Genomic DNA, 72089 nt, shown 5'->3' on the forward strand with positions numbered 1-72089 from the left:
CTCAGCCAGACACGCGTACGCATTGAAAATGCATTCGGTGTTCTAAAAGGCCGTTTCAGGCAGCTGCTGCTTCTGGAGTCCTGTTCAGTGGACAAGGCAACATTGTCCATTCTAGCCGATAGCGTGCTGCACAATATGTACATTGAAGCAGGTGATGATGGTGAGGTCTACGAGGACCATTCGGCTACAAATGCCAGCAGGCCAGGTCCTACAGCAATGCTGGTCTCCATAAACATTAGAGTGGACAGGATAGTGAAACCGCTAGGGGAGAAAAAACGAAAGCAAATTGTTCGGTACCGCCAGACTATTCAGTGAGCTAACAACTGGGACTGAGTTTGCCTTTTTTAATGAGACTGTGCAGCTCTATAAAAAAAGATTAGTGCAAGTGCAGCACATAACTGTGTAACCAAAATCATATTTCATTTCCCGAGTGAGCTTGTCAGTATCCTTCTTAACAGCCTTGGTGCCCTACTTTTATTGTTCCACCGTAACAATTGTCATTCCTTCCCTGAGCGCTAAGGTGTTCATCATAATTTAAGGAGGAGGCGATGTTCGATGGAGGCGAAACGAAGAGGCGTCGTGTGCTGTGCGATGTCAGCGCACGTTAAAGATCCCCAGGTGGTCGAAATTACTCCATAGCCCTCCACTACGGCTCCTCTTTCTCTCTTTCCACTTTCACTGCCATCTTCCTCCCTTCCCTTACGTCGCGGTTGCGGTGTGCACAGAAAACAAGTGAGACAGTTACCGCGCCTTTCCCTTCCTATAAATAAATCAGTTTTATAATTTAAGGTGGAATATCAGTTCTGGAAGCAAATCCTTAATTCTTCTACTTTCCTTCTTACCACTTGTTACAATACCTTTCCCTCAATTTTCATGTGTAGGTGGGTTGTATACAAGTGATATGCTTATAATGAACGCCTTAGCGCTCAGGGAAGGAATGACAATTGTTACGGTGGAACAATAAAAGTAGGGAACCAAGGCGGCTAGGAAGGATATTGGCAAGCTCACTCGGGAAATGAAATATGATTTTGGTTACACAGTTATGTGCTGCACTTGCACTTATCTTTTTTTTTTTTTATAGAGCTGCACAATCTCATTAAAAAGGCAAACCCAGTCCCAGTTGTTAGCTCACTAAATAGTCTGGAGGTACCGAACAATTTGCGTTCGTTTTTGCTCCCCTAGCTGTTTCAATATCCTGTCCGCTCTAATGTCAAAGCCAACCCTTCCAGTCCTACCATTTTCCTCTCATATCTAGCCTCATAGCCGCGTTCGTCGCAGTGCTGCATATAATTATAATTAGTTCACAAGAAAAGGCGTAGTCTGTGTCAGTAGTAGTAGTAATAACTTTATTAAAACAGGAGTTCTTGTTTACCTTACTTTGGATCGCTGACATTTCTTCGCTTCCAGCAGCAGGTAGACAATAAAATACAGCATGCACGAACATTGACAAGTTGTGACTGTTGATAATAATAATAAAAATTTGCAGGACGCTTAAGCTTCGCCTTCAAGAGTGGAACGCGATAGCGTTATTGCACCTCATCGAGAAAACTTATTAAACGCAAGGGTTTTGGGGCATCCTCGCACCGGTATCCGCGCGGCCCGAAGGGGAGAAGCGGGTGAGCGAAGATAGTGATCTAAAGAAAGGAAAGAAGCTTGATTTTACAACCTGCGAGGGTGCACGGCGAAACGTCAGGGGCGAGTGGCGCGCCACGTGTCGGGGCAGCGCCGCACATTGCGAGGAGGGCTTCTTCTGTGTTTGCCGCAAGATGGCTCTGCATGTGCGCAGAGCGCGGAAGAAATGTAGCGGAAACGTACTTCGCTACTCGTGTAACTGCGACTTCTGTAAGTAACATGCTCATAATTACCGATATACACCGCAGTATAACGTTCTACGGCACGTTTCTAAGGCAAAACCGCATTCACCAGAAGCGCTTTTGTACCGCTTTCAAGCATCGAACATTGGACGATTTCATGGACGCAGAGGACATGGAAAAAATTGCGACTACCATGGAATCGCCACCAGACAGTGAACGTCCGGCGGTTGCATTTACTGAAGCCTCCATTTTTTCCCCACAAGAAGTAGCGACCCCAACTCTCGGAGAAGCTGGGTCTCCTTCTCTCCCTGATGGTCGGGCCTGCAGCAGCGCGAACTCGGAAGCGGCCGCCGCGCAGCAGGAGGAGCGACCCGATACGCTGGACGAACCCAGCACCGTAGATGCCACGGCGATCAAGGAGGTCGACGAACCTGCAGCTCTCTCGAAGGACGTCGAGGGGCCTCGGGAATCGGAATCAGATAAGCCGGTCTCCAAACAACAGGACCGCAGACAACTGGAGAAAGAGGAAGGGAGAAACACGGAGGGAACGACAACGGAAGGAAGGCGAACTGCGGAAAGAAGCAGAGAGGACAGGTCCGAAAAAACCAACACCAACCCCACCGATGCCATTGACGAGCCCAATGTCAAGGAGGGGAAGAGAGAAGGCCGCCGCGTGACGAGGAAAGCCCTTGCAGCCGCTAGCCACCCTTGCGAGGTGGAGAGGGGTACTTCGGTAGGCGGTAGCGGGGGGCGCATGCCACCAGTCCGGTAAGCTTTCCCCCCACAATGGATCCCTCCCAGCTGTCGCTTAAAGTGGCCACCATTAATGTGGTGAGCCTTATAAAAACAAAAAGGAAAAGATGGCTTCTCGATTTAATTAATGAAAACAGCGTCGACGTTGCTCTTTTACAAGAGACCAAAATTTCAAGTTCGGATGATGCTAAATTCTTCGTTCGTTACTTTGGAGCTCAATTCTGGTGTTTCCATACAATCACGACATCAAGGGCAGGAGGCACCGCCATTCTCATTAGGAAAAAAGATAACATCACCATTGTTGACTGCGAGCTGGGAGAGGACGGGCGCTTTTGTCTTGTTGACGCCCTTGTGGGGAGGGAGCTGACTCGATTTGTGTGTGTCTACGCCCCGAATGAGACAACGGCACGGTCCAAGCTCTTTCGATCTCTCCGTCCTTTTCTTCTTGTCCCCGGAATCGTATACTTCGGAGGTGATTTTAACTGCGTACTCAGCAGGAGTGATAGAGCGGGCGGGGGAGGCGGTGTGGATGCGTCGGCGCGGGTGTTGAGAGGTCCTGCGAGATTCTGACCTGGTGGACGTGGCGCTCGGACGAACGGGGTCGACTGCGCGCTACACCCGCTGGCGCGGCACAGCGCAGGCTCGCCTCGATCGCATCTATGTCTGCGGTGAGGCGCTCCAACGCGTCCGCAGCTACACCGTCACTCCTGTGTGTTTCTCTGATCATGGCCTGGTCTCGTGCGTGCTGGGTGCCTTAACATGTCAAACAGGAAAAACAGTGGAAAGACGGTGGATAATGAACTCGACTATCATTTGCAACGAAGAGTTCTTAGACAAAGTAAATAAGGATATTGCTAGGCTTAAGTCTGGATCGGTTAATGCAGTAGAGTGGGAGTTATTTAAAACAAAAGTCAAAACCATTGCCACAGAGATCGGAACAAAAATTGCCGCGTCCGCTAAAGCTAAAATCCGGCACCTCACAGGCACCCTTCAGGGCCTTGTCGAGGCCAACGAAGAGATGCCGGGAGAATTTTCTGATGACATTCGGAAAGTCAAAGAGGAACTTCGATCAGAACTGGAACGGCGTTATTGGGGCGCACTCGTCCGCAGTCGGGAGCAGAGAGTGCAGTACGAGGCGCAGCCATCAAAGCTCTTTTGTGCCTTCGAACGGGAGCAGGCTGCGCGGGTTACTATAAGGGAGGTTATTAACAGCGGAACCGCTGCGCGAGGGCATGGCGAAGTGGCGCAGGCCTTCGATGAATACTATCGCAAGCTTTTCCAGGCTGGAAAACCGCTGGATCCCGTGCCATCCGAAGTCCTGAGCGAACTACCCAAAGTTCCTTAGGAGATTAGGGAGGCAACAAACTCCTCATTGACTGCTGACGAGATAGAGCGCGTAATTGCAAAACTCCCTAAGAATAAATCACCCGGACCGGACGGCATAACAGCCGAATTTTACCAATTCTTTAGAAGTGAACTCAGCCCAATACTAGCGGAGGTGTTCGAGGATATAAGGAAACGAAAACTTCTCCCGCCTTCTATGCGGTGAAGTAATTTAGTCCTGATTCCTAAGAAACCTTCCCCCGAATCTACCCCCGACGTAGCCGATTTCAGGCCAATCAGTCTACTTTCCACGGACTATAAGATTCTGGCTAGAGCTCTCGCTCGTCGACTCGAGACCGCCCTCAGCACCGTGGTGGGAGAGCATCAAACATGCGGCTTCAAAGGGCGCTCCATAAATACCAACTTACACCGCATGAGGACGGTCCGCGAGGCGGCGGATGTAGGGCTCCTTCCTTCGGCCATTCTCCAGATCGACTTGAGGAAGGCGTTTGATCAGGTTGACCGGGCTTTCCTCTTTTCTCTCCTTCATCAGTGCGAAGTAGGTGACGACATAATAGATTGGCTCAAAATTTGTTACACTGAAATTACTACTGCAATCGTCCTTAACGGTATACCAGGCGCGCCGATACAGGTGAATAGATCAGTACGACAAGGGTGTCCGATGTCGCCTGTTCTCTTCGCCTTGTATCTGGAACCTCTATGTCGCATGGTACTTGCGTCTAAAACCATCAAGGGTCTAGATCTCGGCTGCCAAGAACTGCGCGTCCTCGCATACGCGGACGATGCAGCCTTCATTTGCACGTCCCAACAACAAGTGGGGGAGGTGATTCGATTGGCAAACTCCTTCTGTCAATTTTCTGGAGCCGCACTAAATTTAAAAAAATCGCAAGGCGCCTGGTTGGGAGACTGGAGAGGGAAGCCCCGCCAACTTTTTGGAGTAGAATGGACAGAAAAAATTGACGAATATCTAGGCGTTAATCTAGATATTAGCAAAGCGATCATGAACAGGTGGCAACCCAAACTAGTTGCCGCTGAAAGGAAGCTAGACCCATGGCGGCCGAGACACATAGCCATGTTCACGAGAGCCTATGTATGCAACGCGGTGGTCTACCCGGCGGTACTATACTCAGCCAGAGTGACCACAATCGACAGGGGCTCCGTGGGTAGGCTACACAGATCATGGGCAGTCTTCGTTTGGCGCTCTACGGCAGAGCCCATGCGCCGAAACAATCTCTTCTGGAGCATGGAGCGAGGCGGACTGGGCTTAGTGAACATAGAACTTAAACTTGTAGTCCGAAGGCTCATTTTCTTTCGAAGCCAAAAGGATAATTTTCTTCGCGCGGCCACTCAGTATCTAGGCTCGGCGCACTTGGCCCCTTGGTTGGCCACAACTAAGCCAATAGGTCACGGCATGAGAGTCACAGCCTTCTACAAGGAGGTAGCGCAGTCCCTGGCGCTGCTGCAAGGGCTTTTTTCGTGGGAGTACCTGCTCGCAGTAAAGCCGAGAAAGCTTTACTGGGACTTGCTGGCACAATTTCTGCAACCCCCAGTATATCGACAACCACCCATAGGCGTGGACAAGACTGATGCCCTCAAGCGCGTCAGGAAGCTGCCCGTTCCAACAGGCTCCAAGGATTTCTTCTTCCGTTTCCATACAGGAGTTTTGCCCGTGAAAGCTCGTCAGGAAGAGCGGGGTTTCTTCCTACCATGGGGCGCAAACTGTCTCCTGTGTGGCCGACGGGAGACCGTTCAACATGTCTTTATAGAATGCAACACGGCGCACATCTGGGACGAAGTACGGGGATTTTTCGCCACGGATTTGGAAGTCACATGGCCAGGGCTCTTGCGTCTCGACGCCTCTTGTGATCGTCCAGAGCTTCGAGACATTGTGATAGTGCTTGCGTTGCATGCCCTCTGGCGTGCGCGCGTGGATGTGGTGGAGTGTGTGCGTTGGCCGAAACCAGCGTGGCGGCACCTATTGGACAAAGCAGAGTGGACAGTTAGCGCTCTAGAGTCCTCTGGCTCCGATGAAAGCCTGCACGAGGAACTACGGCGAGGCTGCCGCGCTGTGATGGTCTTCAAAACACGACAGTACGAACGGTTTGGGTGCTGCTGATGCTTCACGCAGCGCTGCCCAAGTGGTTTTTTTTTTTTCTTTTCTTTTCTTTTCTTTTCCTTTTTGACTTACAATGGCGATTTTTTTTTCCTTTTTGACTTACAATGGCGAATTTTAGGCTTATATGTTATACTTTTGCTGACCCTTTCTTACCAGACCTCTCGACATAATTCTCTATTTTGCTTAATCTCCCCTCATGTTTCCTATGGCCGACGTTAACACGAGAAGCAATCAGTGCACTCGGCTATAGGTTGAGTTGCAGCCTTGTACATATATATGTAAATAAAGGTTTTTTGTCACTGAAAAAAAAAAAAAATCTCGTGGCTGAGTGGTAGCGTCTCCGTCTCACACTCCGAAAACCCTGGTTCGATTCCCACCCAGCCCATCTTGGAAGTTCCTTTTTATTTATGAAATGCATGCGGGGTGGTGCAGTGGTAAGACGCCCGACTACTGTGCCGGAAGGAAGGAAGGAAGAAGAACATTTATTTCCGCCGAATATGGTGCAGCAGCCACCTACGAGTCCGCACGCAGGCGTCCGGGGAGGCAGTCTGTCACACCGCGGCCAGAGGACACCCGGCCTCGTCTAGGAGAAGAGGTCTTCAGCCTCGGCCGCCAGGCGGACGGCGAATCGCTGTGTTTTTTCGTCGGAGCTTCTTAGCGTGGTCTCCCATTCATCGCTAGTTTTAATCGCGTTGCGCCCTGGGGCACGAACGCATCTCCATATTATATGATCTAATGTTGCCACGTGGCCGCAAAATTTACAAATTTAGGTTTCTGCACCGTCCCTCTTCCGCCCTCTGGCACCCGTCCAACTCCTCCACAGGGGCGAAAAGAAATTTCGAGCTTGGAGTCTTCTCCAGTCGTACGATTCCTTTTTACTCAGGGATCTAACCGGTGGCGGATATATCCTCCGGTCTTTCTTCAAGTTGTCGGTTACATCCCTAAAGGTACCTATACATTCTTTGGTTTTAGATGTTGTGGAGGCGTCCGCAGCACCCCGAGGTAGCGAGGAGCGGGCGAGCATGTGGGCAGCCTCGTTGCCGGCGACACCGGCGTGTGCTGGGGTCCAGATTATGGTCACGCTTTCGGCGAGAGACGACTCGTTCTGAAGTTTTGCAGCACGATTGCTGACTCTACCCTTGCTAAAATTTCTAACCGCCGCTTTGCTATCGCTGATGACGTGTTTCACGCCTGGTCGTGCAATGGCAATGGCTATTGCAATCTCCTCCGCCTCTACCGGCGGTAGATCTCGATTTCTTTCTATTCCTATGGCGATCCCAGTGTCCAATAGGGCGACTGAGGTTACGTCGCCTTCTTTCCCGATCGCTGCATCGGTGTAGGCGACCGATCCCGGCGGGAGTTTGTCCAATTTGTTAGCGAGGTGCTTAGCTCTGCTTTTTCTCCTCCCCTCGTCGTATACGGGGTGCATGTTCTTCGGTATGGGCGAGACGTATAGATGCTTTCTGATTTCTCGATCTATGCTTTCTCTGACACGTTTGCCTTCCCCGGGCGCTAGTAGGTTTACCCAGTCGAGGATTTGCCTACCCGCCGCCGTTCCTGCGAGTCGCTCTCTCTGGGACAGCCTGACCGCCGCAGCCAGCTCTTTCCACTCATTATGCAACCCCATTTTCTCTAGAATGTCGTTAGAAGTAGTTATGGGGAGTCCTAGAGCGCACTTCGTGCATCTCCTAATTATGGTGTTTAATTTGTGTTCTTCGGTCTTGTTGATATTTAGGAATGGAGTCGAGTAGCACATTCTGCTCGTGACAAAAGCTTGTACGAGTCTGAGTCTACTAGCCTCCGTGAGACCACTCCTTCTGTTGGACGTCTTCTTAAATACTCTGACTACGAGCTCCGCCTGATCTTTTAATTTCTTAATCAGGCTTTTGTTACTACCCCTGCGGTTGATAATCATACCTAATATTCTAATTTCATCTACTTTCCGGACTTCGTTTCCGTTGACTTTAATTTTGATATCTGGAGTTATCTTCCCACTACTGCTGGTCATTACCAGGAGCTCCGATTTTTCTGGCGAACAGCATAGACCTACGTCCTCTGCGTGATAGCTGATTATATTTGCTGCCTCTTGGAGCCTGGATGTGATGTACGAGTCGTTCCCTTCGCACATCCAGACGGTCACATCGTCCGCGTAGATGCTTAGTTTTAAGTCATCGAGATGGCCAAGCTTACTGGGGAGCTTCCTCATTACGATGTTAAAAAGGAAAGGTGAGAGCACAGCCCCCTGCGGAGTGCCTCTGTTACCCAGAGGGAACTCCTCCGAACATAAGCCCTGAAAGCTGATGATCGCCGTCCTGTCTCGCAGGAATGATCTAATGTAGTTGTAGGTTCTTTCGCCTACTCTAAGCTCAGCGAGCCCGTCGAGAATGGCGTCGTGACTGCCGTTGTCAAAAGCTTTCTTAAGGTCTAAGCCTAGAATAGCTTTCGTATTTTTTTTCCTGAAGTCTCTGACAACATCGTTATGTAGTCTGAGCATGGTATCTTGCGTACAAAGGCCGGGCCTGAATCCGACCAATTCAGCCGGCCACGCATCATTCTCTTCGGTGTATTTGGTTAGCCTCCTCTGAATAACTTTCTCAAGTAGTTTGCCTACGCAGGATGTTAGTGATATTGGGCGGAGATTCTCCAAGCCCGGTGGTTTTCCCTGCTTGTGGATTAGGGTGATCTTAGCCCTTTTCCACTCTTGGGGTACTTGACCACTCTCCCACACCTGATTTAAATATTTGGTTAGGGCATTGATCGATTCGTCGTCCAGATTTGCGAGCATCTTGTTATTAAAGAGGTCCGGCCCTGGGGCCGAGCGTCTTTTTAGGCCGTGCAGCTCCGCTCTGACTTCTGCCACTGTTATGGACGCGTCAAGCTCGCTGTTCGCCGGTCCGTTGTAATCTCTGTAATGCGCTGTGGCGGGGGAGCTACGTACATGGACTTGAGCTTGTAAATGAGCTGTTTGTCCGTACCCTTAAAGTTATACCTCGCCTTGACCTGTTTTATATTGGCGACCGTTTTGGACTTAGTCGGGTCTATCAGGAACCTGAGCAGTTGCCACGTCTTGGCCCCATTCATGGTGCCCTCCATCTCGTCGCATTTGTTATCCCAACGTTGCGACTCGAGTTTCCGGGCGTATTTTTCTATTTCGACGTTGTGTCTGGCTATCTCTCTCCTGAGATTGCGGTTCCACTTTTGCTTTTTGAGCTTCTTCGTTAGCTCTTCTTTCTTTTTGAACATGCCGAATAGCCTGCTATCCATCGCCTCAGGCAGAGCTTCGCCTTTAATTTCTTCGGTGGCCTCGTTGACATGGGTAATTAATTGGGCGGCCCAATTTTGAATGCACTCTATATCTCCAATTTCTTCCCGTTCTCTGATCTGTCTGAATTTATCCCAATCCACTTGGGTTTCCGTCCGACACACAGCGCGCTTAACGCTCACTTTCCTACTTAGTTCTACCTCTAGCACGTAGTGGTCGCTACCTAGATCCTGATGCTTGTTCGTCCACTTGACTATGCCAGTTCTATGGCAGAGAGTCAAGTCCGGGTTTGTGTCCGCTGACACACTGTTGCCCACCCTCGTCGGGCATCTAATGTCGTTAGCGATGTAGAGGTTTGACTCAGTGATATCTTCCAACAGCGTTTGACCCTTCGGGCTGCTGGTCGTGTAACCCCATTCTCGATGTCTGGCATTAAAATCGCCGGCTATTATTAGTGGGTTCTTACCTGCCAGGCTAATCGCTCTCTTAAATATCGGGCCAAACCTCGCCTTCGTGCACTTCGGGGAGCTGTACACATTGAGTAGAAATATGCTGCCTCTGTTCTTTTTACCGGTCAGGATTTCCACAAAGACCGTTTCGGTCTCCCTGTTACCTACTTCGTGCTGGACGACGGCGACGTTGTTTTTGACGTACGTCACGACCTGTGTTTTACTTCCCTTCCCGCTATCGTAGCTTTTGTACCCCGAAAGCTTCCATACACCTCGCGTTTCCTGCAGAGCCATTTCCAAAGGCTGTGTGTTCTGGCTAGCTACGTACTGTTGCAAGAGCCATCGCTTCATTGACAACGACCGGCAATTCCATTGCCAAATTTTAGACGTTTTGGGATCCATTATGATTTTGATATTGTATACCCGATGCGTTGCAAAGGGCTTGAAGCATCTTTTCTAGCACTCCAAATCTCGCCTCAAGTTTCTTATTCAGGTTCAATTCGAAGTCTATGATTTCATCCTTGACTAATTTTCTAAAAGCCACGTGCTTTCTGGCTTGTCCAATTACACTAGTGTCGTCTGATTTACGTTTCGCAGGTCTAGCCTGATCGATATTCATTTCATCTGAGTCGTCACTGTCCCTGCCACAGTTGCTCTCGCTTGCCCCACCGGGGCCCCGTATGACGGGCGGCCTGAGCATCGGAGGTGCCGGTGCAGGTGTAGCTTTTGCCTCTTTTAACTCTTTAATTACCTCGACTAGGGATTTGAGGGTTTCTTTGATCTCTTTGATGTCTTCTTTAATGATTCTGATTTCTTTGCTATGCTCGGCTTGAGTCTGTTGTAATTCCGAAAGTTCCAAGTTTTTTTCTTTGGAGACCCTGCTAGCGAAGCTGACCGACTTACCGCCTGCGTTAACTTCTTCATTCGTCTTTGCTTGTTCGGCCGGCGTCTCCCCGGGCATCGGCCAGTGGTTCTTGTCGTCCTTGGGTGGCGGTGGTTGTGGCGGCCCCCTGTTCTTGCTCTTGGATCTGGGCTCATCTCTGGTGACGGATGCGCTGGAGTCTCTCGCACGGCCCGTTGTGCCCGCGGCGTCGCCTCTTCCTCTCGATCTGCCCCGGGTTTTCGTTGGCTCTTGCTGCTTGTTTTGAGCCTGGGTGGCTTCTTTCTCTGCTTGTCGGACTTTGAGAATGTGCGGGGTCCGGTACATGCTTCTGCAGCGGTTGTGCCCCAGGGCGTGGCAGCCGCCGCACAGTAGGCATTGCGGCTCGCAATTTTGTTCGTGCCCCTCCGGTGGATTAAGCATTCTGCACACTCGGCATCGAGGGCTGGTGGGGTCCGGGCAGACGTCCGACCGATGTCCTAGGTTGCCGCATGCGTAGCACACACCGAATTTCTTTTTGTAGAGGTTGCACCGGTATAGCAATCCGTTGAACCACACCTCTCGCGGGACTTCTTGGTCTTCGAAAATGATGAGCACGGTTTTAGACTTTTTCCCGAGCCTCCTCGCTCCAATGTAGCCAGGGTTATCTCTGAGTCCCTGCCGAGTTTCCTCCTCCGTGACGTCCAGCGGAACGTCGTATATGACGCCCTTGCCTCCCTCCGGCATGGCCGCGTGAGCAGTTGCGTCTATCTCAACTGGCCCGATTTTTATGGTCGTAATTTGCTCGTACCGCTTTGCCCTGCCGAGCTCCGGGTCATAATTAGTAGGGACTGATTCTTCGGGTTGGCGATGAATCTGTCTTCCCCGTTCAGGTTGAGGCCTGCAGCCGTAACCAGGACCTGGCGCAGCTTCGGTCCCGCTTTCCTTGTCAGCTGATCGGCGCCGCCGTGCGGTCGCAGCACTACGCGGAACATCTCCTTCGGTATTTTCGATCTGACCGTGCCTACGGATCTCTCGGCGAGTGACCTTCCTATCGCTTTTTGCCGCGATTTGGCGGCCTCGGTCCTTTCGCTCCCCTTCACGGGTGCCTCCTTCTTCGCTTGGGACGCTGCGTCGCATTCCTTCACATATCTGCCTCCTTGTCGGCGGAACCATGAATTTTCTTCTAAGGCCTCAACCGCCTCCATATTTCCGTCCTTACTAGTGTCAGAGTTCGGCTGATAGGTCTGATTTTCCTCGCCCTGCCAGTCCATGCCGTCCACGCTCCGAGGGTCTTCCCTCGAGGGCGGCTAGGCCGGACGCTAGGCTCGGACGCTAGGCTTAACTTGGCGGCGTTGTTGCTCCGAACTTCAAAGTATCGTAAAGACCAAATTGGTGGTCCCACCTTTTAGAGAGTTGGTTCCACTTGATCTTCGGGACTTCCGAAAATCGGTCCGAAGTGAGATGTTGCTGGGTGCACCCAAAAGCCGCCGAAAAAGGCCATTAACAGCAGAGCTCGACGTGGCAGCGTCTTCACTCCTCGGCGCCCCTTCTGTGCCGGAGTTCCCGGGATCGAATCCCGGCCTCGGCGGCTGCGTTTCGATGGAGGCGAAACGAAGTGGCGTCCGTGTGCTGTGCGATGTCAGCGCACGTTAAAGATCCCCAGGTGGTCCAAATTACTCCGTAGCCCTCCACTACGGCTCCCCTTTCTCTCTTTCCACTTTCACTCCCACCTTCCGCCCTTCCCTTACGGCGCGGTTCAGGTGTCCACAGAGCAAGTGTGACAGATACTGCGCCTTTCCCTTCCTATGAACCAACCAACCAACCAACGACGCCGACGACACCGGCTTTTCTGCGACACGAGCTCCTTAACACTACCGCGTTAAAAATTTGGAGGACGCTTAAGCTTCGCCTTCAAGAGTGGAACGCGATAGCGTTATTGCACCTCGTTCGCAGCGCCCACTCATTCGCTCGGTATGCTCTTGAGTCACACAAAGACATAGTTTTCATACTCAACACTTCTAAATGCACTGTACAACTTTTTTCTAATTATTTGTTCAAACAAGTGCTTCTCACAATCTACATGAGCGAAGATAGTGATCTAAAGAAAGGAAAGACGCTTGATTCTACAACCCGTGAGAGTGCACGGCGAAACGTCAGGGGCGAGTGGCGCGCCACGTGTCGGGGCAGCGCCGCACATTGCGAGGAGGGGTTCTTCTGTGTTTGCCGCAAGATGGCTCTGCATGTGCGCAGAGCGCAGAAGAAATGTAGCGGAAACGTACTTCGCTACTCGTGTAACTGCGACTTCTGTAAGTAACATGCTCATAATTACCGATATACACCGCAGTAGAACATTCTACGGCACGTTTCTAAGGCAACACCGCATTTACCAGAAGCGCTTTTGTACCGCTTTCAAGCATCGAACTCGTGGCTGAGTGGTAGCGTCTCCGTCTCACACTCTGAAGACCCTGGTTCGATTCCCACCCAGCCCATCTTGGAAGTTGCTTTTTATTTATAAAGTGCATGCCGGGATTTATCGCTCACGCCCAACGCCGCCGACGACACCGGCTTTTCTGCGACACGAGCTACTTAACGCTACCGCGGTAATAATTCGTTCATAGGAAGGGAAAGGGGCAGTATCTCTCACACTTGCTCTGTGGACACCTGCGCGCCATAAGGGAACTGAATGATTAATTTATAGGAAGGGGAAGGCCCGGTAACTGTCTCACTTGTTTCCTGTGGACACCTCAACCGTGCCGTAAGGGAAGGGAGGAAGGTGGGAGTGAAAGTGGAATGTAGGGCTACGGAGTAATTTCGACCACCTGGGGATCTTTAACGTGCGCTGAAATCGCACAGCACACGGACGCCTCTTCGTTTCGCCTCCATCAAAACGCAGGCGTCGAGGTCGGGTATAGAGGTAGGTGGGAGTGAAAGTGGAAAGAGAGAAAGGGCTCTGAGCCGTAGTGGAGGGCTGCGGAGTAATTTCGACCACCTGCGGATCTTTAACTTACGCTGACATCGCACATCACACGGACGCCCCCCGCCGTGGTCGGGTTAGAACCCGGGAACTCCGGCACAACAGTAGGGCGTCTACCACTGCACCACCAGGGCGGGGCTGGCTGTTGATACCAAGAGCAGAATTAAAGCCTGGCTATTTCCAGGCCCAGCTCCTGCGCACATCCCATCAGTAGCTCACCATTCCGGTCCTGGTATCCGTCGGTGGGCTGTAGATGTCCGTTGAAGTCTCCCAGCAAGAGTACTTCGTGTTGTGGGGCCCATCGCTTGACATCTTCGATAATGCACTCTAGGACACGGTCATTAGCTTCGTGTCGCCCATGCGCAACCGTAAGGTACACGACGCCTACAAGCACAGGGATGCCGACAATGCTTCCGGATACCCAGATATGTTCATCACAGACCCCCGCCATTTGCACCCATGTGGAGTTTTTTCGCCACAGCACACCCACAGCACCACCTTTGCGGTTTGCACCAGAGCGGTTGCGTCCTGCCCAGTTCCATTCCGGATGAATCGGAGGTTCTTCTAGGTCACGTAGACGGGTCTCCGCAACAGCGTACAGACTGATATCCTTGCTGTTCAGCACTGTAAACAGTTCCGCCCACTTGGATGCTTTTCTCGCTCCGTGTAGGTTAAGAAACCCCACGTTGATGATGGTCGCTGTGCGTATGTAGCGATGTCGGTGTCTTCTCCTGCGCCTACTCACTACTGCGGAGTGCGATTGTTCCGCAGGATGTGTTGGCGCATCATTTCCCCCACTGGGTTGTAGATATTGGGGAGGGCTAGGTGTGGGCCCCATGGGAAGACCGGTGTCATTCCCCATGGCGCTGTTGCGTGGACAGCTGGCCGGGAGTCCGGTAGGAACCACTGTTGGTGTTGCCCTGGCATGAGTATTGGTTCGGGTATCGGTTCGATGTTGCCACTGCTTGTTTGCATCACACCGTCCTTGCACTGGTGTTGACCTCTCGGCTGACCTTGATTTGGATGCTGTTGAGACGTCTGTTCCCTCTTTGGTCCTCTGGGCTCCTCCTGCCGAGCCTGCTGGCCTAAAAAAGCGTGTATGCACATGTTCAACTTTTCTGTCACGAAGCGAACACCCTCTGGACTATATTGCAGCCCGTCCCTTTCCAACATCTCCGGGTTCCATCATTTTGCCAGGTCAATGAATCGGTGCTTGTTCTTTCTGCACCACCGCTTTAGTTGCGCGTTGGCAGTGATTATGGCTGCAAGGACCTCTCCGCCTCGGGTAGTGACCTCCGGGATCGAGCACACGGTCAGCCTTGTCGGTCTGTCCACCCCAGCGTTGTTCAATGCCCTCACGATAGCGTTAGGGTCGTGTCGGAGTGCATCAGCTAGTCCGACGTGAATTACATACCGGCGCTGTACTGACCGGGCTTGCTTCTCGTAGCTGGTCACATATGCCACTGCCTTTGCTGCATTTGCTTTCTTGCTATAAAGACAGCCTATGGTTTTGGGGTTGGGAGCTGCTGCCCTCACCGCGTTAGCGATCTTTCCGACGTTATTGTCGCCGACTAGGATTAACTCTCTGGTGACTTTGGGACCAGGCCTGACCCAGGTGTTGCCATTGTTGGCTGGTTGTTCGGGGGTGTCCTGTTTCCGGCCAGGAGCCTGTTTCTTGCACTTGCCCGTGCCTCGCCCTCTCGAGCCCTTGGGGTCTTCCAGTCCTCTTCTATGAGCTGTGCTCTTCTCTTTTCCCATAGTCTTCTGACGTTTCGGCGTGGATCCCTGCAGCTCGCCCGAGTTCTCGGTGAGATGCAACGGCATTTCACTCTGCCTTGCAGTGTCTGTCGCACTGTCCATGGGAGGTGTTGCGGAGAGTGGCGCTGTCCGTGGCTCGTCTCGGTTTTCTTGGCTATCCGCATGCGCGGGTGCTTCGTTCGTGTTCTCCGTCTGTTCAACAGCCACCTCTGTTATCGGGCTTGCCTCCCTGGACGGCTGCGTCCTTGGCTCCCCGTCACGGTTCTGTTCGGCGCCACGTTCAGCACGGCATTGTTGGTGGAGTTTCGTGGTGAGCTCTTGGACCAGTACTTCCAGCTTTTCCGTTCGTTTACTTAGCGCATCATTTTGTTGGCCCTCAAGTACACGTAGTCGCGCGCTAAGAGCAGCCAGTTTTTCGCATATTTTGCACGTGAAGGGTCCTCCTTTCGTTGCTGTGGAGACGTCCGGGAAAGGCGTTTCGTCCACGAAGACCCATCTGTCGCATTTGTCGCACTGGACCTCGGGATGTTCGGCTCTCTTCCGACGAGTCAACATTTTGCGTGCCATGCTGACTTCTGGCGACTAGAAGCGGCACCTTTTGGCAGCCGTCGACGACACTGTCACAACGCTTGCTTGCCTTGTTACCAGGCGGCGCCACAAGGCTACGTTCGGTAAACGGGGCGTACGACAACGTAAGCAGGGAACTCCTGTGGAACATATTAAAAGAAGAAGGTATCGGTTATGAGATAATAGAGTTCCTACAGGAAATATACCGGGATAACAAAGTAGAAATTACGTGGGAAGGGATAAGAAGTACGGAGGATGTCAAAGTATGCAAAGGATTAAGATAAGGCTGTCCTCTATCACCGGTGCTGTTCATGCTTTATATGATAAACCTGGAACGGAGGATACAACACAGTAACCTAGGTTTTAACCTGTCATACAGATTAGGTGGAAAGGCGGTAGAGCAGCGCCTCCCCGGTTTGATGTATGCAGACGATATTGTGCTGCTAGCTGAGAGTCTGGAAGAATTGCAAACTCTAGTTAAGTATTGCGGAGACGAAGGGGACGCTCTAGGCTTCAGTTTGAGCGCAGTTAAGTCGGGTCTGATGATTTTCAACGGCTCAAGTGATCACGGTCTTAAAATTCAAGGCCTTGAAATACCTAGAGTAGCAGAATATAAATATTTGGGGGTATGGGTAAACGAAGGATTGGCATACATTGGAAAGCATGAGCAATCACTTAAGGCCAAAGGGCGAAGGAATGCCGGGATAATGAAGCATAAGGCATTGTGGGGATACAATAGGTATGAGGTATTGAGGCGTATTTGGAAAGGAATTATGGTGCCCGGACTTACTTTCGGAAATGCGGTTTTGTGCCTAAAATCAGAGGTACAGTCGACCTTAGAAACAAATCAGAGATCCGTTGGACGATTAGCACTAGGTGCCCACGGCAAAACTACAAACGAGGCGGAACAGGGAGATATGGGCTGGGCATCTTTCGAAGTACGGGAAGCTCAGAGTAAAATATTATATGAGGAACGCCTGAGGAATTTGGACAGTAACAGATGGGCAGCTAAGGTATTTAAATACCTGTACCTAAAAAGCGTTGACTCACAATGGAGGAAAAGAACTAGGAAACTAACTAGTAAGTATGCTAGTAACAAGGACGGAGAAATAAAGAGCATTAAGCAACAGGTGAAAAACACAGAAGGTAAAAATTGGATAAATTCGATGGAAAAAAAACAGAGTGTGGAATTATACCGAAAGTGGAAAATGCAGATCAGGAAGGAAGATTTCTTTGATAACTCAAGAGGCAGTGCCCTACTTTTTGAAGCTAGATCAGGGGGCCTTAGAACACGCAGCTACAAAAAGAAGTTTAACAATGGAGATGACGCATGTGCTGTATGTGGAAACTCCAGTGAAACAATTGACCATATTATACTCGAATGCAATGGTATCCATCCGGAAGTTGATGCAGGCGCAATCACTGTTCCTGAAGCTCTGGGGTTTAGAGATAACAGTGGCCGTGTGAATAAACCGGCGGTGGAAACTAGCAAAAAACGGCTGGAAGATTGGTGGCTTAAATGCAGAGAAGTGACATAATGTTATTAATGTAGGAGCAAAATTTAATAAATAGAATGATGGTTTAGTTAACCATTCTAAATCAATAATTAAGATATATGGAGAAAAATGAGCATGATAGCTACTGCTACCACCCCGTTTCAAAGGGGACGCTCCTATATTCCATCCATCCATCCGGTCTGATGTCAATCGGCGTGGTAGACTCAATAGGCCTAACCGACTTAACTCATCGACGGCTCAGTGCGCCGAGCATTCAGGTTGTCACCTCACGCCACCACTATCACGACACGCACACGCAGACACTCACTCGTATATACGCCCCGGCACGACGCCCCACACTCGCACTCCCTACTGGCAAGGTTGGTGATCACGTAAACACAAAATCTGATGACGCAATTCGGGTTGCGTTTTTCGTCTACTTGCTGTCGCACGTGCACGAAAATATCGTCGTCGAGCAGCGCATCAGTGTAGCATAATTAGTACTGCGACGTTGTTTTGCCCAGTAGCGTGGATGGTGCTAACATTGCCGGGCACTTTAATCCCGACCCGCTCGCCTGCTGCTCATGCGACGAGGCAGGAATCAGCAGCAGCCACGAAAGCTTGGTGGGTTGACGCGCAGGAAATGTCAACTGGTAGGAATGTTGAACAAATGAACCGTGAAGATGCTGCTTTATCAGTCAGGTTGGCCAACGCTGTGAGCCAAGCTGTTCTAAATAAAATGTTTTAGTAATGATGCGATCAGCCACCGTAACTCGTAAGCTCTGCCGATGGCTCCCGTGCTCACGCCTGTTCACGCGCTGATTGGTCCCGACGCGGCAGGCCTGCGTGCCGCCGTCCTAGTGTTCCTGTATATGCTCCCGCAGGGAGCAGAGTTGCGCGTCTGTTTTCCCTCGCCGCTCCGTGCACCATTCGCCGAGACGCGATCACGTGACTTTTGTGACGTCAAGTGTTCAGTTTTCTGCGGGGGAGCCAACTTGCAGGCACAACGCCGAACGAACCCTCGTCTGCCCTCGTCAGGTCGGCGCCTCGTGTGACCACACGCGGTGTGATACGGTTCACACATTTTCCGTGCGCACCTGTGGCGTCAAGTTATCTGTTCTAGTGTTAGATACAGACGCAGTCGTCAGCAATGACTGGGTGCAGTGCGCCTAACTGCACCAACCGTACTGGGAATGGCAAAGCGTTTTACGCAGTGCCATGTGGAAAGTCGGCGGCTGAAGTGCGTCGGCGACTGAGGTGGCTTTTGACAATGGGCCGCGATAAGCGCGCCCCGAAAGGAACTCGAATATGCGAGGTAAGCAGTTCGTCTTATTTACTCGGAATGTAATGTTCATGTTCTGTTAAGCGGCTGTGTTGAATCAACTGTAGCGCTACTCATTGATGTACACAGGTGAGCAGACTTGTGCGCTGGAGAAGTATGTACGGTTAATGTGAAATCATGTCGCATCTACCTTGTTGCGAGCACTGCGCTTGCGTTTTGATCGTTCGTGTAGGTATGCAGCAGCGCATGGACTCAAGCATTGCCTGTGAAAACCACTGCCTTCTGTATAATATCGCTTCTTGTGTACGCCGAATCTCGAGCGCCTACTCCTCGCTTCTGTATACATGTCCACTTCTTCGGAATTGTTGGTCGTTTTCCACGGCGGACCTAAGAAGTGATTTTTTTTTCTGACGAAATAAGAGTGAAGCAGTAAGTTTTACTTGCAGCGTAACATGCCAGGAGTTTGTAGCAGTTTCCTGCTTTTCTTGCGACTTCCGTGACTTTATTTCGCAGCGCATACGTTGATTCTCAGTCAACTTATCACTGGTATTCTGTGCGCATATTTCGCAACTGACTTATCGCTGATAAACAGCTGTTCTTATTCAGGAAATGACAAGAACATTATAAAGCGTCGTTATTCAAGTGTAGAGATTCACATGAAGCATGTGAGCCGAGGCTCACAATTTGTGCAATAATTTATATTTCCGCTGTAAAGGCTGTTTCTCGAACCGATCGCACGGTTAGCAGGTGCGAGGCATCTTTGGACCATTTATTTATAGCATTTGGTTTTCCTACCGACGGTTTTGTCAGTGGTACTGTACTGCACATGCGGCTTACGTCGACGCGAAACTGCGATTACAGTTTTAATGCTGGTGAGAAAATGTGCGGCACGGAAAAAAAAAATTGCGCGGAATGTGCCAATGCAAATAAATGCTGTTTTTACCTGTTGCATTGTGGCAGCTGTAGAAACTTGTCATGAATGGGCATATTCAGCACTGCTGTTTATGGCCAAGTTGGCTGGTGAATAGTTCTTGTATCTACCTTTTCATTATGGTTGCCTTGTAAATACATGCAGGATCATTTTAAGGCAGACCAGTTTGAGCTGTACATCAAAAATGGAAGAAAAGAGCTCAAGCCAGATGCTGTGCCTACCATATTTCGCCGTGAGTTCTCAGTGCTGAAGTCTCTGATGTGCTCATAATATAAATGAACGCCAGTAATACAAACTTTTTTCATGCAGGCAAAGAGGCACTAGAAGATAACGCAGTCATGGAGTCGACCTCATCAATGCCAGGTGCAGTCTCTTTGGTCCCTCAAGAGCTTTGTTTTCTGTAACAAACAGCAGTCACTAGTAATTTTTTGCTATTCCTATTTTATCCTTACAGCTCATTCCTTCAAGGATTATGAGCTATGTACGTTTAATGATGCATGCAAGGAGGCTCAAGGAAACGACACAGCCATTGACTCGATCCCATCTACGTCAGGTGCAGTCCGCTTAGTCAATCACGAGTTTTGTTTAGCGTGACACATAGCAGGCATTAATTTTTGTGGTATATTTTTTTGCCTCAAAACTTCTGTGACAGATGAATCATTCAGCCTGTGTGCTACACCTGAACATACCAAGAACTTGTCTTCAACATCATGTGAGATGAATATCTTTTAATATCCAGCTGAGAACATAGAGAATAATAACAATCATTTTCTTCGTATCATCCTTATTCTGTAGGCTTGGAAACAGCAGAGTCACCCAGAACCCCTTCCCCTTTGCTTGAAGAGCAGCCTCCTCCAGCTTTTGAAGGTGAGACAGGAGGCCATGTTCTGGACTGGGCTTTGCTGATAGTAGTAGCATGTGTAACAAGTTTTTAGCATGTCACACAGATTCGCCTTGTGCCTGATCTGAACAATTGCTTTTTCTAACGGACATGAAGCATGGAGTGAGTACGTCTTGACTCACTAAGAGTGGAGAGCTGGGCTTGTTGGTTTCTGATAGAATTGTGAGCCATGCTGTTGTGCCCTACTGGCATCAGGTGTCACACTATCTCAAGAAGGTCGGCGACAAGTGCAGTGTACGTGTTGTATTCTCAGCCCCGGAAAAGCTGGGACGGATGTGCCGCCTGTTAAATGACAAAGAAGAAGACTACCGGCAAAATCAAGCATACTAAACCCCTCATTAAATGTGAAGTTGACATGGTGTACAATATCCCTCTCGCCTGTGGCAAATATTACATCGGTCAGACCGGACGTTGCATTAATGGACGCTTGCTTCAGCATCGCAGGACAGCTCATTCATTAAGTGGCGGAAGTCATTTAGCTGACCACATTTGCCGTTGCTCGCACGAGCCAGCATGAAAGACATTTTTCAAGGAGACACAAGTGCTGTGCAGGTTTAAGACACTGAAGAATCGAGAAATTTTGAAGCATTTTGCATAGCTAATGATAAAGAGAACTGCGTCAGCGACCCTTCTGTGGTGCTGCGCAAAAATCACCAGCCCTCTGTACATAAAAAGCCTCTTTGTGGAATAAACCTCAGTTGAAGTTCGGGATTCGTGGGCTCTGTATTTGTCCGTGTGTGTTTTTGTGCACGGGTACAATGGCTCATATTTCTGTCTTGATTCAGCTTTTTTTGGGGGGAAGTCTCAGTGTGCCAGTAAAGTATCTCCAGATTGTTTTACAGTGTATTGCTAAAATTGCAGGTCAAACAACACTGGACCAGCCTGTTTTCTCTGACTCGTGGCAACTGCCACCACCCACAGGTAATGTGGCCATTTCTTTTTTCAGGAGAGGCTGGAAAAGACCTTATAGTTTTTTAGACAGGCTTTTCTCTAGTATTTGCGTCTGAATTTCTCTTCATTCACTGCATAATTGTATGAGGAACTGTCGCACATTTTACAAGCTTCACCTTGATGTCAAATTTGACGTGCCTGTAATTCTCTTGGTTTTTGTTTCTGACATCACAGCTTCGAAAACAGCACAGAATTGGGTCCCAGCTTGTCAGGCAGTGTAGGGTTACAGCATGTGAGGTCTTTCATCACCATTTTATAGCAAGCCATTTATTGGCATCTTTCTTATAGTTCTCCCAACCCCTTGTAAAATTGCAACTGCTCACTCATGGGCACTGGGACAGTCTCGGTTAACCAGCAAACTCAAGCTTACTCTGACCCAGGCTGACCCGAAACTAATGAAGTGAAACTTGTATGGGCTTACAACTCAGCCGTGCTCACTCAGACAAAGGACTTATCTGCATATTCACTCTCTACGGCTTACGTCAACATGAAATGGCGGTTGAAGTTTTGTAATCGGTAAAAAAATGTGTTAAGCGGAGAAATTTGTGTGGAATGTGCGAGTGTAAATGAATGCTATCTTTGCTTTCACCGATCGTGAAAATAGCAAATTTTATGGCTCATCTGGGCTCACTCAGTCATTTCGATTCAAAACTCTTCTAGGGTCCTTCACTCATTTCGACTTGCGACTCGTCAGAGGTCACTCACTTGTTTTAACCCACAACTTATCTGGTATTGATTGTTCATTCACACTCTGTGCAGGGCATTCAAAATCAAAAAGAGAGCTTGACCTGGAGCGGCGACTGAATGTCGAACAAAAGCGGCGGCGCAAAGCTGAAAAGGAAAGGGATGAGCTCCGTGATTCACTTGGCCGGATTCTTTCTGATGATCAGCTCAAAGCACTAGAAAAGGGGACAATGAGGGGACACTCATGGTCTCCAGGCACACTCCAGAAAGCACTCCACCTCAAGGTTGCTTGTGGAAGCAAGGGCTACGAATTCGTAAAAGAAAACGTTGTTCCCTTGCCTGCGACGAGAACACTGCAGCAGCACACGGAGCACCTTAAGTTCAAGCCCGGTAAATGTTATACGTTTGCCTCCAAAGCTTACAAAAATCTCACTCGTTTTCTTTTTTTTTTGCTTGCGCAGGGATTTTGGAGGAGGTTTTCACGGCACTGAAGGACAAAGTGGCCACATTGACCCAGGAAGAGCGCCATGCCTGCATCTTAATGGATGAGATGCAAATTTCCCCTGGCTTGGATTACGATGCATCATCAGGATGCATTATAGGTAGAGCAAATAATTCATTCTTTGCATTGATGTCAACACTCTTTATACAGTCTTCTAAACCTGAAAAACTGCTGCATGCTAGGACTTGCCAAAGGTATCTTAGGCAAAATGCCTATCACTAATTACTGTGCTTTTGGTTATCAAGACATCTCCGTTTGCTGAGTATTACCTCGTGCGGCATAGTGAATGCATTTAGCACTTGGGATAATAACATCCTCTGAAATGCTCAATAGGTGTACATAATTTGCACAAAAAGTGACTTAAAATTCATAGCTCCTTCCTTTTGTTCCTACTGTATGCAGCACTCTAATTTTGAATCTCTGTGCTTGCATTTTTCAGGTCATCCAACAATAGGCCCTTCAAATCCAACCGCCAAGGAAGAACTCGCCACGCATGCATTGGTCTTCATGCTAGCAGGCATAACAAGCAGATGGAAGCAAGCTGTGTCTTACCATTTTACATGTAAGTGATCAGATAGTTTCACTTCATGGGTTAGTTTTTCCAGAAAGGTCTGCACACGCTAAAGTGGATTGGGGCAAAAAATTGATTTCAGTGAGGTTTGCAGGAGACCGTTTTAGATACTTCTAAATTTTGAAATTATATTCTTTTGAGCCCTGCAGCAGCCCTTAACCAATGCTTATTTAAGTGGAAATTACAAGATAATAGTTGTAAGAATGGCAAAGCTGCTTCTTAACTATTTCAAGGCATGTATTTGCCCATTATGTTCCGTACACATTGGGCTCGTGTGACAGCCGCACAGATATTTACTCCTAGGAGAAGCCTTTTGGCAGGGTGTACTTCTACTTAATAGTTACTCATCAAGACAGTTAAGTCACATTGCACCTTGCACGTGTTGACACCTGTGTTCTAGCAAAGGGTATGCTATTTTTTTCAGTAATGCACTAGAAAGCTATGTTATCTGACAGTGTCGCTTTGGTCCTTTCATACATGAGGCCGCATGGTAGTGATTTTGTATTCTTGCAGGCTCATCTTTCAATGCAGAGGAGGCAAAAAACTGCCTTTTCGAGATTATTCGTCGCGCAGAAGATTTGGGCATCACCATTGGTGCAGTTGTGACTGATATGGGACCAGGAAACTTGGCCATATGGCGCCTGTGCGGCATTCAAGTCACCAAGTATGGCAAACCTAGTGTGTCTTGCTCTCACCCCTGCGGTGGAGGAAGACGACTGTACTTCTTAGCCGATGCTCCACACCTGCTAAAAAACCTGAGGGGCCATCTTGTTCGAGGGCAGCTCATCATGCTGGACAAGTCCACAGTGGAGAAGCACAACCTGCCTAGCAATAAGGCAAGACTCACAAATTGTTCTCGGACAGTATTTGCTGTGCATTAGAGTGCCTAGATTAAGGAATACAAAATAAGTCATAATAGAACAAGCTTAACTTTAGGCTGTCGACAAACCTGTGACACAGCTGAGCATTTTTCTGCACCTTTTGCTTGGATTTACTACTTCTTATTTTGTTCAGCCAATTTAATTTTTAAATCAAAACACAGCTCTTGACTGTGGTGCACATGACTAGCACCAGTTGCCACAATTTTGATCACAAGTCATCGTTTGTTATTTTCTGTCACTGTTGCTCTTAATTCAGCTTAACAATTTATCTGATGTTCCTAAAAGCACGGGCACTCAAATATTGACACACGATAAAGCAAGCATCATACTTGTAGAAAGCAGGAATAGTAAGAATGTGCTATCATGCAAATTGTGACGGTCATGGAGAGAAAGATTCTCGGACAGTGGCCGCGGCAATCATCTGTGATGAAGGCCTGTCAGGCACTCCTTCCGTTTGCTGAGAGTGTCAGGTCGGCACGTCAGGCTTTGACTTTCAAGTACGCTGCTCTCCTACTGACGTCTTTTCTTCTTTTACTCCCCTTTTTCCCTCCCCTCTATATCCCATCATCCCTTTTCCCTTGTGCAGGGTAGCAAACCGGCTACTTTTCTCTGTTAACAAGGTGTTTGGAGCATGGTTCACAAAGCAATGTAAGTCGAGGAATGAAGGAATGTTATTCATTTCATGACTAATGAAAAGAACAGAGTACCTTGCATTTTTTGGTATAGAGTCCTCAGTATGACATTCCATCTGCTTGCAATAGATTGGAAACCTATTGCTTCACGCAGGGCAAATTTGGTGTGCTAGAACGTAATAAAGGTTTTCTAACAGGCTATTTCTTGAACACTACTATTTCTCTTGCATATTTCTAAACGAAGGGCAAAACGTAACTGTATTATGTTCTCTCTTGTAGATGTTCGTATTTCTTATGTAGCAGGCTTTGTTTTGTGTGTCTACTCACACTCGCTGACCTTTACATTCAGCCAAGGAGTTCAGAAGTATTTCCGTAATAGGAAATGCAGCAGTGTAACCATGCATGCACACTTTGTTGTCAGGACCTTCAGGCTTTTTCTGATTTCTGCAGGTTTCCCTGGAGTATGTGAAACAGGCATGTGAAATTGATGCCAAAAACAAGCTCAAGCTGATGCCCCATTTGAAGCTGCGGGACTTGGACCCTAATCATTTTGAAAAAATGAATGTAGCATCGGCACATGCCCTTTTGCACCACGCCACTGCTGCGGGTCTGCGGTACCTGGTTCAAAATGATCGCCTGCCTAAGGAAGCCCTCACAACAGGTTTTTTCATAGAGCAGGTTTTCAGATGGTTCACCATCATGAGTTCACGATCAAGGAAGACTGCTCTAAGTGAAATCTGCCCCCAGAAAGCTGATGAAGCTAAAACCTTCCTTTCAGGATTTCTGGCCATGTTTTCAGATTTGTCCATCGTGGACAAACTTGGAAAAGGGTCGTGGAAGCCAGTTCAAACCGGTGTTGTACTCTCAACCTTGTGTGCTTTGCAACTGAGGGAATACTACATTGTGGAGCAGGGGTTTAGGTTCTTGATGTTGAGCAGACTGAGCCAGGATGCTCTAGAAAACTTGTTCAGCACTGTAAGACTAAAGTCACCAATTCCACGGGCAAGAGAGTTCAAGTGCACATTAAGGATAATTGTTCTTGCACAGTTTTCGCAGCCTAGTCGGCATGGCTCGTATTCAACTGACGACTCGCATGACCTCCTAGCTTTTTTGATGAGTAGACAGGAGGAAACTGAGCCTTCTGTTGACAGTATCGTGGACACCAGTCTAGATGGAGTGCTAGAGTTGTGTAAAGAGGAGGAAGATAGCCTACAGTACTTTGCTGGTTATGTTGCGTATGCTTTGGTGCACAAGTACAAGCTGTGTCAGCAGTGCCATACCAGCATTATAGACCAAAACAAGGAGGTGCCTGAGCTAGTGGCGCTGAAATGTTATACAAGGCAAGGAAGAAACCCTCTTAAGGTTCCTTCGGACTCTCTGCTGAAACTGCTGCTCACGTGTGAGCAGCTGTTTCGTGCTAACGAGGCTGGCCTGTTGGAGTCTAAGTGCACTGTGGAGAGCTTGAAAAAGGCAGTTGAAGGCAACTGTGAGTCTCTCAGCATATTTCCTTCGTGTCACAATGTAGCATCAAAGGCAATAAGCCATTTTTTTTTGTGCAGAATGAGGTTTGCCATTAAAGAAAGGAATGCGCAACTTTTGTCTAAACTGCGCCAGCCTGGCAAGTGTGGCTCAAAGAGCGTAGGAATGCGCATTCTAAGCCAGACTGTAAGTTAACCTTCTCATTCCTTACATAGTAATCCAGGAGTGGCTATCTGGGGGCTCAGGCGAGGCAATATTTATCTTTTAAGCGGAAACCGCATGAAGCGATAATCCCTGGTGATCCGTCATGTGACACCGCCGCCAACGCCCGTGATTGCTGCTGGTGCATACCGCACGCAGCAGTCGGACCCGGCGACAGATGCGCTCTTTCAGCGTTGCTCTATTACTGCCGCCTCGTCGTTCGGTCAAGGGGAGTACAGTTGCACTATATCCCATTTCTAACACTTAACGGCATGAAGTGCATCGCGTTTTAAAGAGGTCACAGCGCTACGGTGGGCTACTACACTGCGCTGCAGACTTGCATTGCAAGCAGTTACTTTCTCTTGCTCCTTCCAAAAGTGAACAATATCTAGCCACACTAGACTTTTTCTTTTCCTGCCCTACCAATCTTTCACTGAACTGTCTCGATGCACTCATATATGCACAGATCGGCCAAAGTGAGTGACTGCAGGCAATAGGTTCTTCGCCCAAACTGGACTAGGAAAACAAACTTCACTCGCAAAAGAAAAGCCAGAGCGGAAGTTGAGCACCCCCAAAGCCTCCTGCGATTGGCAGCCTTGCGAGCTGCTTCTGGGCGACACGCGAAGATTTCTAAAAACCCAGAACCTGAGCGACACCGACGAGCGGAAATGCTTTGGTGGCCCTCAGCCCGCCACGTGGCATGTAGCCGCAATTTGTCGCCTCGTGCGGTTAACGTCTTAAGTAGCTTTCCAGGTTGCAGATGAGATTTTTACTGTACCTACCTGACCAACTGAGATGCAACAGAACAGTGAATCTCAAGCCTTCGGAACAGTAAAAGTAATTAGGGTTCAACATCCTGAGGTGGGACGTGTTCATGGGAATTTTCATGTATTGTGCAATGTCAGGGTACGGTAAAGAAATGGACATCAGCTGTTCATGGGCTAACAGCTGTTCATCAGCTGTTAGCCCATTGGAGGATTGGCAGTTACAGCAAGAGAATAAATAGGTGTGATATTGCTTTATTACTTGTATGTCTGAGTGATGCATTAGGAAAAGAACGGAATATTGCACTAAGATTTCTGTACTCCAAGTATTCCAGTTTGATCAGAGTGTCACAGCCCTCTGCTATCAAGCGCAATTACATATACTGACTACTCGGTGAAACTGCTTATTTGACGTTTCTTTTCCAACTTTACTACAACCAAATTAATATTATTAAGCATGACTGCTTAAATCCGCCGAACCACCATTCCAGCAGAATGAATCACACCAAATGTGTTCGACCGTTTCAGTCGCAATGTAACAAGCATTCTTTCCGTTTTCTGTTGAATTGTGCAAAAGTTTGCCCAACGACATTGCCGAAGCAGTCTGCTAAGGCATTTGTGTCAGGGTTAGTTTATTTCGAGTCTTTGCCTGACTGAAATAACAGTGTTATTTATGGCTGGATCTAATGATAAGTACCATGATCCTGAATATCCTTTCTTTTTTTTCTTTCATTGTGGCCTACCAACCACCTGTGTTTGCATACTTAGCATACTGTTGCGTTTTTTATCATTTTGTTTCTATCCATATAGCTGTATTCTTACTGCTTGGCACCAGAAGTTGTCTGAAATGATCCTTTTATTCCTGTATGCCCTCTCCAGTTTGCACCTGTACGACAGTATTGCAGTATTGATTGTAGGACAGTATTGCAGGATTAATGTAGTGTCACACCAACGCTCGGTGATTGTCGACGATGACAAAGACGACGAGCGTACGTCGAAAGGCGCGTGCAATTGACGGCAGACAAAAGACGAAGACGCAAGAGACTGACGCGCTAGGTAAACGGTCGACCTGAACACCGACCTGAGCTTCAACGCACCCTTACATTTGGTGGAGGCTGCTCTTCGTTCCCTCCTCTCAAGCTGGAGCTTCGCAGCCGCACACTAGCTCGGCCATCCGCTATGCCTGAGGCAACAAGCCAGACCGCCACTCCACACTCGACTGATCCCACCGGTTCCCCTACCATCCTGTGCTCCGGTGGGCTTCGCCAGCGTGACCCCAGCTTTTTCAGTGGCGCCGACGACCAAGATGTAGACGACTGGCTATCCTCCTACGAACGCGTAAGCGCCTACAACAAGTGGGACGACACCACGAAGTTAGCCAACGTCCTCTTTTACCTGACCGATGTAGCAAGTTTATGGTTCCGCAACCACGAACCCGACCTACCCACCTGGTCGGCCTTCAAAACGAGCTTTTCCGAGGTGTTCGGCCGCCCCGCTGTGCGCAAACTGCGCGCCGAACAACGCCTCGAAGCCCGCGCCCAGAATCCCGATGAATCGTTCACCAGCTACATAGAGGACATTGTGGATCTTTGTAGACGTGTTGATCCTTGCATGTCCGAAGCTGACAAGATCACCAAAATCGTGAAGGGAATCTCCGACGATGCATTTCACATGTTGACGGCCAGAAACCCCCAAACCGTCGTCGAGGTAGTTCAGCTCTGTCAGAGTTACGACGTCCTCAAAAGGCAACGAGCTTCTACCCGGCGTTCTCTCGTGAACGATCGGTTATTCGTACCTCCGACAGCATGCAGTCTCACTTCTGAACCACCTTCCCTCCTTCCTGAGATCAAGGCCTTTATACGGGAGGAAGTGGCTCGTCAACTATCGCTCCTCCCTGCTTCTGCCGCAACCACCCCATCGATAGATTCTGCACTTCGACGCACCATCCAGGAGCAAGTTGCAGAAGTTTTACCGCCAAGTTCTCAAATTGCGCCTGTGACAGCCCCGTTAACGTACGCCGCTGTCGCCGCCAGACCACCACCCTGCCCTGTCGCGTATGCTGCGCCGTTACCACCGCCACCACCTCCGCCCCGCCCTTATCTGCCTCCTCGACGTCCGGTCAACAATCCATGGCGGACCTCCGACAACCGCCCAATCTGTTATTCATGTGGCGTTCCTGGCCACGTCGCCCGGCTTTGTCGCCAGCGCACGCAGTCATACCGCAATGGCCCCCGCCTGTACAGTTACAACTCCAGTTCAAACTTTGAACCTTCCCCTCCCCCTGTCCCTGCCGGCACTTCTACGGACTCATCTTATCCTGACCGCTCCTCCCACTCCTCCCGTCGATCGCCGTCTCCCCGCCGTCGTTCCCTCTCGCCGCTGCGCCGTCGCTCTCCTGCTGGCCCGGAGGAAAACTAACAGCCGCAGTTCCGGAGGCAAGAACTGCGTTTTCCTCAACTTGTGAAAGTCCTCCGTCTTCCCCGACCAACGTTATCGAAGTGTTTGTTGATGGCGTCGCAGTTCTCGCTCTTGTGGACACTGGCGCCGCTGTGTCTGTTATAAGTGCCAACCTTTGCCGCCGACTTCGTAAAGTTACGACGACTGTTTCGAAATTTTTTCTCCGAACTGCCAGCTCACATCGCATTCAACCGCTTGCGGCGTGCACAGCTCGAATTGTCATTCAGGGTGTTTTGTACGTCGCCGAATTTTTTGTGCTGCCTCACTGCTCTCACGAACTAATTCTGGGTTGCGACTTTCTCACTAGTCATCATGCCATTATTGATTGTGCCCGAGCCAGCATCGAATTGTCTCCGCTTTCACCGGCCGCCTCGTCTGATACACCGCTCTACATCGATAAGATAACTGTGGCCGAAGATACTGACATCCCCGCCTGCTCTACCGTCCTCGTGCCCGTTTCCTGCGCCGGCTTTTCTGATTCGACAGTTCTGTTCACTCCGACTCACGCAGCTAATCGTCGCCATTGCTTAGTCCTGCCTTTCGCCCTTCTGACTTTCTGTGGTGGCTACAGCGCCATATACGTCTCTAACCCGTCGCCTTGTCCGTCAACGCTTCTTCGGGGAGAACGTCTTGGTCATGTCGAGTCCTTTGATGACGCTATGACATCTGCCGTCTCAGAAGACCCAACCCCACTGCAACTCGATACTATTGACTTGCCCGCTTCTGTACCGAACGACGACTCCACTGCAGCTTTTTCTGGCTGTCTGGATGCCAGCCTTTCAGCAGATCAACGCGACCAGCTCGTCAGCTTGCTGCAGCGCTTCCGTTCCTCATTCGACCTTCCTCGGACATCTTTGGGGCGCACATCCGTAGTCACTCACTGCATCGACACCGGTACGCACGCCCCGGTACGCCAGCGCCCTTATCGGGTATCGGCTGCTGAACGTCAAGTCATCACCGAGCACGTTAATGACATGCTTCAGCGTGGCGTCATCCAGCCTTCGCACAGCCCTTGGGCTTCTCCAGTTGTTCTCGTGAGGAAAAAGGATGGCTCTATACGGTTCTGTGTTGATTACAGGCGTTTGAACAAGATAACGCGAAAAGACGTATACCCCCTTCCACGTATTGATGACGCTCTGGATTGCCTTCAAGGTGCCGAATTCTTTTCATCTCTGGATCTTCGCTCGGGCTACTGGCAAGTACCCATGGCAGCTGACGATCGACCAAAAACCGCCTTTGTGACACCTGATGGTCTCTATGAATTTAACGTCATGCCGTTTGGATTGTGCAACGCGCCGGCCACCTTCGAGCGCATGATGGACACAATCCTGTGCGGACTCAAGTGGCATGACTGTCTTTGTTACCTAGACGATGTTGTCGTGTTTTCAAAAGATTTTACGTCACATTTGGACCGTCTCGAGCGTGTGCTAAAGTGTTTGACTGATGCCGGCCTGCAACTAAATTTGAAAAAGTGCTGCTTCGGGGCTCGCCAGCTTCCTATATTGGGACACGTTGTTTCGAAAGACGGTGTTCGTCCAGATCCTGCGAAACTCCGTGCAGTAGCTGAGTTTCCACGCCCAACTTCCCTAAAGGAGCTGCGTAGTTTTATCGGGCTGTGCTCGTATTTTCGTCGCTTCGTACACAATTTCGCTTCGATCATCTCGCCGCTGACTGATCTCCTTGCCGGTGACGCCATTCTTTCGTCTTGGACATCCGACTGTGATGAGGCCTTTTCGACACTTCGGCGCCTTCTAGTGTCGCCTCCGATTCTCCGCCATTTTGACCCTACGGCGCCTACCGAAATTCACACTGATGCCAGCGGTGTAGGTCTCGGCGCTGTCCTTGCACAACGAAAGCCCGGCAACCCAGAGTACGTTGTTGCTTATGCCAGCCGTACCTTAACAAAGGCCGAAAAGAATTATTCTGTAACCGAAAAGGAGTGCTTGGCCATCATTTGGGCCATTGGGAAGTTCCGCCCATATCTCTACGGTCGTCCCTTTTCTGTTGTTACGGACCATCACGCACTCTGCTGGTTGTCCACCCTTAAAGACCCATCCGGCCGTCTTGCTCGTTGGGCCCTCCGCTTACAAGAGTACGACATTCAGGTTACCTACCGGTCAGGCCGTAAGCATTCTGATGCCGACGCCCTGTCTAGGTCACCTCTTCAATGTAGCTCTGACTCGACAGCTATCACCATAAGTGACTCATTTTCGCTAGAAATTGCCGACATGCCCAATGAACAAAGGCAAGACCCTTGGATCGCTTCTCTTCTCACGCTTTTATCTACACCTTCTCTGCGCCCAGCTTCACGAACGCTTCACCGCCAAGCTCGTCACTTTTCCATCCGCGACGGCATGCTTTACCGCCGAAACTACCTTTCCGACGGACGCAAGTGGCTCCTTGTCATTCCTCGGCATCTCCGTTCGGAAATATGCGCCGCTTTTCACGCCGATCCTCAGTGTGCCCACGCCGGAGTGTTGAAAACTTACACTCGTCTTCGCCTCCGCTATTACTGGCAGGGTATGTACCGCTTCGTGCGTCATTACGTTCGCGCATGCCAGGAATGCCAACGCCGCAAAAACCCTCCACACCACTCCACCGTTCCGATGCAGCCCTTGCCCTGCCCCAGCCGACCATTCGATCGTGTTGGTATTGATCTTTACGGGCCACTACCAGTCACTCCAGCTGGTAACCGTTGGGTCATCGTGGCTGTTGACCACCTTACCCGCTACGCAGAAACATCTTCCTTACCTTCTGCGTCGGCGCCAGACGTTGCGTCTTTCGTCCTGCATCATCTCGTTCTGCGCCATGGTTCACCTAAAGAATTGCTCAGTGACCGTGGCCGTGTTTTTCTTTCTGAGACCATTGAAGCCCTTCTTCAGCAGTGCCGCATTGTCCACCGTTCTACTTCGGCCTACCATCCGCAGACAAATGGCATGACAGAACGTTTTAACCGCACCTTAAGTGACATGCTGGCCATGTATGTCGCGTCCGACCACTCAAACTGGGACCGGCTTCTCCCATTCGTCACGTACGCTTATAATACTGCCATACAAAGCACGACCGGCTTCTCCCCCTTTTTTCTTCTATACGGCCGTGAACCCACCTCAACTATGGACACGGTACTTCCTTATCGCCCTGACACCTCCGAAGCGACCACCGTCTCTCAAGCAGCAGCATATGCAGAAGAATGTCGCCAGTTGGCCCGCTCATTTACAACCCAGAACCAAGGTCACCAGCAGTTCCTTCGCGCACCGTCTTGTCCAGCTCCTTCATACACCGCAGACTCCCTCGTGTGGCTTTGGGTTCCTGCCACCCCTTCCGGCCTCTCTACCAAACTTGCTTCCAAATATCATGGCCCATATCGGATTATTTGCCAGACCTCTCCGGTGAACTACGTTATAGAACCGCTTGTACCGACACCGGATATGCGTCGCCGCGGGCGTGAAACAGTGCACGTTGACCGCCTCAAGCCCTGTTACGACCCGCCTGTTGTGTCCACACCATGAGTCGGCAGGATGCCTCTTTTTTCTCCCGGGGATAATGTAGTGTCACACCAACGCTCGGTGATTGTCGACGATGACAAAGACGACGAGCGTACGTCGAAAGGCGCGTGCAATTGACGGCAGACAAAAGACGAAGACGCAAGAGACTGACGCGCTAGGTAAACGGTCGACCTGAACACCGACCTGAGCTTCAACGCACCCTTACATTATAAATAAAAATCTATAACATGTCCTCAGATCTACTTGAGCCATCACGACCAACATTTGCCTGTTTCAACAGCGAAATCAGAATTGAATTGGAAAGAACCATTTTTCAGGAAGAGGCAGACTGCATGTGCCGATGTTTGTTTACCTTAATCAAATCACCTTTTTTTCTACCTTGCAGATATCAAATAAAACACAAGTAACAAAAATCTTGTTTGTTCATTCATTTCACTTCATTTCCTTTCTTGGATACTAGTGCAAGTCTATACCTGTACCTCTGAGCAATATATTTGTCACATATTGTCATCCCATCCTATCTGTAATAATATTACTGCATTAAAATTTTACCGAATTTGCAGTTTGCATCTGCTACTCTTCTACATTTCATTGGTGTATCCTCTGCTTATTCTTCTGCTGCTTCAAACCTTCTGCAACGATCATTTAAGATCAGATATAAGGGACAATAAATCTTGAAAAGGCAAATTTCATGCAGAAAGTTTTGCTGCATTTGAATGCTAGTGTAATTTCCGTATAAGCTTCGTTTGACTATGCCATAGTGTTTTGTGGTTAGTAAATATGACCTTAAGAACCATCTGGCAAGGATTCTGTGAGAGGTTTGAGGGTACTAGAGGCAAAAGTCCCATCTAAACAAATTTTGCAAATCCTAAATTTGCGAATGATTTCAACTAAAGAAAGCAGAGGAGCCATAACCCCTACTTAAAAAAAAAAAAAAATCCAGGAGTCGCGAAATGTTTTTATACTGCAACCCAAGCCGAATCTGTGAAGAGTGAGTACTAGTATGCGAAGGGAACTTTAAAATGAATTGTCATTTTTTTGGATCAAGCAGGCAGAAAAATCTCTTGCGTTAGGAAATTTCTGCGTTAAGTCAGACTCGCCTCCTCAGTGCACTGGTCTGCTGAACTGCTTGTAACATGCTGCATAATCATTTTAATGCAGTTCTAGGGGGATGCCTTTCCATATTTTCCACGAATAACTCGCAACACATGGCGGTGCTTGCGAAAAAAAAAAAAAGTAATTCACCGCAATACTCTTTTTTTTTTTTCTTGAGACGAGCACGCGGAAAGACAGGACGGGACAGACACTGTCCCATCCAGAATGGGACTCCCTGTTCATACCAAAGTACTTGATTCATAAAAAAAAAACGCATGTTTCCAAGTATCTTTTCGTGACGAAAGTATTTTTTCATGCCGCTTGCACACGCTCGGCAAATTACAGATTAGTTTTCGGCGTTATGTTTAAAAGCACCATCCAGTGCAATTTGTACGCAAACAAAAAACAAGCCCAATCGCTCTACGCGGCCAGCCCATGAACGCAGCCCCTGGACGCACGAGCAATGGCTTTCCCGCACAGCTTGGAACATGATGGCGGACGTTCGCGCAACTCTGCTCCCTGCGGGAGCATATACAGGAACACTACCGCCGTCCAAGCATGTGGCGCCATCTGGCGCAGTCAAGGCAATCTGGGTGCGTAGAGCCGTGGCCGCCGCGATCGGCTGCCAAGTCATAGCTGCCTCAGCATCCGCTATCGGTAATCTAGTTATTGCAGATCGCTGTTCATTCGCTTACATAGCTATTTGTACAAAGGACTATCAGTCACGATTAAATTGCGAGGATTATTCGGCCAATACGGAGGTCCTGGTAGAAATATTTACAGTGATACAAGCGAACTTTTTTTTTTTTTTCCGACAGCTGCTGCCCGGTGCGACGCACCTGATGTTAGCTATAGCTCCGCTGGTGAAGGCGTCGCGCAAAGCAAGAAATTATTTTACAAGATAGGCTTGCCAGTAAAGCGGCGCTAAACTCCGACGTTTTTTGCAGCATTAGCTCGTTCCGAAGCGCCTTTCGCTGGCGCTTCGATGTGAAACCAGCTAGGGCTAGCAACGTCTAGGGTAGGCGGGGAGCGGCGCAGTATGTTCCCGGCGCGCCATCGACAGGCACCGTTGCCGTAAGCCCTGCACTTGTGCAGGCATGCTGTTGGGGCCTGAGTTTAGCAGGCAGTCTCCATACGTACACCGGTGAGATAATTGTAACATGCACCAACGAAGAAGCCATCGAGTAAAGCGAGCAGAAGCGGAGTTCTTTCTCAGGGCACGGCCGGAAGCGGCGGCGGCGCTGTTCGAGTCCGGCCATGTGTCGTCACTGCTCTTTGCTTTGCCGACTCCACGTCACAGTTGTTTGATGACGTCATGTTGTTTACCTATGTACACGTTTTCGTCACAGAGATGTCGATGCCAATGGGTTTTGAAAAACGGAGTACTTGCCTGGCTTGTTTTTAAAATGAAATTAAAATATCTTCGCGGAAACGTGCGAGGTTGGGATTGCTTGGGGAGCATCTCTGTATAACCAGGAAAGCAATCGTATTCCTTCCGACGCTTCAAAAAAATGGTATCTATACTCCTTTAACAGATTCGATTCGTTGCAAATAATTTTGATGCACTTCTTGACTTGGTCAGCGATTCGAATGAGATGAGGTTGAATTGGCTAGTAATCTTGCATATAGTTCAGCAACAATAAATTTGCCGTTATCATTTATATATTATCTTTGAAAAATGCCTTTATGGTTTTCGTTCTCATTACGGCATTTGGTTAATTAAGGTGCCGTGTTAACTTTGTGTGCCTTGTTGCTTTCTGTGTCCTTTTGCTGGTGGCGATTAAATTGTCAGCAATAAATTTATTGCTCACAGCCTGCTGCGCGATTAGGGCTGCGCATTCCTTTCTTATCCTATCCTCCTTCCGCCAGGACAACGCGGGTGTTGTTCAGTCAGTACATGCGCATGTGCATGCTGTATGGCTCGCTTTAATAACTGTGTCTCGCAAACAGGTGGCCGAGCGGCACTGGTGCAGTTGCTGTGGGTATGTCGCGGAGTGTGAATGATGTGCATTTGGTATTACTTCCGGTTGTGTGGAATTGCCGCTGAGTTGCAAGTTTGGTCGTCAAAGTCGATATGGCGACGTCACTATTCTGGCACGTGAAGAGCTCCTTACCATTTCCATCACTGGCTTACTGCAAACCGAAAAACTGCGTGAAATCCGACATGTTTTAGTGTTCCTTGGCTCTTTGTTCTGACTAGGGGCCGCAGGCTAACTCCGAAAACGACGAAAACTCAAGAAAGTAAAAACATTTCACGTAATATTTTAAACACATAACTTTACACCGAATCATGCTTCTAGCTAGGCGAGGATTTACTTTCTTAAAAGGCGTAATGGCCTTTAAAAATGTGTGATACGCTTCTTTAAAAAAGCATTCTAATCCAATAAGACTAATTAAACCTTGTGTTTGGCGCATGATCGCCTTAGTTGCTCCTGCGCCACGGATTCTTAAATGCTCCTGTGCCACGGAGCATTTAACAGCTCATGATTGGCGTTCGCCGAAACTATGGACGGAAAGTGTCGGCTGCACCTGTCAATAATCAGGAAAATAAAAATCTTGTCTCCACAGGGAATTAAACTTCATCCCCGCAGATCCCCACCGAGCGCTTTAATCGACAGCGCTACGCTCAACATCGTGAGGAGCACATCGAAATTCTCCTTCTCTACCGCAAAGATGCCGATAACAATTACACTTCAATTATAGATAATGATAATCGTGATAGTAGCGACGATAAGGACGGTGCATTTGGTTCATGATGACAACGAGAGCGAACGCGATGCACTGCACGCAGCAGAAACGCCCAGGCTTTTGCATTTCTGCAGTGAAGATTCTATAGGGCTGTCAGAATTTTTAGCGATATGTTGAACTGCCTCGCTGTCCCTTCTGAGTTCGGTAGAACTGGATTCGAGTGAAGTACGAATCGGCGCCGGCACATTCGCGTTGCTCCAGCGCCTGAAAGCACGAAGGTAAAAAGCGAAATGAAACCTAATGAGCCAACCGGAGGGAGCATCGGCACTCTTGGCGTTTCGCGCACGCTTGCCAACTAACGTGGTACTGCACAGACCCTACCGACACACAGGCTCAAAGCATGCAGTGCTACAGTAGGACGCCGGCGCGCTAACAGCTGCTTCGGAAAAATCTCCTCTGGATCCGTCAGCGTTGCCGTTCAGGAAGCGTGACATCGATGAGGGGCGTATGCAAGGCGTATGCGATGGTACCACCTTGAGGCGGGTGCCCCTGCGTTGTGTGCGCTTCAGGTTTTGTTTTTTTTAGGGGGAGCTCATCAAGGTGGCACGGAACACAGCGCGCGCTTTGCTTGAGTGTTCCATTCACTTACGTCCGTTTCTGTGCACTCTTTAATTTAACCCTGAGGTGCGTGTCAACGGATCTGCTAGCACGCGTTACTGACAAAGAATGTATGGAATAAGAAACCAAAGGCGCTTTGCTTCCAGTGCCAGCTGAAATGGCATGCTGGAGAAACAAAGAAATTGCTGCCTCTCGCGTAATTGAAAGTGGACGTAAGCATGAAGTGGGTACGGACATAGGACCGTGGCTTCGTGTTTGGGGACGGCGCGAAAGTCATTGTTTCGCCTATATAGTGCCCCTCTCACCCTTATTACACTGGAGCGGCCCCCTTGAAAGGTTCCTGAAAGCCAACGGATAATAGGAAAGTGTATGATGCATTTTTCACGGCGTTATTAGAAAAGAACAATTAAAATTCAGCGCATTTTAAATTCACAGCTTGAGTGATATCTCAATGAGGATTTGGAATTGAAGACAGTGACTTTTGTGATTCGATTGGACTGCGCTTTCGTGCCCGTACTGTCAAGACCAGAGATCTCGTCTTGTTAAATTTTCTTGAGTGCTGCAATGTTTCCGTTTCGCTGTTAAGATGGCAGCTGTCGGTTTTGGCTCGATGCCTCCTTAAGGTCATCGACAACGGGATCTGAAAGCCGTTTGTGCTTAAAGGAAAAAAAAAAAGCACTTTGATGCTAAAATAATAGGAGTGATATGAAAATGAAACTACATTTTGGCGCCTCTTTGAAGCCTTGTTAGGTAATCTATATGCATGTGTGAACTAGGTGGACAAAGCAGGCAGATGTTTCGATGCTAGTAGTAGCAGTAGATGGGTGGTAGTAGAAAGTATACGAATAATAATCAGAGCTAGTGATGAATCATGAAATTATGACCGCTTTTGTGTGTGACTCGGCAAAATTAAGGTCAATAAGAATAACCAATGGAATGAAAGATCGCTTCAGAAATGCACTGATGATGAGTAAATTCAACAATTACTCATTGCGATATGACTACCCATGAACCGGATTAACTTAAGGTGACCAACACTGACTCAACAAGATTAAAGATGCTTAAGGATCACTCGCCAAATCACATAAATATACGGCCTGTAGTTGGCAGCACGTGTATACAAAGATGTGGATCGCAACAGCGGAAAGTTATGGCCACCAACAATGTTCTTAATGTACTCCTAGTTACTTTTGCCTTCCCTCGACGCCGATCCAATTGACCTCCTGTAATATTTTTGTTCGTTGGGTGGCAACTATAATAAAAAAGGGCCAGTTTTTTTTTTTCATGAACGGAGGCCATTCATTGATAAAGAAAACCGTAACTATTACCTGCAGAGAGTGACGTACGTGCTCGGAGGAAATTAGGAATTCAGTGGGAATAACTGGCACAGGGTACGGTTAATTGGAGGAATATGGGAGAGCCCCCTGTGATGCAGTAGAGGTAGTTACACCGGTGACACTGGTGATAGACGCTGCCGCGAAGTGCATTTAGTGAACGCCCACGTTCTCGCGATAGATTGTACCTCTGACCTTTCCAAAAGAGCTCTCAGCATTTGTCTCACGGGTGGGCCTACAACCAGGTTGTGTGATTGGATTTTCTAGCCACGTACGCAGTTTATATAAGAGATGAACTTGGAATAAGGTGTTCTAAGCTATATATATATATAACTAACCCCGCCTCCTGGTTGATTACTACTATCTGATCTGGTGGGTTTCCGGGCATAGCACCAAGAAGCATAATGAGGACAGAGAACATTAAAACGTAAGCTCTACTATTTGGGGTGTAACTTCGGATTTTGCCTCGCTTTATAGCCATGACCTTGAAGGCTGGACAGAGGTCAAAGTTGGACATAGGAAGAGAATAAATGCGTTGTGTCCCGGCCAGAACTCAAACTACCACCGTTGCTATCAATAGACAGTCGTGCTAACCATTGTTCCACGCCAATGTATTTCTTTATTTCCTGCTTGGACAGGAACACACAGATACAGATCAATATGTACAATGGCCGATGGATCAGTAAATTGACATCTGCACGACGAACAGCCATTCTTGGCTTCCACAAACTTTTAAAGGTCAACTCCCGGTGGTTTTTCCATCATTCTGTGTTTTTAGTTGAATTACATTCCTCGGCACGTACTGACTCGAACACAAAAAACCGTTTTTCGAAATTCCAATTAGAAGTATTTTTACAAAGAAAAAACAGCAAATCGAAACCGAAACTGCTTTCACGGCCAGAAACGACGTCCCAGGTGACGAAATGGTGACGTCACACTCAGTATTAGAGAAACACTCGTACGTGCGTTGGACGATGAAAATAAAGTATGGAAATCATGAAGTATTGCATAAAATGTCTGAGGTAATTCAATATAAGCCTCACAATTTCATAATCATGCGGGAAGTGGACACTAACGCCGGTTTGTGACGTCAGAAACTCAGTGTTGCCGGCAGAAATAGTCTCTACTTAAGCCATGAAAACAGCTTATCTTAAAGTCGTGTTGCGCGCGAACGGATTATTGTACGGCGCCCAAATTTTGTAGAATGCGTCAGGACGGTGAGGAGAATCTACAATAAAATTTTTCATAGAATATTCGAATGTCGAAAAACCCCCGGAGTTGCCCTTTAAAGCCCAGGACCATAAACGTATCGAACGATAACCATCTTCGCTTTCATCCGTGAGGTATCGAATTCCATAATAAAACTTCCCATAAGTTTACGGCGAAGTTTTTGTTTTGAATTGCGCCGTGGAATACCCTAATGAAAATGGTTTCGTATGAATCCATGAAATTACTGTGAACTGTCCGGGGTTTCTTTTTTTACACAACAGTGAATTGTCCACCGATCAAAGATTCCTTTCTGCTCAAACCATACCTTAAGGGGAAGGGTCTTAGGACGCAGCTGAAAAATTATTTAACAGCAGACCTTCCAGGCATTCTTTTGAATCATTGTAGTGCCTCTTTTCCAGCGCCTCCACAGTATACCATCCTATGCAGTGGTGTATGTCGACGAAGTCTTCGTAGAGATTTTCTTTGCTGAAGAGGCCAAATACTGAAATGAAAAATATGTGCACAGTGTTCTCAAAAGCACAGAAACTTGAACAGATGCCCCGTCACTTTCCGACTGATGGCACTGGACCCAGGTGCGATAAATGCCGACCGTGCTTTTGTAATTCTTTCCTGAATGACAGTGCGCAGAAATTCATTCCATGCGGGAACAAAAAGCGCGATACCATTTGCTTTGCGAAAAAATTAAAAGTGCGCGAGGCGTCCTTCCCGAACTCTGCGAAACAAATTTTCTTGATTAATTCGTTCCCTAAAGAAATTTCTGATAAAGACAGCAAACACACGATGCATCCTTTGAATGTTTACGCGAGAGTTGAACATCGCTTGCAGTGTATACCAAACCTTCAAAATTAGAAAAACATTGCAAGCTCCAGCTCGCGAGAACAGTGGTAATTCGCGGCTTTTCCCCCCTTCATGCCTTTGTTTTAATTTTTCGTCATCTTAATTTGTTCGCTCAATAACTGCTTCGGATCCCGATAGTGCTGAAGGGTCATCGCTAGATCGATTGCAGACACCGTATAGTAAGTACACTGCGTACAGGTGAAATTTGCGACTGCAAAGTACCCGCTTCAATTCTATATACCACCACTTTTGTCAATGTTTATCTGGCCTCCAGTGCACTTGGAGTAAGTAAGCTTTAGCAAGCCGAACAACCTCCCGCACGTTTTCAATGTGACTACAGAAGGTCGCGGCGTCGTCTGCATAAGCTAGCATTTTAACATATACAGCATGCAACCTAAAAACACCTATCTTCCGTCTCACACGATTGGAACAAAAAAAAAAAGGCTTGGAGATATGGAGGCAAACAGCAAATGAGACATGGACCGCCTTCCCTTAGGAATGAGCTGGTGCTTTCGAACCAAGCGATTCGTTACTGATGATCTGCCTCGAGCACTCTTCATACGCCGTTTTAACAGCCTCTAAAATAATGTTCTCAACACTCTAGTATACAGAAAAGCACCTCACGTGACACCTGATCAAATTCCTTCGCGTTGATGACGTGCAGCATGGCCACCTGGCGCCCAATGGCATCAGAGGAGTCTAGCGTGTTCTTCGCAACGCGAATGATCGTAAATATTGCACGGCCTTTAAAGCCACACGTTTCATGTGACAAGTCGACATGGAGTAAAAAAGCGAGGTAGCGGCACTGGGAAGGCGGAGGTAAATATTAGCGCCAGCAGTGGCGGCAGCACTCACGTCACGTAATCTGCACGTCATTTGCCAATCGATAAGATTTTATCATAATCAAACCACATGCAACGTTGCTAAACCGTGCAAAGTGATGTTTTACAGACCTTTGGTTCGTATAAAAAGGCCCAAGCCACGCTTAGCGCGAAGAATTTTCTTTCTTTTTTTCTTTTCTGAAAGCTGTGAGACAGCAGCGTTGTCAATATTATGCAAAGAAACAGGTCCGGGTATAATACCGCTGAGTTTGTCCGTTAAATGGGATATAACTAAACAGGTGTTGTTCTGGATAAAAGTCGGCCTGGTCCATCCGTGTCGCGAAAAAGCTTTGTTAATTGAGACGCTCATGTCATCTCTCCAATATATCGACGTGCCTTCGCAAAAAAAGCAGTTGTTTAACGAAATAAAAAATACTGGTCTAGGGATGACTAGAATCGTCTGGTGCTTGAGTAGGCAGCGCTAATTTTCGACAACGAACGTTTTATTTTTTTTTGTTGCATAAAAAAAATTGTTGTTGCTCGTTCAGCGCGACAGCTAGGCACCTTATGCGAACACTTCACTGAGTACTGTCAGCAAACAACCGTGCATTGCATTACTGCAGCATCTATTTCAAATTATTACCACAAATTATGCTTAAAATAGTACTTAAGTAGCACCCTAATTAGCTCCAACTAATAGCTGTACTAATTTGAGCTAATTAACTTTTTTTAATCAGTATTGATAATTAGTACCAGGTTTTAAAAGTAACAATTAGCAAATAAATGGTACCATATTGTCGACAGGGAAGTTACATCGCATAAAAAAAATGATGCTTTCAATGTTTTTCTCTCGGTCGATTTCAATTTACTTCGTCAGGTAGAAGACGACCACAAGCAGTGAACATGAAATGTTTTTAATAGTTTCACAGGAAGAATTTTGGAAGAATTTTCAAGTTTTCCGGCAACGCGATGCGCTGAATTCCTCTCTGGCTTAGCACAAGAAAGAATTTCTGAGCTGATTATAACAAAGCTCCTTTTTTTTTTGTCGCATCTTTTAAACTTTGATAAACCGTGATATTTATTTTAAGATTCGAAGCTTGCGCTCAAAAATATCAACATTTCTTGATGCTAAAGCACAGGCCAATATTTTGCTGTGCACGTGACTGAGATACATACCTAACGTAAATTAGAGGTCGCAAAATAAACAGCGACGACAGCAAAGAAACAGAGCGCAGGACAAGCGCCGAGCTACGAGCGCAACCTCCTTGAAAGCTAGGCCACAGTTAATAGACAGGTATCACATAACCAGTTATCACGAATGAAATTATAGTGAGCACTATCCAACACTCTCTTATAACGCGTCTAGGTGAACTTTAGCCTGGAAATATGCAATTTGATGCTGCGGTAAAAGAGCTAAAAGAAACGCGGTATTCAGAAATGTCTTGCATTCAACTGTTCATAATTCCTACAGCGGGACCAATGAGGACAGTCAACAACGGTTTCTAAGCAGTAGTGTGTTTTTCAATAAACAACGTCCCTTGATTTATATCTAGTTTTAGGAGTAGTGGGGTACCGCGAGGTACTGCGCTTTTGTACAGACACCACAGAAGTGTCGTAAAGCTGGATTAGGCTTCGCCATCGTTGAATTTAATGAGTTCCGCGAGGCTATGCAGATTGTGATCCATATGCTGAAGTTGGTCCTGGATTTGACGCATAAACATAAATACTTTCATTAAGACTGACGCTCTCCTGATATTGTTCTTAACGGCGCCCTAAAACTGTAGACATCTGTAGAGCCTCCTGTACAGCCTTCTTCAGAAGTGTAGAGCCCATGGGGGGTCTGCTTGTTAGCCGTGTAATGGCGCTGATTTAGCAATAGTGGAGGTCCTCCACTTCGGAAAGGGTAGGACAACTAAAATCTAATCATCAAGAGATTCGGAACACTGGAAGGGCATTACAAGCCGCACGAAGTGTCTGAGAAGCAGACCCGTGGGCTCTACACTTTTGAGGGAGTGTACTTACTGAATGGCTTGCACATGCGCGAGAGAAGTTGGTGCTGGTCAGTTTTTTAGCGCGTTGTGAGATCAGGCCACATTCGAGGAACCTTGGCGCTTGGCCGAAGTGGAAAACCATGAAGCAATACAGTGGCCTCTTTTCGTTCTTATAGATCGAAGGCTACACTACTCTAGGTAAAATCCAGAATTTTGCCTCATTTTACGCTCTTGATCTTCAAACCAAGGTTAAACCATGCACACATCCCAAAAAAGACTAACAATGTATAACACCGTGTCATATGATTGTGAATGACAATGACACCTGGTCATAATACCCTTTGACCTCCAGGAAGAAAGTAGCGGGCTCCTGTCCCTCGCACGTGGTACTGCACAGCAACTGTGATGATAGTCGTCGAGCCCCAAAACGGCGAGTGGGAGCATCGGGAGCTTCGAACGGAATGGACAGAATTAAGTGTTGACGAGTCATGAAATGCAGGTGTCATTTAAATTGTCGACGGCTCAAAGGACGTACTGGATGTCAAGAAAGCGAAGACTCGGCTTTGAATGTCTGTAGCTCAGCTAGCAGCTCAAACACCTAAAGGGTTGCCCTTTCACAGTTGGCCACGGGTCTTGAAGCGCGAGTAGCTGGGAGGAGAATATAGTAAACAGCAATTGGCCCAAAAATGGCTGTAGTGGAGCAGGCATGTCCCCTCCCATCTCCTAAAAATAAATAAAATCAGTGTGTGCGGAATAATATTTTAGATTGAAGGCCTTTTTATTTATCTTATTGGGAATGCTTTGCACTAATTTTTGTCATTGCAAGATTTGAATTTTTGAATAGACAGAAAACAAACTCACAGCATGCCAAACCTGCTTCCGGATCTAAAAGAACACATAAACTTTCCCTGCAATTCAACGGAAGAAACTTACCGCTATTGATTTCTTCCCTTTTTGAAAATGCGTTTTGACGCGCGCATAACTCTTTCCGCGAAAACACAACGTGCAGCTTGCGTGCCTGAAGAACGGGGCGCATTTGCGGCGCCCGACCGCCAATGCGCGGCAATTACGCCGGCGCCAATGGGCGGACGAGCGTCCGTCCGGAGGCGCTTCAGGCGGGAGGTGCTGCAAGAACGAGGGCACTTTTTCACGCCTTGCCTCCACTCCTCACTTCCGGTTCGCCCAAGGCTGTCGAGCCTAATAGAAAATCGATAGGACCAAACTGGGGCCCTCCGCATCAGCGTATCTTTCCAGATCCACGCGGTTATGAGCGTCCATTTGCCGTTGTTTTACGTCTCCGCCGATCTGCGAAGCTCAGCTGTCTTGACTGTTATAAACGGCATCCTTTGTCTGGTTCCGAACGACGCAGGAAGTGGAAGCGTGCTTTTCTCTTCGGCAGGGGAAGTGTTGGGAGGACAGAAGTTGAATCCTTGCTATTTACTTACAGTATGCGGAGATAGACGTGCTTGGTTGCTAAGGTCATAACATGGATAAGAAACTTCATACTGATCCTTCACAACGCTTTCGCAGTCGACGTTCCGACCGGAGTCCGTGCGTCCTCAAATATGATGGACAGGCTCTGTCCGAAACAAGAACTCCGAATAAAACTTTGTGAGGAAATACAAGGAGGCGCTCCTTCACTTGGATATATATGTGTACAGTTACTGAAGGAATATATGAAGCTAGTCTAGTGAGGGCTTCATATTAAGCATCGTCCTGAAATAATTATTGATTATGAGGCAGCGTCACATAATCAATGGCATACCAACTAGCCTAACTGTCCGCATCCTAAATTGATAAGCGATTCCGAGAAAGCATTCTGAATTACTGAGCTGAGCGGTATTTTGATTCCTTGCTCCCCAAGATAAGTTCTATACTGGAACCACATGTCTGTGTACAACGTCTCCATTCTTAAAACTGCAGCCTTCAAATCTGCTCTTCTTCATGACCTTGGCTAAATCTTTCTTTGTTACCTATTCATTGCGCATACTTACCACTTCTACCTGTATCTCCCCAACAGCCCTGATAGTAAGTAAAACATTTATTAATTTTATGCTGAGAACCATGCGTAAGCCCACATTTTCTTTCATGGTCGCTTTCCGGTTTAGACAAAATATTTACATCTGAAGGTGAGACATGGCGACAAACTGTTCTAGATCTTAGTTTTGCAATAAACGGAAATTTTTTTTTTCTCGAAATTTTCTATATCAACTTGCACATAACGACATTAAACAGGGGTCTCTAAGTGAAGCATATCGAGGCAAGCTCTGCGCGAACCATCTTTAATCTTGCTCAAGAATCGAAGAAGTAACAAAAAAACATTAATACATATTTTATTACCACATTACATCCCTCTTTAAATTGTGCTTAACAAAAAATGTACTTGTTGACATCTAGTCTACAATTTTGAACAAAAACAACTGCCCAAAACTACAGCGAAACCTTCCTCGGCAACATGTATTTTGCCCTTTGTTTGGAGCATGATAACCTCAGCAGGTATGCTTCACAAGAGACAAAACAGCACTAAAAAAAACACTGTTTGGGTCACTCTTCTGAAGACGAAAATAGACGACAATCTACATTTAAGCCGCCCTCAATGAATGATCACTCTATTCAAACTGCTTACGCAGTGTGTTTCGTTGCGCCCTTGCAAAAATTGACAAATTACAATTCAATGCAGTAATCGATTATGCAAGACAAGGCAGATCTCAGCAGTCGCGCATGTGAACAGGCGCAGCGAAAAGTAGGAGCACAGTCAGGCCCTCATTCACGTCATACCAACCGGGGTACCTGCGCGCATTAATTCTCTAGAGATCCGATGACATCATACCTCGCTGGTTGATCACACTATCGAGCTGTCACGCATGTACAGTCGCCCAAATCTTATACTGGCGTGCGTCACGGCCGCCTTTTCTGTTCTCCTGCCCCTTAGGCTGAATAAAACTTGCCGCATGGTTAAGATTAAGTGAGGGCTTGGTGAGCCTTTACTTATATTTTGACCTTTGACAGGTTAGCTCCTCTGCAATGCTCAGAATCACAGAAAATGCTGTCGTCACGCACGCCAGTTAAATATCTGGGAAGCTGCACATAATGCAAAACGTGCGAGTAAGTTTGCTGCAGCATCGAGTCCGAGTTTGTATGGTCAAAACCAAAATTTTAACGTAAATGCTACTCTCGGGCCAAGCACATGTAGGAGATCTTAATGAGCCTCTGACGATGCCTATATAGCCTATATCGTAATTTTGCATCAGAAAAGTCGATAGAGCGGTATCTCATGCTTTTGTATCTCAATAATCGCTACGAAGCTGAGATGAACCCCCCCTCCCCCACTTGCTTTACTGGACTTAAATTGCCATTGCTCGAAATTGTCACCGCAGCCCGACCCCCGCTCCGGAGTACTGAGCAGTCTCCCTTAGCGTCATCTAGCAGTTGGTACCGTCCCCAACACTCCCAGTAATCACAATAGGAGAGCTTTACTGAAAGAGAATTTGAAATGCTGTCTGTGCTATCCATACGAAGAAGAACTGTTGAGCGCTATGTTTCGGTTGCTTGTTCTTTTTTTCACCGCTTGACGCTTACGTGCATGCTCAATGCAGGCAAGCTTTTGTATTTTTGACTGGTGCCTACGAAAAACTAAAACCCGCAGGTGGGCTTTGAACGTAGGAAGAGAAACATCCACCAATTCCATTTCGATTCTATATCTCGCCATATTCAAAGCTAGCCTGCTTTCCGCTTCAGCATGCCACTGTTCATCAGCTTTTACGTTACATTATAGTGACGCATATCGGATAACTCTGGGTTTCGGCTTGTCTGCACGTGCTGTGATAGAGATGATTGAATCCAATTCGAAACTCTTGAAATAGAGATGGCAGGAAGTTTGACGAATAATTCTGGTCTATGGAGGCAGAAAACTTTTTTCGAACTGCAGAAATCACGGACAGTAGGATATAAAAGAACTATCAAATGTAGCTGGTCTCACTGGTTTCTTTTGTGCCGTTGATATCTTCGAGTGATGTGCCTCGAGGAAAATATCACTGCTGCTCTGGGTCCTGACTGCTCGAGAGGAAACCCTCCTTGCCCATTCCTTTTCGTTCTTACACTAGAGAGAAGACGTCGTCTCCAAGCGCCTAACACGGCGTTGTCTGCGTTGGGTCATCGTCCTGTCAAAAGCAGGACGCGAGAGGAGCCAAGAACGGAGCACCATGCCCGTAGCTGTGTTCTCGAATCAGTGTAGCGTAAACGACGTCTAGTGGCAGATTTCGCAGTCTGAAGGTGGAGGCATACACGGGGAAATAGGTGTCACGATTCTCCAGGCCGGCAAAAAGGGCGGGGAAAAGAGAACGTATAGTGGCAAGCAAGCAACGCGATAAAGTTTCACTCGGCATAGCAGGGAAAAACTTGAAAAAAAAAAGAAAGAGAGAGGCCAGATGATGGGTAGAAGATTTAGAGATGCAAAGTCTGATTTCAGAGATTTCAGGTTTAGGGATTGGCAGAAAAAAAACGGGAAAAGAAGGATGAGGTCTCGGGCGACTATTGAGTTCGAATTCATAAGCAAAACGACGAAGTGCGCTCAGCTTGCGGTGTATGTTTGCGCAGGAAAACTCAGTAATGCAATGTAAATGTCAGGCGGGAACGAAAGCTGAAGTACGAACGACGACAGCTGGATAAGTTTTCCATGGTCCCTACTGCTATGCACACAAAAGTACCAAGTCTGCTTTCAAAGAAAGTCGTAACAGGGCCAGTTCTTCTCAGTGTGTATCTTTTGTGCTGTCGTGAGTTCATAGCGTAAACGCTATGACAGTACAGGAGGCAGCTTGCGACATATACGTTCCTAACGCGATTTGCAAAACATTACGTGTTGAGCGTAGCGCAGCACGCGCATTCACATCTTCTATGTGCTTTCTTAGCAGGGTAAATTCATAATATGTAAGCGTCAGGAAGTTAAAATTCTGTGACATAAAAGGTGAGCATCAACGTGACGAATGCAAGATATATTGCGACATACTGCATTCTTGGCAACTTCATGAGGTCGACGTTGCTTCTGTCGAATGAATGATATAACTAGGACAGGATAGTTTAGAGATATGTGAGTATATGTTCGAAGCTTCACAGTACCTAATGGTACGTCAGAGCACAGTGATCTCTGAAGCGTGGAAGCCGTCGTTGAGCGCTTTCTTGCGTGTTTCTGCCAGATAAAGCAATCGGTAGTTGTTAGGTATGCGTACGCGTTCTCATAAGATCACTAATGTAATGCAGGAAAGCCTGATTTACAAACAACTTTGGTAGTTGTTAGGTGGGCATACCCATTCTCCTAACGTCACCATTTTAACGCAAGAAAGCCAACTCTGTAAACAACGTTAACGTGCGGTGGCCATGGTAAGTCTATCCTTTCACGCAGCATGTTTTAGCGGTGTGTGGTACTCAAACGGTGCTTAGGGATAGTAATTTGTAAAATCACGCGAAATGTTTCTAACCGTAAAAACAATGAGTTAACGACTGGCTCAAAAAGAAAACAAAGAGTAAGAGGAAAAAACAGTTTATTCAATGGGCTAATTGCAGGCTACTCAGGACATCGAGTTTACTCGCACTAATCGCCAATAACGCGCCAATAATGATGGCCATGGCGGCCATTTTGATGGAGGCGAAACGCAAAGCGCCTGTGAGCTTCTTGATGTTAGTGCACGTTATAGAACACCAGATGACAGAAAGCTATCATGTGCTCTCCACTGTTGTGTCCCTCGTATCATTTGTCGCTTTTCGACCTTAAAAATTTTCATTAAAAGGATGAAAACAGCGCTTTCATGTATAGTCCTAAACAGATGCCTGTATTGGACTGTATATTTAAAGAGAAAAGTACTGCGGACACAGAGGGGCACTATAATCTTTTAAACTAAGCTGAAGTGGCTCCAAAAGTGGTGATTCTTCTTAATTGTAACCTCTAATCCTTGTTCGTGCCGTATAGGGGCAGATGATTTGTATAATTATATTGTTCAAGACGGTTCCAAGGCTGCAAAATTTGCATCGCCATCCATCTCTCCTACTGTATTGAAAGTTGTTCACTGGAGTTGTTGTATGAGAATATAATTAATGTAAATGGTGAGGACGTAAGTTCATAGTATCAAAACTGTTAGATTTCCCACAAAAAGCTTAGGAACTCTGCTTGTGGCGACTCCAGGAGAGACCTTGGGTGGAAACGCAGCAGCCGGTACTACCAGAATTGGCCAGCCTCGAACACAAATACCGGTGCTAAACTTCAGCGCCGAATTTCATAATCCAGAAAAAAAAATGTCCACGAGACACAACCTTATAATGTAGTCCGACAGGTTCCGAGTACGAGGAAGCTAGCGCAGAGCAGGTGAGAAGATGATTGGAAAAGTCTTCGTAGATGTATTGGATTTACCCGAGAGGGAAACATTGGATGCGAGACAGGCATCGATCCGCGACCCCTATGGACCGTTGTGTTTTCCTGTTCATCGTGCCTCGTTGTTTATCTCCGGTGAGAAGAAAATAGGTGTTCTATTATTTTTTGACAGTTGAAAATTTTTCTTCCACTGTTTATGTTCAGAACAAGCTCGGGTACTTTTTCAAGTCTACGATTCCTGTCGTCGTTATTGATATTATCCAAACAAAAACAATAGGTAGGAATTGCATTAAGCAGCACTCAAGATTGAATACATTATGTCTGGAGCGAAACGGTCTTAGTTCTCGCCTAATATTCGTTGCACCCAATTCCGCTCGGTCCTTTATCTGCTGCTAACGACCGTTTTTGTTTTTTGTTCACTTTGCCTTATATTTGCTCCACACAATACTCTGGTCATCATCTTCTTGCCCACACAGCTATTTTGTCGCTGTTCGTGTGCTTGTTAGTTGCAGGATAAAACTCGGAAGCATGTTCCGCAAAAGCTTTTCTCAGTTGTCACAAATCTAAACCTTTCATAAATTTTTGATCAAGTCTTCAGCTTTACTGGACTCAAACCTTTGTCACGAAGGACGTTTGTAGACCGTTTTCAAGCCTGAAGCACGTACAGGTGATTGTCTGAAAAGCGCACACTAGCAGTGCTTAAATGAGGTTTATTTTTTTAGCATTTCCGCTTACTGCGAGCTCTCCAGACATACTCGACACACGAGACAAAAAAGTTGACTTGCACACACTGAAGCGCCTAAAGAATGCAAAGCAATGGAAATATTTGGACCTCGACATCAAGGTTGATTGAGTTACCAAGATGTAATTCGGTGAAAAAGAAGTTAAAATCGTTTTGCGAGTCTTTGGGCTCATTCGAGGTTAAAAAATTCTAGGGGTGCACTTAAGTCTGCTTAAGTGCAGTAATGCGAAATCATTGCGAGTCCTGTCAGGCCACCTGGTGGATTCACCCGACACTACTGTAACGGACATCTGCCGCACTCGGCCAGATAGCGGTTGCGTAAGTCGTATTTACCTCACTTAAATTAAGGAGTGGCGCAGGTGGAATTTCTTGAAGACGACGATGTTCAGCGCACAGCGCGAGAGCGTGTTGCAGTTTTGCACGAAGCGTGATCGGCTGCGGCGATCGTATAGTGCTGCCTCGCTTGGGTCAGAGAAGCTGATTTTTGTTCTGGCTTGGGTTCGATACCCAGTCGCAGGAATGTTCGTTTCTCTACTGGCAGTTCGGGCAGACAAGCTCTGTCCACAAATCCTCTCCACAGGTGCTGTCCACGTCACGCATGGGCCAATAAATGTTTTCGCATTAAAAAGTCTATATTATGCTTTGATACAGGCTGCTAGATGCCTTCAAAATTTGCCAAAATAGTCGTGGTGGTTTTAGCGATTTCACTCCAGGACATCTCCTGAGCATAATTTAGATTTTCGCAAGAGTGGTGCCTAAAATATTTTCTTTCCTCTATTATCTCCCCAAAAAACGTAGTTCTATGCATTGAGATCGGAGAAATTTGAAGGCCACATTTGCTTTGTTCAAAAAATGAGGAGGTCTGCCGCACGCCACTCGGGAGTCTTCTGTACGAAGTGCTGAAACTGGTACTTGCGCAGCCGCCCGACAATGTTTCCTGCATTCTACTGAGGCCAGGGAACGACGCCGCCCTCCAGGATTAGCGCGTAGTGTGTCTTCGCGTTGATTTGATTTTTTTTGAAAAAAAAAAAAAAGCAAGCTTCATCTCTCAAGGCCAGAAATCGTGACCAAAAAAAAGCAAGGAAGAAAAAAAAAACATGCGGACTTCTTCTTCAGCTTCAGGAACAGAATGTCGAGCGATAGCTCTCTTGGGAACCCAAGCTCAAATTTCGCAGCGTAACGGCAATGCCGAATTTCTCGCTTAGTGGCGAAATATGATACGCCGTGACGTTGATCGCCGGAGCAGACTCTCCGCTAGCTTCTTGTGCACGCACGGCGAACGAGTTGCGTCAGGCAGCGTTTTTGCGATATTCTTCGACGAGGCAAAATAGAGGTAAGCAGTAGTGTTGTGCCGTGGGCAGCCACATCACCGCGTGAAACGTTAAAGGTCGAGACCCACCCGTGAAATTGTATACGGATTTCTTTGTCAGCTCTCATGCAAGACCTGTTTTTCAACCAAAGGGTCTCGTTGTAAGACGTCTCGTATTCTGTGCGGAAACAAAAAGAGCCAGGCCAGAAATAAGACATCTTGGAGCGGCATAGAAAAAGTAAAATTCGTTAATACCAACCCGCCGGGGTGGCGCAGTGGTTACAGCGCTCGACTGCCGTTTCCAAGGATGCGGGATGCGAATCCCGGTCTCAGCGGCCGCTCTTCGATGGAGGCAAAAAGCAAGGCGCCCGTGTGCTGTGCGATGTCAGTGCATGTTAAAGAACCCCAGATGGTCGAAATTTCCGGAGTCCTCCACTACGGCGCCTCTCATAGCCTGAGTCGCTTTGGGACGTTAAACCCTACAAATCAAATCAAATGTTTCATTAATACCATGCCTAGAAAATTAACGAAATGGAGGTTTCTTCTGCGTCTCGTTCCCGGAGTGCCACTTGGTTTTCCGATTTTTTTTGTGCTCTATCCCTTCTTTGTGAGCGCTTTGACACCAACAAAATCAAGATACCCAGCGTGCGACGTCCGCGATTAGCTTGTATTGATGTGCCCTAAGGTAAGCCTGCTTTTTCATTTCTGCAATGACTGAGAAAAAAATCGAGGAGCGAGACCTGTTGATTGAGAAATATGTCTTGCTGAGAAGCTGACTTAAAGATCTCCGTCAATTGGCAAATAACGCAAATCTATTAAAGGAGCAATAACAGCTCATTTGTGGCTCAACGCCACTCACATAGATCGTCTCATTCCCATCACATGTTTCTTGAGTGCAAACCACACATCATAAATGAAGCGCAACCATTTCACAAGACCTGAAATGAATGGGACAAAAAGTACGCCGGCTTTCACCGAGCTTGGATTTAACATGCCTCCCAAGCCAGGTAGTCTGTCATGTCCCCTGTAGCGCATGGTGCGCGCATCCCATATATTGCCATTATTTTCAGCCTTCTAGCATCCGTGCACGTGAAGAAGCGCATTTTTCGGACTGTATACTTATTCTGCTATTGCAAGATTCAATTTAGTAACTGCGTAATATAAAAACAAAACCGCATATAAATTGCACTCGCTTTAGTCCAAAATATGGTCAGAGTGACTCGTTTCATTTCACAGTGCTGATAATGCTTTTGCATATGTTAGCACAATATACATGAGAATATAAATACGAAGCTGACTGGCCTCGAGGTTCACTTACTGTGTTTTCGCTTACGTGGGAAACGCACTTCTGGGTCAGTAGTCGAAAATCGCTCTCTGTCGTCTGCTGTAGAGTGTAGACATGAATAAAAAGTTGCTCTCTTTAATTGTCTGCTTCGTTGGAATCCGCGGCAGTCTCTTCAATATCCAAGGCGGAATTCAGGCGGTACATCGCGACGCGAGTGCGCGTACACGTGAAAAAGAAAAGGCGGCGCAGGCGGCGAGAGCAGCGAGCGGAGCAGTCAGCGTCTCAGTTGGTGTTTTTCTGTGGCAGATGGCGCTGTATATCATGGGCTGCAGCGGCGTTGAGGGATGCTTTAGGAGCCTATAAGCAGGTTTGCCAGGTCTGGCTACTTTGCGCCAAATTAGATACTTTTGGGACATCTTGGCGACAAAAGTTTGACCTTGGCTACTAGGATGCTTATGAAATCCAAGTGAGGACCAAATAAGATAGCGCATGTTTCCCCACAGGTTTGAGTACACTTTTGCTTCAGCCCACCAAAAGGCGGTTTTAGCACCATTCTTCTATTGTGTGGAAACTGCTTCCTGCCCTAAACAAAAGAAATTCCTGCTTGCCCTTGTCCAGGCAGGACTGATTCACTCCGCTCTGCTATGTAATATTGCTATGTTGGTTCTTTACCCTCATCCTCACCTCTGCTGCTGCGCGCAGTGCCACTGCGCACGCGTGGCGGAGAGAAGAAAAGGAGGCATGGCACTGCGCACACCTGGAATGCCTCCTTTCCTTCTCTCCGCCACGCGACGAGGGCAGCGGTGCGCGCACGTGCAGTGCACAACACGGGACGGCGAACGTGACTACAAACGCCTGTGGCTCTTTAGAGGTCAAATTGCGGAACCAGATGTCATACGCTGAAGCTCTCGCGAGAGGTTATGATAGGATTAGCGCTACAGCTCTAGTACCAGTATGCCGTCTGCCGAAATGATTTTTTTCCACGCACAAAATTGACAGAGACCCGTTCGGCAGCAAGTGTCAATGATTTTGCGGACTCCAGGCGAATTTGAGAGTGGGAATCTTCGCTGAACAGAAAATTCGAGGAAATGTTGGCGACTAAAGTGATGAAAGGCGAAAGCCTGAGTGCTGCGCCGAATTCGCGCCTGTCCTCAGGTGCAAGCATTTCGGTGAGATGACATCAGCTCATTAGCGACGAGATCGCGCTTCTTGTATATTCGCAGTTCTACGTGTACTCTTGTGTGGTTGATTTTACCGGGTGCGCGGAAATAATTTGTAATTAATTATTTAAGCTACTATCAATAATTAGTAATTAACTAGACAGTATAACTGATTATGTATTTTGTCATGAAATAATTATATACTTATTAATTAGTAATTGATAATTGATTGGCATATGGCCATATAAGGCACTGTTGGTTTGTGCACTTGGAGTTATGGGTCTTCCAGACGAGCAGCTGTTGAGAGTTGCTGACTTTTCTTCTGTTTTTATTTCTGCCAATTTTGTTCACTAAATTTCGTTTGTTCGAAGCCTCGCACTCTACTGCCGACCCTTGATACCCCCTGTCTTCTAGAATAGGTTCAAGACGCAATGGACCTGCACTTGCAACAATTTAAGCATGTCCGAAATTAGATTTCTCTGCCCGTGGCAAGTGGCGATGGAGTAGAGAACGTGAGTATTGAGAGACGATCTTTCCCCAACAGTATCGCCCCAACAGGATTAAAATTGCCGGCACATTGAAACAGTTGAAGCACGAGGAAAACAAATAAAATAATATCGCTACTCAAAATATGTAATCAGAAGTATATAAAATGCAACTGAATGCACGTCAGAGTATTTTTCGCTCGTCCCGCTTACGCTTGGGACGGTGACCGTCATGTACCAATGCTTCAAAGGGAGTTGATCCGCCAAATACAGTGAAACACGTGTACTACAGATCAGAGTAGGATCTCTGATCAGAAATCAGGAGGCCGTCCCATGCACAAGACTGAATGCATACTACGATCTTGTCCCGCTAAACCGCAATGGCTTGCTCTTATGCTGTAAGTTGGGAGAGCTGTCATGGGGCCGCGTCGACCTCAGAACTTTCACAATGCAGCAGTGGCACAGTCTACCGGGTAAGTCAGAGAGGTTCCTCAAGTGTCGTGAATTAGTCTTCTCGGATATTGTTCAAACTTTAAAGAGCGCCACTGATGGGGTAGAAAAGAGCTAAATACCAACTCTAGTCGCTGCATCAGCGGCTCTCTAGGAGAGCTTCAACTCATCATATCCAGGATTCGGTGCAGTTTTAATTGTCAGGAAACTGAGGCGTTGAAATATGCTGTAATGAACATGCTAGCGGGAATGGTGTAAGCTTCTGCTTAGTGGAAAAAAGTATCTTTCAGTTCTTGTTTTTTTTTTCTAAGTTTTTCTGCACTGCAAATCGTTTCTGAATCTTGCAATCTCTGGGATTTCCAGAACTACTATTTCGCGAGCACACACACCGAAGCTGGTTTCTTTATGAGCGAGACAAGTCAAGATTTCGCATTAGAGGCATAAAGCACAAACTTTAGTTTTAAAGACCCCCCCCCCCCCCCCTCTTTCCCAGCGTAACCACACTTCGGGGCAGCGTTCCAGCATGTTAACCTACCTCCATGGTAGATTCGCCTTAGTGCTGGCTATGGCACATAGCGGTGCATTTGTTTCCGGCTCATAACAGTCACCACTGATATCTTGACAGGGCCAGTGCATTACAGCAGCCCCCCGCAGGGGGCATCTGTTAAAGCAGATGTTTGCGTGTACTGTGCGACACCACGGACCCCGAGCACCCACGCTTAGCCGTGCGTGGCATCGCCGTGTGTGGGGAAAAGGGGATCCTGGTGGTTAAGCCGATGCCGAGTGTTTGGACCCTTAAGGCCCCTCGGCGGAGGCAACACACCACTTTGGCCCACGCTTCCCACAGACGGCACCTCCGGGCTGACCCACCCGGGGGAAATCGGCAGTCACCTTTTCCTGTCCTCCCCTCCATCTTTCACTTTCCTATCCCCTCTCTTACAACTGTCCTGTCTTCTCTTACCTTCTTCGTTTCTTCCTACTTCCAGGCGGCGAGGGTTAACCTTGTGTGGCTAACCACCCTGCGTTATGCCATATTTGGTTATAGTCGGGGTGTATGGCTGGCGTGGGCAGGACTGCTTTGCGAATTCCTGTCCCGTCCCCTCGTTGGGCTCCATGGTGGGTGGCCGCCACCCCGGCTGAACAAAAACTTACTGTATGGCTTCTTCTTTGCTCTCCAATGATCGTTCCCGAAAAAGGGGACGGACCGATGAAACTGCAAACTTCTTTCTAAAGAATGCAAACAGATTCCCACGCTTCCACGTGGTGCACAGTGAAGACACTCAAAAAACAGCTAGGCAAATATCTCCTTTTGTAGTGACCAAGACATTGACTGAAGCAATAGGCCAAGGATACAATGTCAAAAAACTTCCAAATGGCGACCTTCTCTTGGAAATTATGTACCATCATCAGAATGAAAAACTCCCAACAGTAACCAGCTTTGGGGAATGCCCAGTTAATGTCACCAAACACCGCTCTCTAAACATGGTGAGGGGAGTCATTTCAGATGACGACCTAAAGTACCTAAGTGAAGAAGAACTCCTTGAAGGACTAAGAGAACAAAATGTCATCAATGTGTTCAGAATTAAAATCAGACGGGATAACAAAGAGATACCGACTAGGCACTTAGTCCTTACCTTCGAATCGAGCACACTGCCCGAGGCTGTGGAGGTAGGGTACACGAAGATAAAACTGAAACCATACATACCTAACCCGCGCCGCTGTTTCAAATGCCAAAGGTATGGCCACGGCTCACAGACTTGCCGAGGCCAGCTTACATGTGCGAAGTGTGCCTCCCACGAGCATCCCGCTGAGAACTGCGAATCCGAAACGCATCTTTGCATCAACTGTGAGGGCAGCCACGCTGCTTACTCACGAACCTGTCCAACATGGAAACAAGAGAAAGATATCATCACACTAAAAGTCAAAGAAAACCTCACTTACAGGGAAGCACGTAAGAAACTCACGTCCACTCACACCCTAACTTATTCTGTTGTGACGCAAATAGGGGCGGCGTCACAGCAGTCCTTGGAACCTGCCCAGGTGACACACGGTGCACCTAAGGCAGGGACCTCTACGTCCCCGGTGGAAGTAGCTGGGGTTGCTCCACCACCCCCAAAGCAGGCTGCGCGGGCCTCTAGGTCAGCTGGCCCCAAGGTCTCTCCAGTAACGGCGAGATCTACCACAAATGTGTCTGTGCAGTCTGCACAATCGTCCAGCACGTCCGAGGACGCAATGGACACAACAAACGACGACCGTCCGGGGCCGTCAACATCTGACAGGCGACGGAGCTCCTTGGAACGAACCAGAAAAGAAAAGGCCCGAATCACCGGGCCAGAAAAAACTTAGTCTCTCTACCTTCCTCATATAAAATGGCGTTCTTAGTCCATTGGAACTGTAGAGGACTTTTAAGAAACTACAATGATATAACAGACCTTTTAAATTCACTGTCCCCTGTGGTCCTATGCCTACAAGAGACCAATCTGGGACCTCAACAAAAAATTTTTTTAAAAAAGCACAAAGTGTTTCGATGTGACAGAGAACAAGCAGGTCGCCTCTCCGGAAGCGTTGCTATTGTTGTGCAGAGCAGTATTGCAACGCGAGAAGTCCATCTCAAAACTAATTTAGAAGCTGTTGCAGTTACTGTTGTTCATTATAAAACAATCACAGTATGTTCTGTCTACCTTCAACCTCATGTCATTGTTACCCTTCACGATTTAGAGGAACTTTTACAACAGTTACCTGAACCATATATTTTAGTTGGAGATTTTAATGCACACTCCTCCTTTTGGGGGAGTGAGCAAACAGACAGTAGAGGACGTATTTTAGAAGATTTTTTGCTGTGCAACAACGTCTGCCTCCTGAATACAGGTAAACAAACATATTGCTCTCCAAGCTCAGGAAAAATGAGCTGCTTAGATCTATCATTTTGTTTACCATCAATTTTCACAGATTTTAAATGGGACGTTCTCGACAACCCATATGGAAGTGATCATTTACCTGTCATAATAAGTCTAACATCCTCACCATCCATCACTCTAACCAAACCACGGCGATGGAAACTTCACCTGGCAGATTGGTTACTTTTCCAGTCCAAAGCTGACCTCATAAAAGTATTTTCAGAAAATCTCAGCATAGATGAGCTGAATGAAGAGATTACAGCTTGTATTATTGCTGCAGCACATCTAGCTATTCCACAGTCCTCGGGAACTGTACAGCAAAACCATAAAGTGTGGTATACACAAGAGTGCAAAGAGGCAAAAAGAAAACAGAATAAAGCTTGGAGAATATTCCGGAGATATCCTACACATGAGCACCTTATAACTTTTAAAAAGGCCAGGGCTAAAGCACGGTGCATTCGCCGCGAAGCTGAAAAATTCCTCATGGCAAAATTATGTGTCATCAATAAATAGCTCAACCACATCTAAAAAAATGTGGGAGCAGGTTAATAAACTAGACGGCAAATACTATCCTTTCACGATTCCACTTTTAACAACTCCTGGTACACAAACGAGTGTAGAAGAACAAGCAAACATATTGGGGGAACATTTCGCTACAATCTCTAGTTCGGCACACTATACACATTCCTTTATAAAGTATAAAACAGCAGCTGAAAAACAAAGACTCCCAATAGCTGGAGGCACAAATGAACAGTTTAACTGTTTAATTACACTTGAAGAAATAACTAGAGTATTAAATGCCGGCAAACAAACTGCACCAGGACCAGATGAAATACATTATGAAATGCTTGCTCATTTGACTCCATTGTCAGTAGATGCATTATTGAAATTTTTTAATAAAATATGGATATCTGGAACAATACCAGAAGCCTGGAAGACAGCCGTTATAGTACCTCTCTTAAAGCCTGGGAAGCCCCCGGACTCCCCAGGCAGTTATAGGCCAATAGCCCTGACGAGCTGCCTTGCAAAAGCTTTTGAAAGCATTGTAAATACAAGGCTCATGTTTGTTCTTGAATCCCGGAAACTTCTTGATACCCATCAGTGCGGCTACAAAAAAACATGTTCAACTATTGATCACCTTGTCCGTCTGGAAAATACTATCCGAGAAGCCTTTATCCATAAACAGCATTGCCTTGCCGTATTTTTTGACCTCGAAAAAGCCTATGACACCACGTGGTAGTTTGGGATCCTGCGTGATTTGGGAGAGCTTAGCATTCGCGGCAGGATGCTAAAATGTATAAGCGACTTTCTCTCTCAACGCTCATTTAAAGTACGTCTCGGTTCTACCTTTTCTAAAACCTTCATACAAGAAAATGGTGTGCCTCAAGGATGTATTTTAATTACTACTCTGTTTATAGTAAAAATTAACAGTATAGCAAAAATAATCCCAAAATCCGTTATGTACTCTGTCTATGTAGACGACCTTCAGATTGCATGTACATCCTCCAATGTGTCAACATGTGAGAGGCAAATACAGCTCACAGTAAATAGACTGGCTCCTGCAGGGGGCACCTGTTAAAGCAGGTGTTTGTGTGTTTTGTGCGACACCACGGACCCCGAGCACCCACGCTTAGCCGTGCGTGGCATCGTCGTGTCTGGGGAAAAGGGGATCCTGGTGGTTGAGCCGATGCCGAGTGTTTGGACCTTTAAGGCCCCTCGGCGGAGGCAACACACCACTTTGGCCCACGCTTCCCATAGACGGCACCTCCGGGCTGACCCACCCGGGGGAAATCGGCAGTCGCCTTTTCCTGTTCTCCCCTCCATCTTTCACTTTCCTATTTTCTTTCTTAGAACTGTCCTGTCCTCTCTTACCTTCTTCATTTCTTCCTACTTCCAGGCGGCGAGGGTTAACCTTGTGTGGCTAGCTACCCTGAGTTACGCCATATTGGGTTATAGTTACGGTGTACAGCTGGCGTGGGCAGGAATTGACAATTTCTGTCCCGTCCCCTCATTGGGCTCCATGGTGGGTGGCTGGCACTGCAGCCGAACAATATACTTTTTTATGGCATCTAAACTCCTTAACCCGGATCGTCCTCCTTCTAAAAGGGGGCGCACCGAGACCACCATGTTCTTCTCAAAGAACATAAACAACTTTCCTCGTTTCCACGTGGTCCACAGTGCCCACGAGGAAATCACTGCACGACTTGTGTCCCCATTTGTTGTTTCCCGAACGTTGACTGAGGACATTGGCCAGGGCTATAAGATAAAGAAACTTGGAAACGGTGACCTGCTACTAGAATTAATATACAACCATCAGTATCAGAAGCTAAGTGCAGTCGAATCATTTGGAGAAATACCGGTACAGATTAGTCCGCACCGATCACTAAACACTGCCCGAGGAGTCATCTCTGATGACGACCTTAGGTACGTGAGTGAACAAGAACTTCTTGAAGGCCTGAAGGAACAAAATGTAACAGATGTTTACCGGATAAAAATCAGACTAGATAACAAAGAGATAGAAACAAAGCACATTGTACTCACCTTTGCTGCAAGCACTCTCCCAGAATCTGTCGAAGTAGGCTACACAAAGGTAAAACTGAGGCCCTACATCCCTAACCCACGCCGTTGCTTCAAATGTCAGAAATATGGCCATGGCTCTCAGAGTTGCCGTGGCCAACTCACATGTGCAAAGTGTGCCTCGCACGAACACTCTACAGACAACTGCGAAGAACAGCCGCTTCTCTGCTCAAACTGTGAAGGTAACCACCCAGCTTATTCACGCTCATGCCCGTGCTGGAAAAAAGAAAAAGAAATAATTACACTGAAAGTCACCGAAAACATATCTTACGGAGAGGCACGAAAGCGGCTTTCTCTTCCTCAAAAGCCACACTACTCCGTTGTGACGCAGCAGGGCGCGGCATCACAGCGGTCGTCGGCACCTGCCCAGGAAGCACACAGTTCTTCCAGGGCAGCGCCACCTGCGCCCTCGGTGGAGTCAGCTAGCGCTACTCCACCACCACCCGCAAAGTTGGCTGCGCGGACCCCCAGGTCAGCCGGCCCAAAGGCCTCGACCCATGAGTCGAGGCCTAAAACTGACAATCCTGTGCTTTCTGCACAGTCGTCCACCGCATCTGAAGATGCGATGGACACAACTTCTTCACCCCAGCTGCCTAGGCGGCAAAGCTCACTGGAGCGAAAAAGAAGGGGAAAAATCCCAATAACAGGTCCCAAGGACCTACAAACCTAAGTTTAAACTTGTCCCCTAAATAACTTTTAATTATGGCGCTTCTCATTTATTGGAACTGTCGAGGTCTCTTTAAAAATTTAGATGATATATATGAAATTCTTGCGGACTATCAACCAAACATACTTTGTCTGCAAGAAACCCATTTAAAACCAGCAGACTCAAATTTCCTTAAGCAATATAATATATTCAGGAACGACAGGCAAGGCAGCTCTCACTCCTCTGGTGGCGTTGCCATTGTAACACAAAAATCAATCCCCTCTCGAAACATCTCACTCAACACAGACTTAGAGGCAGTGGCAATCAGAAGCTTAGTTTATGGTAAAATAACAACGGTATGTTCTCTGTATATTGCTCCAACTTATAAGCTAAGTAGCGAAAGTTTTGAAAAATTGATTGATCAACTTCCGGAACCTTGGTTGCTGGTCGGAGACTTTAATGCTCACCACCCATTATGGGGATGCACAAGAACGGACTCCCGAGGTGTTCTAATCGAAAAATTCTTATTGTCCTCGGGATCATGCTTACTAAACACGAAACAGCCAACTTACTACAATATAGCACATAACTCTTACACATCCATAGATCTAGCCATTGGCTCCTCGATGTTCCTGGCAGCTACAGAGTGGACTGTCATTAACAACCTATACGGAAGTGACCATTTTCCGATCTTAATAAAATATACTGGGAACGGAAATGAAAATGTGTCGAATCCCAGAAAATTCAAAGAAAATGCAGCCAACTGGAAGATGTTCAGGGAACACTCATCACTGCCTTGTTCATCCATTAGTGGTCTAGATGTAGATGAAACTCAGCGCTTGATAACACTGCACATTATAGAACCTGCAGAAAAATGCATCCCACAAACGTCAAGTAAGCCACGAGACAAACGAAGACCCTGGTGGAATGCAGAATGTAAGACTGCTCGTGAAGCTCAGAACAAGGCATGGTCGAACTTGCGACGACACCCCACTGCCGAAAACCTAATAGCCTTTAAGCGAGCAAAGGCAAATGGCAGGCGTGTTCGACGCATCTCCAAGCGAGAAAGCTGGGCCTCGTTCCTTTCGTCTGTGAACTCTTATACTGACGCACACAAAGTCTACAACAGAATAAGAGCACTCAAAGGATATAACACTCTCACACCTCTTGTCAGCACTAGTGGCGACACACTAGAACATCAAGCAGACACACTAGGGAAACACTTTGAATACATATTTAGCTCGGCACACTATACAGATTCCTTTCTGCGGCACAAGGTGACCGAAGAGAGTAAACCTATACATGATAAGAGACCATGCACAGGAGGGTACAATAGCCCGTTCACACTACAGGAGCTGAAGAGTGCACTAGACACATGCAAGAACACAGCAGCTGGTGCTGACAGGATCACATATGCAATGCTCAGGCACCTCCATGTGGACACCTTCGAAACCCTACTCTGCCTGTATAATAAAATATGGGCCACAGGACGCTTTCCTCAAGCATGGAAGGAAGCAATCATTGTCCCGATATTAAAATCTGGCAAAGAACCCACACTTGCAGCGAGCTATCGGCCCATCGCCCTAACCAATTGCTTATGCAAGCTTTTCGAAAAAATGGTAAACCGTCGTCTTGTTCACTTCCTAGAATACAATGGCCTTCTTGACACAAACCAAGCTGGTTTTAGGGCTGGGCGATCAACAGACGATCAGCTCATTGCATTTGAGTCCTATGCAAGGGATGCTTTTGTACACAAACAACACTGTCTATCTGTCTTTTTCGATCTTGAAAAATCATATGATACCACATGGCGCTATGGTATTATCCGCGACCTCTTCTCTCTCGGTATCACAGGGAACATGTTGAACACGTTAAAAAGCTACTTGTCTGAACGAACCTTCAAAGTTCGCTTTGGCAATACATACTCGAAGCTGTTTATACAGGAAAATGGTGTCCCTCAAGGTGGTGTCCTCAGCTGCACGCTTTTTATTGTCAAAATGAACTCGCTAAAGGGCGTGCTGCCAAGAACCATCTCTTATTCTTTATATGTCGATGACGTCCAGATAAGTTTCAAATCTTGCAACCTGGCCATCTGTGAACGCCAGATTCAACTAGGCGTCAACAAACTGTCTAGATGGGCTAACGACAATGGGTTTAAGTTTAACTCTGCAAAGACCGTCTGCGTGCTTTTCACTAAGCAGCGTGGCATTAGACCTGAGCCCAACATTACACTGAGTGGTCAGAGCCTTGCAGTTCAAAAAGAACATAAATTTCTCGGTGTAGTTTTTGATGAAAAGCTTTCCTTCATATCACACATAAAACAGCTGAGATTAAAATGTCTGAAGGCAATGAACCTGCTAAAAATTCTGTCCCACCAGTCCTGGGGCACAGATCGTGACTGCCTCTTGAGCCTTCTGAATAGCGTAGTTTTGTCTCGTATTGACTATGGCTCAATGGTTTACGGGTCAGCATCACCTTCTGCCCTAAAAATGCTCGATCCAGTGCACCACCTTGGCCTTCGCCTTGCCACAGGTGCTTTTCGAACTAGCCCAATTGCTAGCCTCTATGTTGAGGCTAACCGATGGTCATTACAGCGAAGAAGACAATTTACTGCTGTAAGATATGCTACCAAAATATTGTCTCAACTGGACCATCCTTGTCGCCGGCTCCTGCTTGACACAGCTAACACAGAACTTTTCACAAGAAAACCGTCACTAACACCACCATACCCAATAAGACTAGCCACTCATATTGAATATCTGGACATCCCGGTTGGCAGCCTCCATACAACTTCCATAAAAGACTTCATCGCTCCGTGGGAAATGCACGCTGTTAATTGCGACCTAACATTCCTTCAAGTCGGAAAACATGCCCTTCCTATAACCATACAACAGCACTTCATGTCTCTGCAGGCAAAATACATTTGTAATGAGTATTACACTGATGCTTCAAAGTCGACTCAAGTCTCATGTGCCGCACATGGACCACAATTTTCACTAACAAAAACACTGAACAGACATACAAGTATATTTACTGCAGAATCCCACGGTATCCTGTTAGCTGCGAGACACATTATAGAAAACAAAATACAGTCATCGGTCATCTACACAGACTCCCTTAGTGTTTTAACCTCCCTAACTTCTCGGAAATGGCACAATAAGAACCCAGTCCTGAATACTCTATTTAACAACCTTATCACTGCCCATAAATTACAACTTAAAATTACACTTTGCTGGGTGCCAGGCCACCGTAGCATACCGGGTAACGAGGCGGCTGACAGGCTTGCTGTGTCAACTGCCTGTCGAAATACTACAGACATCGACAAAATAATATACCAGGACCTCAAGCCAAACATTAAAAACAAAATTCGACAACAGTGGCAAGAGGAATGGGACACAGCGACTGAAAATAAACTACACACTATAAAACCTATCATAGGCAGGTACACTACAGACAAAAGAGACAGATTCAAAGAAGTAGCCTTGTGCAGGCTGAGAATAGGTCATACACATACTACACACTCATACCTTTTAACGAAATCTCCTGCACCACACTGCTCGAGATGTGGTGATCGACTCACTGTCATTCATATTTTAATCATGTGTGCACAACTGGAACCAGAAAGAAGACGTCATTTTCCCTCCTTGTTCACTCATCAAATACCTGCACACCCATCCATTTTTATTGGCGACAACCCAATGTTTCTTTTAAAACAGGTGCTTAAATTTTTATTACAAGTAGGCTTTTTACGTGAAATTTCTTATCGACGTGGGTCTCAGCCCGCTCCTCCTTGAGAGGACGGATGAGATCTTTTAATACATCTACTTATACATTGCGCATCCATTATATATCGCAAATGAATTTTAGGCCCTATACACCATTGTTTTTAGCGATATTACAGAGCGAATACATTTTTAGGCCCTATACACCACTGTTTTTTATCCCTTCATGAAAAATCAACTATTCCATTATATCAATTTGAGTACACCCTTAACCTTGAGTTTGGCGCTCTTTGGCCTGAGTCGCCCTTGCGCCATTAAAATCCATCATCATCATAAATAGACTGGCAACGTGGGCAGATAGGAATGGCTTCAGGTTTTGTACTCAAAAGTCGGTAGTTGTTTTGTTCTCTCTCAGAAGAGGACTGCACATTGATCCCACCATCCACCTTAATGATGTTAAGCTACCTGTAAAGCACGAACATAAATTTCTAGGGCTAACTTTTGACAGAAAGCTTTCATTCCTTCCCCACATAAACAACCTAAAAAAAAAAAGCTTCGAAATCTCTCAATATATTGAAAGTCCTTTCACATAAACACTGGGGATCTGACAGAACATGTCTTTTAAAAATTTACCGCTCTGTGGTTCGCTCATGTTTAGATTATGGCTGCATAATATATGGATCTGCAAGGCCGTCCTATTTAAAACGACTGGACTCTGTACACAATTCAGGCTTGCGTATTTCAACTGGTGCATACAGGACATCCCCCATAAACAGCTTATATGTAGAAACCAATGAACCATCTCTTACAAGCCGAAGAAACATGCTCACATGCTCATACATTTTAAAGATCCGTTCACTGCCAAACCATATCTGTTACCCAATAGTTACAAAGTGCCAGTCTCGAACACTGTTCATAAACAAACCTCAAAAAATAAAACCACTTCTGCTCCGCTTTGAAGAGAAATGTCAAGTTTTAGACTTAATAAACTCATTACCTAATATTACCCGAAAACCTGATCCACTTCCACCATGGTACTGCCTGCCGTCTGTATGTGACTTCACATTAAACCAATTCCAGAAAAACCAAACACCACATAAACACATATTGCAGGAATTTTTAGCCCTAAGTGAAAAGTACAGAGAATATGTGGCATTCTATACAGATGGTTCAAAATCTGCACAATACGTCGGAAGCGCAGTGGTCCAAAACAAATGGAATAGAACAGTACGGCTACCACAGTGTGCATCCATTTTCAATGCCGAGTGTTATGCAGTCCTCATGGCCCTAGAAAAAATTAAAATTGAAAACATAGAGAATAGTGTCATTTACACTGATTCTTTGAGCATGCTAACAGCATACAATCATAAAAATGCAGGCAAACCGCTTATTGGTGACATCATACACAGCATAAAAACAGCCACAACCCAGGGACATACCGTAAAGCTTTGTTGGGTTCCGAGTCACATAGGAATTGATGGAAATGAAAGCGCTGATATATGCGCTGCACAAGCTCGACATATAGAAATGAAGAAAGTGCACGTTCCCTACAAAGAAGCAGTCAAGTTAATGCAGTCTAAGCTAAGAGATAGATGGCAGTCTAAATGGAATAATGAAGAAAATAATAAGCTACACCTAGTAAAACCTGTCATATCTGAATGGAAGTCATGCACACACCAAGAACGATTCACTGAAGTCATTTTATGTCGCCTCCGTATTGGACATACACACCTTACACATGGTTATATTCTTAGAAAAGAGGAAATACCAACATGCGACCTTTGCGGAGAAACTATCACAATTAATCACATTTTATATTCCTGTACAAAGCTAGAAGAACTAAGAAAGAAGCATTTTCCAATATTTTATTCAGAATATATTCCTCTTCACCCTAGCTTACTCATAGGAGAAAATGCTCTTGTTAATATATCATGCGTTTTTATGTTCTTAAAAGATGCCAACCTTCTTAACAAATTATGAGTTTTAATTACCATATTACCATCTGCTGCATTGACAGCAGATCTCATCATGTGTTTGGCGCATGATAGCCTTAGATGCTTATGCGCCATAAAACACAACACACAACACACACAACAGCATTACAGCAGCCCACGTCAAGAGTGCGGCAGGAGTAGTTAAAATTGCCAAAGAAAACCAACATGCTGCGTTTTTGAAAATAATTTGGGACAACTGTTAAATATTTCGAGATGCATGTTGTGGTAGAAATGGTTTGTGCTTCCGAAGCGTAGCAAATGTTGATTCGGAAGTTAAGCAGTGCGTTCACAACAATTGAAGCTACATAGAAAGGTTAAAGGGTGCGTGTTTGAATAGCGTTCAAGCAGCCGTGCATATTATAATAGCGTTTTATTAACACGTTCATAGAAATAATCTACGCTTCCGACACGTAGGAAACTTTTGGTTCTGAAGTTTGTCCAGTGCTCTTGATGGTTCAGTAATTAAAACTGACAGGAAAAATTAAATAGGCACGTTTTGGAAAGTAATAGGAAGAAATGAAAAGCCTTTCCAGGGAGGTCATGCGGCTATATTCATTGCTAACGTAAAATTACACATTTGGGAAACTTAAGTTCAAAGCAGGTTTAGCAGGAAATCTCCATAATATCAGGTGGGCATGAGGAAACAGTATTTTGGTATGAGCGCATAATGGCCTTAGTTTCTATTTCGAAATGAAGTGGGGAGGGAGGGGATTGTACATTATTAGGCCGAAAAGATCTGACCTGTGTTAACTTTCTGAAAAAAAAAAAAGCTCGAAGGTTCTCTGGGTAGTCGTTTTTGTGTTCGTAGGGATTTCCTGTCCGTGCACCCGAAATTGTCGGGGGAGAGAATGGGAGAGCAGGAGCTTCTAACGAGCACCTGACTGCAGATTTATGTGAACTGTCATCATCGTATGCCAGGTAACGCCGATTTTCTTCATTAGTAGTTGTGTTGAAATCGCTTTTCAATATTCTCATCTTGCTTATCCCGAGGACAATAGTCACTACCGAGGAGCGACGCGAGTAAGCTATTTATTTATATATTTTATTTATTTTCAACCTGAATACCGGATGCATTAGTGAGGAGTGTGGATACGAACGAGGAGCATATTTTCAGGGTGGTTATATAGCTACTCATACAAGTTTAGGTAAAGCAATAAAAAAATTGATGATTGGCGATGGAGGCAGCATGGCCCGGGAAGGTGTTTCCAGTCATTTGCTGTTCGTGGAATGAACGAGTCTGCTGCACATCTTGTTTTCAAGAAGAAAATACCTACCTTGTGGGAATGGTCAGCCCGTGATGAGACGTACTATGAAGGGTGTACAAGATCGCTTCGCAGGATGGGGTTATAGTAAAACATTTCTGGGAATAAACAAGAATCGCTTACAGTACTAACAAAGATCTTTTGCAATTATACAAAATCGGTTGCAGTAAGCCAGATGGGCGTTTAAAAAAAAAACAAAACAAAACAAAAAACAAACAAAACAGAGATATCGGTTTATGGTGTAGTCGCGGTGTCTACGAAAGCTGTCATGTCAGCATTGCAGGGAAAAAGCATGGAGCCCAACAAGAACTTCGAACGCCATCGGAAATTGTTCGGCGGAAATGGAACTGCTGAGAATGGCGTGACATTGCAGGGTAGCGAAACACGCGCAGTACTATTACCTTTTAAATGCATGTTTGTGAGCTTTTTAGTTGTCCACGAACTGCAGACATATCTTAGACGCCAGATGCATTTTGAAAGATGAGTGCCGGAGGTAGTGTAAACACGCCACCGGCATTGCGCGGTGTGTAAACAGGCACATATTGTGCTCAGTTCTGCCGGGTGGATAACAGCTATCCTCCGCTTCTCCTATGCTTGACAAAATAAAATCCCTGCGGGGCCCTTTATTTGTTTTTGGAAATACTAATATTTACGGCCACGATTTCTTGCTTTCGTGAGGAGGGATGCATCCATTTGTTATTCTGGCAGGTGTTTCTCTGCCGCTTCCGATTCTTCAGCTTATGTGCAGAGTAAGGCTCTTGCTAACTCTTCTGAGAAAAAGACCGCTTTTTCGGAAGGTCTTGAAGAAAAATATGTGCACAGTAACTTTATCTGCTATAAACTGCACTTTCGTTTTCTACATTGGTCGGAAAAATTACTGGGCGACAAATGGGAACGCATTAATGCGATGAAAATAGGGCACACATTGCCTCTCAAATTCGAAAGGTGCTGTGTGCGGGCGAGTTGGTGGATATCGTTTTGAAGCTGAAAAGTCTGGTAAAAGGTTCAATACTTTTATTGTTTTCTTTTTCCAGAATTATAATGCACTTCTTTTTTTGTCAAGATCAGTAATTTTACGTGGTTTACAGCAGGTGGCAACAAGAATGGCGCGTATTCATAGCTCGAGCTATAATGCCATTGCATCCATGCGGAAGGACGGGCGAATCGTTGCTTTTGATACGGAATGGTAACCGGGTGTTGCCACCATGATTGGCTTTATTTTATTTATTGATTACATAAGGAAGGAGCGCATTGGTCTCCATAGGCAAATTTCGTTGAAAACAGACATGAAAAAATCAACAGCAACACATGAACCGAAAAAGAACGTCAGAAAACAATAAACATGTCACAACAAGTAAAAATACCAGTGTTCCACTCAAGGTGGCTCAATATTAGAAAAATCAATACAACAAAACTTGGTAGCAGGTATGGAGTGAACGCTGCAAAAGTAAATTTTTATTTACTCGCGGAATGCTTTATGATCAGTGCACGAATAGATTTCATTAGGCAAAATATTCCAGTGCGCTACTGCGTGGGAAAAATGAGTGTTTGCACACTGACTTACGGCTGCTTATGCGGGGTATCGGGTTGTGGTTGAGCAGGGAGGACGTTCTTAGCCTGGCGGTTAGCGAAAACTGACGGGATTTCGTATTATGATAGACTGTTTCAATAGGCATGGACGTGAGATGACACGGCGTAATTCTACAGTTTGTAGAATGAGGGACAGTTTTAGGGCGGTCACACTGATGGCTCTCGACTAACGAGATGTGATGAACCGGCTGCTCGATTTTTAATTGGTTTCTATTCGAAGGATAGGTACAATTATCATGGGTGCCAGATGGAAGATACGTGCTCTAATTTTGTGCGAACAAATGTTTTATTTATACTTTGCTTCCATAAATCTCAAAATTTCATAATTTTGTTTCAAAAATTCTGCAATAAACCTAACCTGCCGCTTCCTTGCTTTTGAGCCGCCAATCTTCCAAGCTCTTTTTGCTACCTTCGCAGATTCAGTCACGTGACCATCAGGTTCAAGTACAAATTGTTCCCAATGTAGCTTCAAAGAGAAGGGCAGTGCTTGTCGAGTGATCATGGCTATTCTTTCCTGATCAGCTGTTTCTAGTTTCGGTATAGTTTAACATTAGGTTTGATTTAATCCATCGATTTAATTGAGTTTCTACCTTGTCTTTATTTTCCTGCATATTTCCTGGCTAGTTTCCTAGACCCTTTTCTTCATCGTAGTTGAATGTGTTTTTCTGTGTGAATATGAAACACTTTAGCTTCCCGCCTGTTATCGTCCAATTTCCTCAGGCGTTCTTCAGATAACATTTTTCTTTGAGCTAATCTCGACTCTACCTCTGCTCTCGTCACCTTTAGTGATATGCATTTGTGCCACCAAAACGCGTCACCAAAGCGGGTCTGCATGAACTGATACTTAAGAAAAGTAGTGTCCACGCAAGAGATCAAACCACCATCCTACCGTGCCCCGTCGAGCGTGCTCCATGCGAGCTTGTCTATAAATCTCGTTGTCTATAGCAGGTCCGCAGGATGGGGTTGAGGGAAATGCAGCAATACAATCATTAAAGAAGAAAAAGAATAAAAAAGATAAGTAACAAAAGAACAAAAAGTGTAACATATTTCATACAAATGAAAAAAAAAAAAAAAAAAACTAAAACTAAAAAGTGACGACACGTCTAGTGTCGAAACAACAGCAGCAAGAAGGGTTCGGCATTTCAGCAAGGCTTATTCTGCAGTTCTCAATTTTTATCATCGTTGGGGTGGACCCGTACTGCCCCTTTATTTTCTCAGCAAGATTCTATTTTTTGATCTATTTCCTCCTCAGATAACTGCGCCTTCTCTGCCACTCCGTGTTCTCTTAGAGCGGTCGGTCGTTGCTCGATGGCCTTCCTAAATTCTTTACCGCTATGGTGCGGGATCGAATATCGGCAGCGGCGGTCGCTTTTCGATAGAGGAACAAAGTAAGGTGCCCATGTGCTGTCCGATGACAGCGGACGTTAAAGAACTGCAGTATGTTTGACATTTCCGGAGCCCTTTACTACGGCGCACAGCCTGAGACGCTTTGGGACGATAAATCCCATAAACAAAACTGAACCAAGCCTTTCAGTGATCAGCCAAGTTTACTTGTATAAATTTCATTGTGATGATTAGTTCTGATTATACCCTTGCTTTCTAACAGAGAATATCAATATTTCTTCCTCAAATCCTGGTGTTATTACCGCAGTTCGTTCTTGCTTAAGTTTTGTGTTCGCTTTCTGTCTTTTCCTGCGTTTAGTTTTTGTTTCGAAAGCAACATTACGCGAGGTTTCGGCCCGTCGCGTAGTCCGTGGCCGGGGTCACGGATGTCCTTCAGCCGTGCGAAGACGAGAAAGAATAAGAAGTGGAAGAGGAAGAACACTAAGGACAAGAAGACGAAGAAGAACGCATGGTC

General features: G+C 46.7%; 1 protein-coding gene across 1 annotated transcript; it reads left to right on the forward strand.

Annotated features, from left to right (window-relative positions):
* The first annotated feature begins 18596 nt into the window (after positions 1-18596).
* LOC146196210 (THAP domain-containing protein 5-like) lies at positions 18597-20054 on the forward strand. Its single transcript, XM_084596348.1, has 3 exons — positions 18597-18710; positions 19753-19840; positions 19918-20054. Exons 1-3 carry the CDS (start codon positions 18666-18668, stop codon positions 20010-20012), a joined length of 228 nt encoding a protein of 75 aa, XP_084452474.1. The 5' UTR covers positions 18597-18665; the 3' UTR covers positions 20013-20054.
* The last annotated feature ends 52035 nt before the right edge of the window (positions 20055-72089 follow it).

The sequence above is a fragment of the Amblyomma maculatum genome, chromosome 3 (assembly GCF_055883805.1).
Source record: "Amblyomma maculatum isolate TAMU_Amacu chromosome 3, ASM5588380v1, whole genome shotgun sequence".
Classification (NCBI taxonomy): domain Eukaryota; kingdom Metazoa; phylum Arthropoda; class Arachnida; order Ixodida; family Ixodidae; genus Amblyomma; species Amblyomma maculatum.

Coding starts and splice junctions, on each gene's coding strand:
- LOC146196210 (XM_084596348.1), top strand. CDS start 18,666: ATGGGCCGCGATAAGCGCGCCCCGAAAGGAACTCGAATATGCGAG. Junction 18,711..19,752: donor AAGGAACTCGAATATGCGAG/GTAAGCAGTTCG, acceptor AAATACATGCAG/GATCATTTTAAGGCAGACCA. Junction 19,841..19,917: donor TGTGCCTACCATATTTCGCC/GTGAGTTCTCAG, acceptor TTTTTCATGCAG/GCAAAGAGGCACTAGAAGAT.